Source organism: Papaver somniferum, unplaced genomic scaffold, assembly GCF_003573695.1.
Source record: "Papaver somniferum cultivar HN1 unplaced genomic scaffold, ASM357369v1 unplaced-scaffold_133, whole genome shotgun sequence".
NCBI lineage: Eukaryota > Viridiplantae > Streptophyta > Magnoliopsida > Ranunculales > Papaveraceae > Papaver > Papaver somniferum.
Window position 1 is genome coordinate 14,265,951 of NW_020622492.1, and position 72,089 is coordinate 14,338,039.

Here is a 72,089-nt window from a genome sequence, read left to right on the forward strand (position 1 = left end):
GGTGTCGATTATGTGACAAGTAACTCTGTTCTTAATTACTTATTTAGAATTGGGAGGGTCTTCCAGAAACACAGGCATATGAATCATCTCAAGGACATTATTGTTGTTATGGAAAAGAAGTTTGTCAAATATTGGGGTGAGACTCCTATTTTATTCGGCATTGGATGTATTCTTGATCCCCGTCTTAATCTCAGAGGATTGGAAACTACATTAGCTGATATTCAGAGTTGTTTTAGTACTTCTGCACATGTCATTCGTTGTCATGCATAGCAAAAATCTTTGATAGTAGCTAAACTTAAAAGTTTATTTGAAGAGTATGCTATTATGTTAAATGAGCAAATGCAGAATGGTTCTAGTATTAACTCAATTTCTAATGGTAATCAACCACCTTTACAGAGTGTTCTGCAGAAGCAAGAAGAGACAATCTCCGACGACGAAGATGACTCCTTTTGGCAATCCCGAAGTCAGAATAGGAGGGATCCCCTTTCTTCAGCATCAGAAGAACTGACGAGATACTTCGCATAGCCAGAACCAACAAATTTTGAAGATATGAAGAATTTTGACATATTGGGTTGGTGGAAAGCTAATGAAAAACGATATCCAGTTCTTTCTTGCATTGCACGAGATGTACTAGCAGTCCCTGTCTCCACAGTTGCTTCTGAATCTGCGTTTTCTCTCGGAAAGCGTGTGTTGAGTGATTATCGCAGTAGCTTAACACCGCAAATGTTGGAATGCTGTGTGATTCTAAAAGATTGGTGGAAAGCTGAACTGAAAAATCGTATGATGACACTAGATCCACTAAACGACGATATTACTCCAGTTGATGATGAGAATGATGTCTCTGAATCATCATGTGTCTCTTTAAGGTAAAATTAATGCAATTTTTTCATTTTATTTTCATGTTTATGTCTGTCTGTTCTATTTTCTTATAAACTCTTTAGATACAAGCAGGCTATAACTTGATGTGCACTGAATTTACTTCTTATCATCTCTTTAGATACAAGTAGGCTATAACTTGATGTGCACTGAATTTACAATTTGTTCATCGATATTATTGTTTGTGTTAATTTATGTTACTTGAATTGTTGATTAAATTTTTACTTTTCTTGATTTATGTAGGTAGACGGTAGAGAATCTGAAGTCATGTGGTGTAAGTAGTGATTCTGATGAAGAGCTAGACAAAGAGGAATAAAGTTTTTATTCATTTTATTGTTTTTATTAGTAAGATGAAATAAAGTTTTGGAGTAGTAGTGTTATGAATTTGTTTGATAGTTGCCTAGTAGTGGTGTTATGAATTTTTTGTTGAAGTTTGATTTGAACAATCTACAATTTTATGCAATTTATCTTCTCATTTACTGTTGTTACTTGTCAAGGCCTGATACCCGCCCGGCCTGGTCTGGCCTGGCCCGTCTTGTTTGACAGGCTTGGACAGGCCATGGGTAGTAAATTTCTGATGCTGCCCGGCCCGGCCTGGCCTGTGAAACTTAATGGGTAGTTAGGTTGCTAAGCCTGTCCAGCCCGGCCTGTGATATATTCGGACTAGGGCCGGCCTTCCCGGCCCGATGTACACCCCTACATTCACCGACTGAATTCCTATAAAGTAATTTATTTTATCTCATTATTGACCAGTTTGTCCTCAAAGCATCTGACACCAAAGGATGTACCTGGAACTTTAGTCCACTTTGAAAACCCTTCTGAAAGCTTTTTTCCAAATCACTTTGACCTGCATCTGAAAGTGACAATGTCAGTTGACTTGATTCTTGTTCTTCTTCTACGTTCAAGTCATCTTCATTCTCATTCTTCATTTGTAACAGCTTCCAACTCAACTTCATTTTCCTTTCCAGATGGTTCTTCACCTGTATTCTCCACTGGAGTTGAATCAGTCTCAAGAAAATCCTTGACTGCTCTGTTGAATTCCTGTTGAGTACTCTCTAATCTTGCTCTATGGAGATGTTTGTCATTTTCTTCCCATTCCCTCACTTTTTCAGCAATATCTTTAAGTCTCGCTTCATCTTCAGGCTTCAACTGAATCTTGTCCTTGTTGCTGTTAATAAGTTTCTTCATGAATATTATGTTGCTCATAGATGTCTTTGCTTGGCCCCTCCTTTGATATTTTATCTCCTGCTTGTCAAGTTCAAGATAAATGTTTTGCTCTGTCAGATCCTCATTCCTCTGCCTCTCTACTTCCAACTGTCTTGTTGGTGCTGACAGGTCAATCAAATACATCTCTTCATCTGTAACCGGATCAACAAAATCTTCATGAACCTACAAATATCAGTGAGCAACGTATTTTTTTTTTGACAATAATCATTTTTTTCTCACATTCTACCCATAATATATCTTTCACGAGGGGGCGTAACCCCCGAGTGAGGTGCGACGTATATGAAATTGCAGCAATATATAAGTGGAGTACATTTCATATATGATGTCAATTTTGGTTGTTGATTCCATTCATTGGGCATCAAATTCCATTGTTGATGCACAAAATCTGTAATACATTTCAGATTTTTGTGCCAACTTTGGTTCTTGATTCCATTCATTGGAGATCAACTTCCATTGTTGATATACAAAATGTGTAATACATTTCAGATGGCAACTCGGTATCATTTCTTTAACTGTGTCATCTGAAATTTAAACACACACATACAAAAAGAAGTTGCATAATCATACCTAGCTGCAGTAGATTTCAATTATTTTTCTGTCAACTTTAGTTGTTGATCCATTTTGCTGGGATCAATTATCATTGTTGATACTCAAAAAATCAGTATTCTGAACTAGTGAATTTAAATATAGTAAGAAAACCAAGTCATGTCTATTTTCGCTCCACCTTTTTTGTCAAATTCATCTCGAAGTTTTTTGAACAACGTGTGCTGGTTCCATCTTAGGAATCTTGGAATTCTGGTTTCAAAACCCTTCCTCTTGTCGATGTAATCCCCAGTGTGTTCACAAAACCAATACTGGATGCAAAGAAATGAAAGATGTTTTTATTTATTTACTGTATGGAACATTTTACTATATACAAATATAAATATTTTTGCTTTGAAATAAATGACTTTCACTTACCAGTATCATTGAAGTGCATCCAATAACGATCCTTTTTCTTCCCTTTTGTTTTGATATGTGCGAAAATAAATACTATAAAATGTGATCTTGCCATGACACTGCATCCATTTGTAGAATATAAGTTAACCATTTCTTCGCAAAGCTTGTTGTTCCTGAATCTGGGAAGAAAACCACCGCACATAACCACATGACAAAAAGTCTGACAAAATACTCTGGGTCTGACTCATCTCTAGCTGCAATCCGTAGTTTGTTTTCTACCTCAGTCTTAGTTATTTTATCCTGAAAATGTTGCTCTTTCTCTGGTCTGAACTTCTTATTCAAGAATTCCCTGCATTCATCTTGGTGCTTTGACTTAAGTTTTCTCCTGAACTCTTCAGTCTCTGAAATTCTTTTTATTTTGAAGATCAGCGCAAAATCTGCATCGAGAGAGCACTCTGTATAATTCACTTCTTTTTTGGGATCTCCAAATGTCAGCTTCTTCCTTTCTTTATCAAATCCACTAAGCAGCAGCCGTATTGCTAGATTGATTCTCTCTAACCATTTAGGAGTCACTATACTGTTGTTGTCTGGTGTGTAGAATGGGCTGAAGAAGTCCAAGAAAGGATTTGTCTTAAGTGCGTTTGCAAAGATTGGTTTCTTCGGATTTCCTTCTTGTTCTTCAAACATCTTGTATAGAAAACTCCCCATTTCAACCAACGAAATGAGACCTCCTTTCAATGCAACTTCATTTGCCCTTGGCCTACATGCATAAATGCAACTCAAGCATTGACATATTTCTTTTTTAATAGTTAAAAAACTTATTTCATTAATATTGCAGCATAAAACACAAATCAATATTATTACCTTTTAGTTCTTTTTTCGGATTCACATCCGATTCTTCATTTACATTTTTTTCCTCTGATTTTTCTCCCTCCTCCTCTGATTCGTTCTCTTCTTCATCTGAATTTTCTTCTGATTCTTCAATTACCACCTTTTTCTTTCCTTTTTTTACTTGTTCTTCTTCAATTTTCTTCTTCTTCTTCTGTACCTTTGCTTTATTCTTGTTCTCACTTTTTCGCTTTGTTGCTCTAACTTTCTCAATGTTTTGTGATTCTTCTTCTTCTGAATTTTCTTGTATCTCCTTTGCTGGTCTATCATTTTTCTTGTTCACCCTCTTCCTTTTGGTTGGTACATCTTCTTCAGTTTCTTGTTGTTCTTCTATAAATATCTGCTTGCTCACCCTCTTCCTTTTGGTGGCTACATTTTCATCAATTGGTTGTGTACTCTTCGGATTTACCCTTGGTGATCTTCTCGTTTCTTTCATCTATTTTAAACAGTATTAATCTAGTCAGCCTTCTTATAATCACAACAATAACAATTGAACAGTTAGTAAAAAGGGATCAACATCTGTTGTTGATACCATCAAATGGTATCAACTCCTGTTGTTCATCCCATTTTATATGATCAACTACTGTTGTTGATACCATCAAATGGTATCAACTCCTGTTGTTGATTATCATCGAACTATTGTTGTTGATCTATATAACATTAACATTAAAACCAAAACCAAAACCAAAACTAGTATTATATATCTAGTTTCAAGCATTCAACAAGTAATAAGCATTCAAAACCAAAACTAGCATTATATCTCTAGTTTCTATACAACAGAAGTTCATATGTTATAGTGTTCATTTGTCATAGTGAAAGAACCTAAACTGAAACTTGTATAATCAACATGTCGTTATTGAAAAACAAACACATATTGTAGAATCAGAAACTGATAAGAAAAACTTGTATCCTGTCTAGCCTACATCGTGTAAGATACTAGTTTCATATCTAGTAGAATACTGATAGTTTAGATATGAAAGGGAACCAACTTCAATAATCACAACATTAGCATTAGCATAAACATTAGCATGAATAACTCAGAGAACAATAACATTAATGGATCAACTTCTATAATATGGCATCAATTTATGTTGTTGATCCACTAAATTGCATCTATTACTATTGTTAAACCATGTTACTGGAATAATATGGCATCAACTCCCATTGTTGACCCCAATCTATTGTTTAACATCAACTGTAACTTCTCTTCTTTTGCAGAATCATCAACTCTAAACAAGGACTGTTCAAAAATCATGCAAATACTTATGAACACACACACACACACAGTACAATAATATGAATATACTTTTCTTACCTCTATTAACTGCGACTGCAACTTTTCTTACACACACACATATTAACCTAAAATCAAAATCAAAATCAAACAAAAATAGTTAATACAAAACCAATTCTATCCCAAACCAAATCATAGTATCTAGTAGCAGTAATCGGCATCAAATCGTACATGCAATTTTTTTTCCAGAAACTGAAAACTAAAATCAAAACTAAAACCTTAAAAAATCACCATCAAAACCAAAATCTTCACCAATAACAGTAAGTAAAAGATAAAAACCTTGTTTACCTCTTTGAATCTTGTGTTTAAATCTTCAAACTCATAAAACCCTAGTTTTCTATCATTTCTTCTCAGATTTTTGATCGTTGAAACTAAAAATGAATCTAATGAGTTGGGTTACTGATTTATATAGATTGACGGTTTGTTTTTTCAGTTTTGATCGACGGTTTTGGTTTTTATTTTGATTCAAATTTTTTTCTTCTTCTGTAGTTATAGAACCAGAGAGAAGAGATGAAGGAGACAGAAAGATCGTGCGTGACGGCTACAGGAATAAATGAGTCCCCAATGTTATAATCTTGGTATTTTATTTAGGGGCATTATAGTAATCTAACCGTTACGTGTTTTTGAGGAAGGTATTATTATTTTGGAGGAGAGTATTTGTGTTGGGCCACGGGCATTTAATTAATGTACCCCTGAAAGAAATCGATTCATTTCTCTCTCTCTCTCTTCTCGAGAATTCCTCTCCAGAAAAAGTAAACCCTAGATTTAATTCAATACTCGGGTGTGCTTGGTTTCCTTACGATTTATTTAACAGAGAATACAAATCTACCTTTGAGATCTACAGATCGAGAATTTTTGCTAGACAGGCTTTTGATTGGTATACGTTTTTGTTCAATTTGAACCATATATATTGTTAAAACTCAAGTTTGTAAGATGAAGCGATCAGGATACTGAACTGGAATTCTGAAGGAAATAAGCGATCAGGTGTTTTCAAACTTTTCTCTTGTAAAAATTTAGTTTTGTTAGTGGTTGTTTACTGGATTTTGAGGTTTAGATTTTATAGATCTAGTTGGGAATTTTACGTCGATGGATGTGAATGATTTAGTGATCGTGTTTAACTTGGAAATGCTTTTGTAGATTTAGTTTAATTGTTTAAAATTTACAGATTAATTTCAGTTAGTTTTGCAATTTTGGCAGATTTATCTCTCAGTAGACTTCTTTTTTTTTTTTTTTCTTTTGTAATTGTTAATCACATTTAAAATCGACGGGAAAAAGGAAGTAAGTTGCAATGAAATTATGAATCTATTGTACACTATATACGGAGAATTACTATTTCTTGTTCAGATTATGCTTAGAATTTTTGTAGAAACTTGTTACTATCATTTTTCAGTGAGAAATGGCCGTACATGCATACTAGAACTCACGAATACATTTGAGTAGACATAAGAAATGTTTTGAGGCCATAACAGGTCAAGTTGCAGGGTTGGTAGTGGATAAGTGAGGTTGATTTTGATCTGGATTTTCAGCCGGAGAGGCAAGGTCTGTGTAAAAACGGATAAGTTTCACAGTAATATTAGCCATGTCCAATTAGTACACTTGTCTTGGTTTCAGTGAATTCTCAGACACGTTTTTGAATTCATCCTTTACTGCACTCTCACTTCCTGGTTGCTTCTTTACCTCTGGAGAAGAAGAGGTGCTACTTTGTGGACCTGTTCGGTTCAAATGGATGTAGCTTCTCGAGAGGTGGATGCATTAACTTTTTCATTTGCTTTAATCTTTTATTCCTGCCTCTTTTTGGCAAATTTAGCTCTTAGATACAAATTAATGGATGTTTAGTGGTCCTGACTCCTAGTACTATATATTATATTGTTGTGTGCAGGAATACCGACAATCATCATCAATTTGAGAAATTATTTGTTGTTTGTACTGTTTAGTTGGTATTGAAGTCCTCTTTAGTTAGTTTATATGGAGTATCATGTTGTTTTATTCCTTTTTCCCTTGCCATTCGTATATTGTCACTTTGCAGAAAATCTTGACTTCGAGTTACTAATTAGTTGCAGTTCCCCCTCTCTAGTAGAGAATTTCAGAGCTGGAGGCTCAACCCGCTTTTTGTTGGACCAAGGCAACTTCCTTATGAAAGAAACAGACGGAGTCAACAAAAGAGAAGGACTGATTGAAGGATAGCAGCTCCCTAGCTGCTTGAGATATCTGTTCACAAATCAGGTAGCGAAGCCTTTTCTCTTGTAGGGATTTAACTCAGTTCAAATGGTTCTGTTATTTTTTCACCCCTGTATATATTGTGAGAGTGACCACAAGGCGAACACAAATGGAGGTTTAGAATTTCCTCTTGACCTTCTGTGACGAGGATACTCAATATGAGACCTTGATAGGTGAGGCAAGATAAATTTATATTATTATGCGCTCATGTTGGTAATTTGTTTTTCTAATATTTACGTCTAACTCATCCGTGATGCATATTTTTTTTCTTTCATTTTTGCAGAAGGAACTTCTGGAGATACAGGACGGAGATTTAGCTTAACTATGAGAGATCACCAAGACCAAGCACTAGAGTTTGGGTAAGACACATTATTGTTGCCTCCCTACAACTGTTTCTGATATATTTGACAAGAGGTTTCTTGTTCAATTTTTTCAGCACTTGCATCATATGAAAGATTATTAAATAGGCTTCATTGGAAAGCTCCCGAAGTGCTAACATTTTTCTCTCTCAGGGAAGTTTATCGCAATCTTTGTTACATCTTCAGCATTGGGAGCAACATTATATATGGTTACGATACTTGAATTCATTGTTTATATTATGTTGCAGGGGATCTAGAGAGTACTATCAGGAAACTGGAAGAAAGCAACTCCCTGTTTGCCACCCGCGCAGATAAGTTTTCTGTTCCACTTACAATCTTAGCATAATCTTGCCTTAAGTCTAATTTGACTTGATCAGATCTTTATCATTAGCTCAATATACATGCTAGTATAGCTTTGTCATCAGTTTATGGAAGCATTATGCCTTGATCTAGTGTACTTAATGGAACACTAGTATTGTAGGTCTTGATGTGAGTAGAGCATGAACAATAGGAAACAGAAGATGCTCATTTATGGGCTGAGCAAGACGTGAATGCTCAAAAAGATAAAGCTCACAAGCTTCATGTTTCCTCTCTTCCTTTTCTTATTCTGATATGTTCAGAGACTAGAATTGAATGTTATGAAAACTGCTATCTTTGTATCTGTACAGAGGCAGAGCGTCAGTGCGTCCGCAATAGCTGTTGTCTTGAGAAACTTAAGCTAGTCATCTAGATAACAGTCCTGATAAAACATCTCAGGGAGAACTTTTTTTCCACCAACTTGTGATCTTTTTGCTTTCCTTTCCTCATATTTTCCTATGTCAATCACGTAACTCTACTTACTGTTTGAGATTATTTAACATGCTTTTGTTTATTTTGCATTACTAAATGTCCATTGTTGGTTTTGATTGATGTAGGAATTTCATGAGTCAAGCTTGCCTGCTAGTTACTGTTGTGGAATTAGATGAAGACAGAAAGCTTGGAGATATTATGATCGTGCAGTTGATCAATTAGCCAAAACCAGGTGTCATGCGATTTCGGCATTGTTATTTTTGGATTTTAGTCTATGCAAGACTGTTTTGGGATTTTATCTTTAGCAATGTGGTTTGGGGGTCTTCTTTCTAGGATGTTATTTGGACAAAGAATATGTATGAGATTTGAGTTTTGCAATATATGTCACTTTATTGAAGTTAAAAAGCTTCTTTGTTTGTCAGATTACTCTTATTTACTGTTTTTGAAGAAATTAGATATTTATGAAAAAAAAAGGGGGAAAATATTTCTAGCCCAATTTTGAAATTATTTATATTAGAAACCCACCGTTAAGATGCCATATATTAGAAGTCCAAAATTAGTTTTAGAACTACTAGTTGTACCATACGAGCCTTTTATTATAGTAATTATCTTATATTTATATTAGTAATTATCCAAATTTAGTCTACCGTGAAAATAGTCAAAAACCAAAAATTTGGCAAAATCCCAAAAATCAGGTCACTTAGTTATTATCGCCCCGCCCTATTCTATCAACCGGCGTCATATTCTCTACATCTGTTACTCTTTCTTTCTTCTTCCTTCAAGCTTAAGGAGAAAAAACCAGAGCTGCTAGTTTTCACTGAAACCCATGCGTGAACTAGAATTCTCTTAACTAACAAGGTATGATCTCTTCCGTGAACTTGAAAGTTGATTTATCACCATTATGATTTCTAATTAACCCATGCATGTTTTGGAAGAGTGAATTTTTTTTATTTTATAATTTTTTGAAATCAAAACTGGGTTTTTTCTTTCTTTAGTTAGTCCGTGATAATCAAACTAATTGGGTTTCTTTTTTTTCCAGACAAAAATCAGTTCCTTAAATGATGTAAATTAACACTAATATCATGGTCTTGACCATGAGTTTTTCTTTTTGAAAGGGATAAGTTAGAGATGATGAAACATCGTGATAAAGATGTTTGTTATAACGAATCTAGTGCGATTTCGTAAAGCCGAAGAAGAAAAAGAAAACCAAAGACTCCAGTAAACATTGTGCTAAAGGAGGTCCAAGCAAGGGCACTTTATCAGGTAGATATGAAGTTTTTTATGCGATTTGTGAGTTTATAATTAGGTTGATAATGTCCAATTAACAGATTATTTGTGAAAAACCTACATGTCCCTTATTTTGGTGGTGATAATTGAAACTTACATATCCCTGATTTTGTAGTAAGAATGTGATAGTTGTCATTACCGTCCAATTGAAATGATTTGGTGGCGATAATTGATGTTTTTATTGTAGTAAGAATGTGATAGTTATCATTATCGTCCATGGAATTGATTTGGTGGTGATAATTGGTGTTTCTAATGTGGTAAGAATGTTATAGTTGTCATTATCATCCAATGGAATTGATGTGGTAGTGATTATTGGTGTTTCTAATGTAGTAAGAATGTGATAGTTGTCATTATCATCCAATAGAATTGATTTGGTGGTGATAATTGATGTTTTTATTGTAGTAATAATGTGATAGTTCTCATTAACGTCCCATAGGATTGTCTCAACAAAAGAGGTCTGATTGTCTACTTTTCATATGCTATTTTATGAAACGTATCATGAGAGGAAAAGACAACCCCCTCGCAGAAAGAAGAATAGTGCAGAAGAAGATTAAAAGAAAGAGGATCAAGATGGCGGTTAAACTGGTGACTGATACGGATCATAGCAATGTTCCTTAGGATTGTGGTTTCCGTTGTTTCCTTGATACTTTTGATAGTGAAAGATCTGTTCGGAAGAAGGTTTTGTTTTTTTGGTTTAATACTTGAGATAATTAAATGAACCTTAGATTTTGCAGAAGTTTATATTACTCCTTTTGTTTCAAGTTTTCTTAAAATCATTAACAATGGAATGCAAGTCGGATACAATATGGTGATAGTTGTTTCAAGTTTTCTTAAAATCATTGACAATGGAATGAAAGTTGGATACAATACGGTGATAGTTGGAACAGTCACGTATTAGTAAACTACTAAAGCAGATTATGGAATTGAGATAAATGATTTTTTTAATGAATTTTAAATGTGATAAATGTCTTTATCTTTCTATAGAATTGTGATAGATGTAATTATCACTGGATTATGATGTGATAAATGGCGTTTCCCAACAAATCCTTATTGGCATTTTATCCCATCTTCCTTTTCTTTACTGATTCACTGAATGCAACCTTCCCCTTCACTGTAATATAACGTGGTATAACAGTCCAGGAGTTGCCTTCATCGGTTAGTTATTTTAACTTTTTCTCATATTCCGGAACTTTTTCTCATATTCCGGAGTCAAACGACTTGTCATACTTTCAGAAATCTTATGAGGCTTAGGGATCATTTCCATCATATTCACCCTAATAATATTAACGAGTGCTGATACCGGCAACCTCTTCTCGTCTTTTACCCAGCTATTCAAAGATTCCGCAACACTTGATGCAACTTCACCGTACCTACAACATTTGAAAAATGCATTGGACCAATGCTCAGTTCCTTGCTTCTCCATCCATCTCACAACGTGACCACAATCCAAATCAAGGAGACCTTTCACAGCCTTTTTATACCCATCTTTAACCAAAAGAGAAGCAGCAGCTAACCATGTTTAGAATTTAACTAATTCACCCGGAATATTTAATCGTTGCTTATATAGTAGATTGGAAGAACATAACAAGTAACATATAATCACAAAAAAAGTAGTTTACCTGATTATCAAAACTTAATCATCATATTCATATAATCAGGGAAAAATAGACTACCCGATTGGTCGTCATAGCGTCAAATCACGTTGCCAAATTGCCAAATCCAAACCCTAGATTTAAAAGGTAGACGAAAATAGGAAAAAAATGAATCAAAATATCTGAAAAGGGTAATGGAGAATATGTGAAAAAAAACAGTCGAATTACTGGCTACCACGGCGATGAGAAAGTTTAACCTATTTTACAGTTGTGAAAAAAGTTTTATAACAGATAAAAGGAGAAACTGCCGCGCACAAAAGACGCCCACAAATAAGCCCATGACTACTCGGTTGACCGGTGAAATTAGTTGAACTTTTTTTTTAATAACCCATAATTTGTAAAGGTTAATTTAGTCACACATAATTTCTGAAAATCTAAATTCAAACTAATGTTTTGGGCTACGAATCTGAAAATCTTAACCGTTCATCTTATGTTTTGGGCTACGAATATATACTATCTTATTGGTGGGTTTATAAAAGAGAGAGAAACCAAATATGGATTCCTCAAAAATTTCCCAAAAAAAAAAGAATGCTGGTAATTCAATTCCAAAATGAATTGAAAAGAAATGCCCGTCAAAAATTATTGACACATAGAGCTCGTCATTTATTATTGATGATTATTGACAGTAGGTGACTATCAATTAAGTTTTTCGACACTTCTAAAAATGACAGGTCGTCTGACGGGCAAGGTCTGTCAATAATCTTCATTTTCGACAAATATGGCTCGTCGAGAAAGGTGATTTCCGGCGTAGTGTTTGCATGAGTGTCCATATGTGCCGCAGGGTTGGAAAGCTCCACAAACATGGAATCCCACTGTACGAGGAATTCCAAACCAGCAAAATATATTCAGGGCACGAGTAACCAAACCTAACAAATTTCACGAAGGAGATTTAGTTCTCAAGGCAACTAAATGTAATCTCTATTCCACAAGGAGCTCCAACTGGGAAGGGCCTTTTATGATTGCTAAGTCGGTGATTGGAGGATATTACAAATTGGCTGACATGGAGGGCAAGACAAGTGTGCCAGTAATTCAAGAGAATTGGCTAAAAGCTTATGACGCCTAAAGCATTCACCGTCCTAAGGTGTTTTATGTTCAAGAAACGAACTATCGAAACACCTAACGTTTTCATTTTAAGATTTTCTTTCACATGTATTTTGAATTCCTCCAAAAGTTTGTAATTCTTGCATCCAGTATTTGAATTCAGCAATTTATAAAAGTTCTTTATTATAAGAAAATCTCTATCAATTCCAAAAACAAAATCCTCAATCACTCACTTATTCAAAACCAATCAAAAATCAAAACCAAAGTAAAACATCACATCTCTCAGAAGTTCAAGGTTCAAGAGATTATGGAAAGGAAAACTAAAGGAAACCGACAAAGTAAGATTTATGCTTCTCTGCATTCTCCAAGACTTGCAAGGCCGCTTTCTCCAACTCCAGATTTTCAGTCAATTCAACAATCTTAGCCTTTTTCTCCACCACAACATCACTGGTGAAAGGTATATTGTTCTCTACTGCGTCCTTGATGGTGTTGATCCTTTGACGAAGCCACTTCAAGTTGAAACCAAGTTCTTCAGATTTCTTCAAGTTGTATTCCCAATCAAAGAGTACATCTTGAGTAACAGTACTTCTCGCCCTGGTCCGTATATCATCTATGGACGCAAGATAGCTCCTACTTGCATTGTCAAGACGTAGCTGCGTTTTGGATCTTTGGTGACAACGATGTGGCCATACATTTTCCACAATTTCTCATACATATCAGCATACCCTATAGGAACGCTAAATCCACCAACTGATGTATGATATGGGAGTGATTCGCCAAATGAAGGCTCGAAAATAACCCCTGCATTAGGGTATTCATGCACTATTATGCGATTCTCAATTACTGGAGCAACTTCAGCAATTGCGGGAGCAGTTTCTTTTATTGTTGGAGCAGCTTCTTCCATTATGGGTCCAGTTTCTTCTACCTCTGAAGTGGTAATGACTTGAGCATCATTCTCTTCAATAACTTCAGTAGCAAAATTTTCACGACCTGAGATGCAGAGATGGTAGTACCACCATTTTGATTCGCCGCATTGTTCAAATCATCATCATTGGTTCCATTATTATCAACTTCCGCATTTGTCACCTAATATGAAGATTACATGAGATTAAAGCATGGAAACCAAAGGCAATCATAAAATCCAGCATGTAAGTGAACTAACATTATCTAAGTTCTTTACTATACATCCAAGACACGAGCAAATAGTGTGAAAGTCATAAACACGTTTTTCGACAAGCTCGTCTGAAGAGATTTTATACTTCCATGTATAAGACGACGAACTGGGAGCAATTGGTAAGGAATCTAAGGTTGCGTCATATACCATTATCTTCATATGGATGTTCTCTACAACATATCAAAATTTCATAGCAATTGGATAAACGAGAGAAGATATGTGGCCAAAATATTGGACTACATGCCAGCTGGAAAATTTCTGAAAGTCTCCGGAGGTTTACTGTTTCACTGGTTTCGATACCTAAACGTGCTCAAAACTTAATAATCTTCTCTGAAAAAGCTTGGAAATTTCCTGGTCATAAGGATACATCAGTAGATCGCGAAAATCCGATAAAGGATGAAGATTTTACGGTGTTTTTGCTAAAAGACTGAGTTTTGAATTTTCTGGTGACGTATTTCGGTAAAACTTTTCATTTATTCATAAGAATTCTCATCTATTCATCAACAAATCAGCAATATTATACTTCTATAAATAGAATACAAAATGGATACTTACTTGAGGAGTCTCCAAGTCGTACGAAAGATTAACATGGTCGGCATTAACATTGGGAGCACCATTATCTCCATTCGGTCCCAATTCTTGGGGGATTCTCTTTCTCACCACCATTCGAAGACAAGTGGACGACATGACCGTGTTGATCCTCCATGAAAATATTCTCCTGGATATATCAGCAACAATCATTATTATTTTATTCAAGAAGTATCATGATTGATTATACAAAAGAATACTTACATCAACTTCATCTTCATCGCCGGACTCACGAGTTGTTGGCTGAGTAAGATGGAGACCGTCAATACTTGATGGAGCAAAGTTCTGGAACAACAACAAACATTGGTTTCACGATCCTAATTATGCATACAAAGAAAATTCACGGTAGAAGGAATATTAACAAGCCACCAAAGAAGCGACTGGGGACTGCACATTATTCGGTATTATCCTATAATTCCTCCTACTTCTACCTTCTCCATCCTGGGGACTTTCTTGCACTTCTGAGAAGTCTACCTGAATTCGAGACCTCACAACACGGTCTCCATACAAGTTAATGAAATAGTTAAGATACTATTGTCATGTCTTTGCTATAATCATAAGGAGAATATGTACCTGTGGGCATTCTGGAGGCGTTTTTCTTTTATCACCACTAGAAAGATGCTTCAATCTTGGTCGATCAAAAATCATGCCGGCAGAAGGAAATTCTCGTACCAGAGACTTAACATCCATCACAAACTTATGTAAGCGCTCAAGTTGTTGGCGGCAGAAGTCTATACAACCTGGAGTTACATAGGTAGCTCGGTTGGAACAAGGAAATAAGTAATCATTTCCTTCCACATGTGTGCAATCTGAATGAGCTTTCAGATGCTCAACCGATGGGTTATTCATTCGATGACCTGGAGAACACTGATCGAGACCCATTTGCCGAGCTGATCCGTCGATGTTGTATTCTTCCACATGGAACTTTCCTTACATTACTGACACTAAATAACCAGGGGTGAAACTCAGTATGAAAGATTTCTCTCCATCACTCAGACCGATGCCAAATTTCAATGTGACATTTTCTTCAGTAGCATTGAAAGTGATCAATTGTGAGAAGAGAGAAGGAACCGACACCCAGGGGTGAAAGTTAAACTCGGACTCGATGTCCAAAACGCTGGTGAGACGTGCCTTGTCTCTTGGTTGCTTTTTAGACCACCGCATAATCCTGGAATTATATTTCTCAAGGAAAGCATGACGAGTGTCAACATTTGGTCCTTGCAAGACGCTACGAGGAATCGGAGCATAATTCTCAAAGTGCTCCCACACCAAAGCTTGTAGAAACATCGTATTAGCATATGTTTCAACTTTCATGAAGTCGTTAGAAACACTGGAGTCTACCGATAGGAAGTTTCTCACCTTTAGCCATTTTAATAGCAAAAGGAAACACAAATGGCTTCAACAAATGTCCACTATCCTCAAGAACGTCTCTGGAGAGCCACAAGCATAAGAAAGCAGCAATGGTTAATGTACCATCAACAGGTTCTTCAGGAATTATATTTATCGGCCACCAATGCTTCAACCATTGAGAATAACAAAACCTGGGTCACTTGTTGAAATCATGCATCGTAGCTTTCAAAATGTCAGACATTGCAGTTTCCTCGGTCGAGATCTCTTCAGGGAAATTACCAGTAATTGGGAGATGTGATAAAGCGACTACATCTTCCAAGGTGATGGCGAATTCTCTCCATCTGCATATGAAAGTATGAGTAAAAATGCACCAACGAGCAAGCAAAGCCACCATACCTTGTATATCATGATGGATGACTAACTCTCCAGCTGCTTGAATGGCTCGTGTCACCTGTGCACGGTCCATCACATCCCTTACACGGCTATAACCCAGCATATGTCTCGCCCATCCAGAAAAATCCGTCAAAGGCTTTCGGGAAAGCTTGAATTCCACATGTGAAGCTGAATAGTGTTTCCCTTGCAAACAGAACCGAATTATCGCTTGAGGAGATACCAACTTGTTCTGAGTAGTACTCCTGGGATTTATGAGGAGCCGAAATGAGGAACCCGAGGGACGTACTTCGGGTCTATACAGAAATGGGAAGAACTCATCTTCAGTATTCAGAATGTTCTTAATTCTATGAGTTTCTTCTTCTTCCCTAAAGGTACCAAAATCATCATCTCTGGAAGATACATCTGTAGCATCCTCACTGGAAGCTTCCTCCCTAGAGATATCATCTTCAGAAGTGCCATCATGGGAATCAGTCATCTTCGCAAAGTTTTTATGACACCCATATGCAAATTTCATCAACACAATGGAATTAAAACACAACAGAATAATTAGATGCTCACATCAGTGTCTACAAAAATGGTAATCCTCGACTCTTACCTATGTACGATTTCACGAACTTAGTGATAGCAACGTAAAACTTCGAAAATCTTACTCGCCTATTCAAACCTGCAAAGACGAGAAACACCTATTATTTAAAAGTGGACATCTGACTTTTCACGAAATTATGAATAATTCACATAACCCTTCATGTGAACATTCACTGATTTTCTACCGCATGTACATACACTATGAAATCACGAATTCATGGAAACATTGTTTGCTTTCAACAATTACTCAAAAATCAAAAATTGATTTCTTTAACAAAATTCTTTTTTAAACTCACGCACAAAAAAAAAAATCTTTGTTTTGCTCAAACGGGCGTTTGTCTATAAAATGGGGGTTTTTCTATTTTCGTAAAGGTCCACATATTTAAAATAAAAATTTGAAAGTTCACAAACAAAATTTTATCATAAAGCGCAATTTTATTTCAAAAATATCTTAGAATTATTGTTCATTACTTTAACTACGAAGGAACATACGTTTCCTAAAGGAATTTGTGTGAAAGTTCACACTTTGAAATTAAAATTTTGATTTTCATGAAACCTCATAAAAAAAAGTTTCTCTACAACAACTAGATCATGTCTATTCAAGAATATATGTATTTATTTCATATTAGGGATTATTGCTCATTCCTTAAACTACGAACGAACGGGCGTATATTTTCTAAAAAAAAATTCTCATAAAACCTATGCATGCATGTATACTCATAGAATTTTTTTTTGAACAACTCATGAACGAACAAAACATACACGTCAAATAAAAAAAAATCACGTACTTGTCGGCGTCGGAGTTCGCCGGAAATCGGCTGGCGGCAGTCGGTGATGGTGGAGCTCCGGCGTGCGCGGAAAAAAAAAGTCTTTCCTCTCTGGTCGAGCTGAGAAGAAAAGAGATGCTTAGTTGGTCAATCAAAGAAAAATAAATTTTTAGGGCTTCTTCCCTTTTATAGAAAATTTATTTCCAAAACCTAATAAAACATGGATTTTCTTTTTTGGGATCGGGCCCGCAAACGCTAAACCGACCAAAACAGGGTGCCCGATCGTCCAAATTAGCAGTGCTTCATATCTCCGTGATCACAGGATGACACTCTATCATACTATTAGGGTCCTTACGTAAGCATTTGCTCGTACATGACACCATTGGAGCAAATCGAGGATTCTGAAAAAACCTTTGTACGACTGAGTTTCACTATTTATCTCGTCAAGTGGAAAACCACCATCCAATGCTTACTGCGGAACATGACTGTCCCTCACTAAGCAGGGGACTTAATGTTGATGGTGGATTTTCGACAAAGGTTAAAATCGTAAAATCATGACACTGCATGTTTCTGACCCGGCTTCAGGAACGCATGTGACGATTTATATTTTATGATTCGTGAACCGTTTCATGAACTCTGACTGAGTGAGCATTCCTCTCAGATCCATGATGAATATGTTTCTCGAAAAGCCTCCCGTTAGCTGAACGCTCGATGTTGCACATTCATCATGCCCTCTATGTAGAATAACATGATTGGGCGGTCCTATGGACATAATTTTTTAGGGCTTAACGCCTTCAGGACGTCGGTGATACTCGTTGTTCCCTGACTACATAGAGATACCCCCTTTACATAGAAGAACGATTGGGCGGTTCTCTGGACATAATTGTCTATCGGAGGGCTTAACGCCTTCAGGACGTTGGCGATACTCGTTGTTCCCTGACTATGTAGAGAGACCGTGTATAGATTCATGCGGCTCTCTAGACATAATTGTTTGCTGGAGGGGTAAACTCCTTCAGGACACCAACGCTGCACGTTGTTTCATGACTATGCACTCTTCAGAATGAGTATGATGCTTCAACTATCTCATATCTCGATTCTACAATAGATTAATCCTACCGTGACACTCACCGACTGAATTCCTAAAAAATAATCTAGTTTATCTCATTACTCCGTTCCATGGCTATCCAAGGATGATTCAATGGATTAGTAATAGATAACCATCTTATCTCATTACTCCGTTCCTTGAATTCCCCGGCTGGATTCATGGATTAGTAATAGATACACAATTCATTTTATTACTCTGTTTCATGAATCATTCTCCGCTGAATTTGATGAATTAGTAATAATTATCCAACAATCGGGCATCTGGACTATCACCGAGTAAGCCCTAATAAAATGGTGCAAGTGTACTCAACAATGATGCACGAACGAGCACCCAAATGCACGAACGAGCATTCGAAAATATGGACAAACGAGGAATCCTACACAAAACAGGAGAGAGAAAATAATAATATAAAAAAAATAGAAAAGAGGCGCCTAGGGGCCGGGCCCACCGGACAGTCGACCATGCCGCCGTGGACGGTCCCCCATGCCTCTTCTTTATTTTTCTTATTTTATTTATTTTCATGAACTCATGAAAACTCCTTCATTAAAGCAACTTTCCTTGTTTGAGCAAAACTCACGGTTTCATGAAAAATAATAAAAATAGGGAAAGGTGTTGCGGGACCGGCCTACCTAGCTGGACGGCCATGCCCTAGCCGTGGCCGGTTACACACCTTGCAATCCCTTGTTTTCATAATTATTATTTCCCTCATCTCATGAATCTCCTCCGTTTGAGCAAAAAGCCCTGGTTTCTTCATATTTTCTCAAATATTGCTCAAACCATGAAAAAGCCAAAAAGCCAAATGGCCAAATAACCGACTAGGCTATTAACGAAAAATATTAAAAAATTATTATTTTAATATTCTCAAAATATTGATCAAACGAGCAAAGTCCTACTTGCTCATTCGAGCAAAAATCAAGAATTTCAGTCAAAGATCGAACTTTTTTGAAAATCCAAGATATTGCTCAAACTCACACCAGAAAATGTCAAAACTCTCAGGACTGAGACACGGACATAAGGGTGACACGGGCATGCTTCCTTGACCGACCAAGGCCGGCCCTAAGGCTTGCAAGGATCCGGTCCGCACATTCTTATAATTTTGACCTAATTTGCTCAATTGCTCATATTGGGTTCAAACTTTTTCCAACCAACTTGGAATTTTCTCAAACGACCATCAGCTGGTCCCACGACCACCAAGGTTTCATGCCCCCTTGGCCGGTCTCTCACTTCCCCATGATTAGGTTTCATCGCCTAATGCTCAAACGAGCACTATTCTAATAAATAATTAAATCATCCTTTCACCAACTGGTCAACAAAGGAATTTAGTGCATGCTCACTTGAGCACTTGGGTACCACATGGTCATCCATCATCCCATGTAGCTGTCCACTCCTTCACGACCTATTTTCATAAGTCATCAATTCATCAATTAATGAGCAATTGATCAAAATTAAAGTTTCGAACAAATGCTCTGCAAATCACGGTTTCGAGCGATTTCAAACACTAATGAATTTATGATTGACCAGCAATCAACATCTGGATTAATTATATAATATTTAGTAGTCTACCAATATTTTAATTAATATTTTATTGGGTCACGTTACCAATAAATAATTCGTCGAGCAATACTTGCTCAGTTGCTCGAATATTGATCCAACTATCAGTATTCAAGAATTTATCAAATCGAGAAATACTTGCTCAGTTGCTCGAATATTGATCCAACTATCAATATTCAGTAATTCGTCGAATTGAGAAATACTTGCTCAGTTGCTCGAATATTGATCCAACTATCAATATTCAATAATTCGTCAAATTGATCAATACTTGCTCAGTTACTTGAATATTGATCTAACTATCAATATTCCGCCGAATATTACTCAATATTCAACAATTCGTCAAATTTACAATATTTGCTCAGATGAGCAATGTCAACATTGTTTAATCCATGAATCACTGAGCATTCGTTCATGCTCAATTCAACAAAACCTAGACTCACTGTCTAATCAAGTCAATGACTGTCTAATCAAGTCAATGACTGACTAATCAATTATACGCCTTTTTTGCAGACTCCACGTTCGTGAGACATCAATCACGTCACATAGGGGGATATCAGTTAGGGTTTTGGTCTGGCGGCCTACGGCACGTGTGTTCATCCACGATGAGAAATGTGAGCAAATCGTGCAAACGGTTGAAGGAGTTAGCAAAGTGATGGGTGCATGATCAATTAAGTCTCCACACGACATGGAACTGATTTTACCACGATCTCCCACTTTCCCACTCATTCACTAAAGAAACCGTCACACTTACTGAGATCAAGGTATTTACCATTCTGACAATATAAATAAGTCTCTGAATCCATGATTGAACAAGACACAGAAAACCCACGAGATACTGAACAGAAAATCCGTCGTCTAACCAAGAATCATCGTGTGAGCAACACTCTCTCTATCATTCGAACTTATTCATCATTTGCAAAAACCTACAACACATCCACAATCCTTGATCATCATTGATCCCACACAATTCTCAGCTTCCATCCTACAGGTCAACCCATCTCCCTCTTTGTGACCGAATTGACTCTGAAACGACCATTGACTTGGTTTAGGGCGGAGTCCTATAGATTGATCTCTCGAACTCAAATCACTCCCGTGAAGTGCATCTGTTTGAGGTTAAGAAGTCTTCTCGGTTGAGGAGTCTCGTCCGCACGGTCGTCTCTTCATTTCCCTAAAAACCAGCAAACCGTTTTTCCCCATTTACACCTAGCTGCCCTCTGCATTACACGTATCTTCTTAAAGCCGACTTAACATCTATCCCGAAAAGGCATGGAAGCTCTACTGTATGCATATCCCATGTTCAGGCCATTCTTTTCATTCCCTTAGCATTATAAAACAAAAATCAGGAACAATTACGACACATTTACTCGTAACGAACAAGAAAAACGAAATACATAATTTGGCATAAATATAAGAAATTAGTGCAACAAGATACCATAAATACATACAAAATGATAATAATATATACAATATTAGGTGCCTATCAAATATTCCCAAACCTACCTTTTGCTCGTCCTCATGTAAAACATAAAACTAAAAGAAAAGTCCTACCTACACCACTGTCGCTGGTCTCTCGATTGCATTTAGCGAATGCAATAAGCCTTTTAAACTACTAAGTGTCCCTAGTGGACGAGTTGAAGTCTCGTGGGAGTTTTCTTAGAATATACCCACAAAGTTCTAGGACAAAATATAAGCTCAGATTCCATGAAAGTGATACCTGCATTCAGTTTTAGCTCACAACAATTGGATATGTCAATCTAGATTTCAAAGTCACAATTCTAGCACTGAAACAACTGAAAACATGTGATAAGAGTGTAAAGTGCATCTACCTTAGACATGCATAGAGAATGATTTATTGTAGGAAGTTACGACTGCCAATTACTAAGAGATAGTTTTTAGGCTAAGAACTGAATTCAAAGCCAAGCTAGCTGTCCGGCTTTACGAGAATTGTGAATGTTCACCTTTAGAGTTGGTGATATTTCAGTTTACCCACGTTGTACATCGACGGCTAAACCCTCCTTTTCTTTATTACAAAACTATTTACATTCATATATACAAAATGAATCATTGACTGCCAATTTACTTCATGTTTCAGGCTTGAAAACATAACTAAAAAGAAACTAACTCAATGGTTTGAAACAAAAGACAAATAAAAACTCATTTCATCTCATTTTTTTCTTCATATATATCATTTCTTTTCTTCTTCTGAATTTTTACTTTTTTTTTGATTTTTTTTCAACTGATTTTGGAATAACGAGAGTTACGAACACATGATGACACAACAACTTCACACAAAGACATAAAAAATACATTACATGACAATTTTAGAAAGAGGTATCCCTTTTCGATGCACCCGGTCAAATTCAATGGTTGCTTTTCAACATGTATCCTCCAACTTCTATCCCAGCCAACCAAGAACAAGCTAGTCAAGTCGCTTTCAATATTCTGGATGGTTGGAAGTCTACTTAACCTATGAAACACTGACGCTATACACGCTTGTGCATGTGTAAATTTTCATATCACATGTGAATTTTACTAGAATCAGGGGTGCCTCATCATCTAGACTAAAAACCCTAAGATATCATACATGCACAGGTATCACAAATCAAGGGAAATGATCTCCACTTTTCATTTTCCATTTTTTTTAAACATTGCAGAGTTCAGATTAACATGGCATAGTTCAGATTCAATTATAGCATTGTGACAACCATATGGTATCTACTTTTCACCCCCAAACCTAAATAAACATTGTCCTTAATGTTTCTAAAGATGAGCTGAATTATAACTACAACATACCATTAGAACAATGCTGAGTAGATAAAAGGAACGAGATTACCAGATTCGACGAAAGAAAGAACTGAACTTCATTATTCACGGCTAGAATCCAACAATTTTCAGCTGAGATCACATTGGTCCTTGGATTAGCATAATATATGCGAAAGAAAAAATAAGATTCAACTGAAACATTACCTACTGGATTATATACAAGAAAACTTCACCATACACATACAACCTAAAGAGATGAGGATAAACCCAAAAAATGATATGCAGAAACATCAACATCCTTACACATATATAACATGAGAGTGCAAGTAAGGCTGCATATGTGAACGAGTTACCCCAAACCGAAAGTTGTCAACATAAAGCACAATATCTTGCAATTTTGGAGGTGCATCATGCAAAAGGTCTATCTCAAATTGGACTTTGTTAGGGAAGGGCATAGAAACATTTTTGCATTCTAACTATGGCTCTTCAAAGATATTATATTTAGCAACAAAATAGTCCAAAAGGATTTGAGAAGCACACAGTTCCAGACCTAGATTAGGAACTTTTAGAAAAGTTGGTTTTACAATTTTGTTACAAACCAAATCTAGGCTTGGTAGAAGAGTCTCGGTCCGTGACTTAGGCAAGATAGTAAGCACATCTACGTCGTTCACATGTATGAGATCAAAAGTACTATTATTATCAGTCACATTAACATCTCCTAAATCATCTACAAGTGCAGTATCATGCTTACATTAATTTAACAATTCAACAAACCCCAATTCAGAATCATGATTATCCAAAGTCTTCATCTCATGCATTAGAAAATCAAAAGATACAACACATTTTGACTTAGGAAGGGATTTAGACACATAAAAGTTATTTTCAAGCATAAGATCGTCAGTGTCAATAGAAAATTCATCCCTCGCATGGTCAGACGCAAGATGTGTATCATGAACACTTCCACAAAACAATTGTTCAACCCCCAAATCAATATTAACATCATCCAAAATTTAGAGTTACAGATAAAAAAATCATAAGAAACATCATTTTTCAAAGTCGCAGCAATAGAGTCTAAGGTTACAGTAACATAAGATTCCACAACAACATTTTCAGAGTAAATATGCTCTTCTAACATTAAATCATCATCATCATCGTAATAAGGATGCAATGCCCCATTCAAAACCATAGTGTCTCTACTCCATTCATGTACCTCTATATCAGGTTCATATTCAATATTATTTGCTTGAGTAGGGATAGATGCACTATTTTCAAAATTTAATTCATTATGACTAACAATAATTCCATCTTGACATTCCTCCCCTCCCCCATTTTGTAAATGAATAAATTCATTTTTAGAAGCATATTTATTTGTTCTAGGAGAGTGGGTTTTCAATATTGGGTGTCCTTGTTTCATATGGGCATGCAGTACATGATTGTGTTTGAGGGTCACTACTCAAAGTAAATTCAGAAGTGTTGGTATATTGATTACCATGCAATGCATCTAAATCAAGTTTAGCATTATTTTGTTCGATGGATTTGAGATTTTCTTTCACATATTGCATACAAGAGGTTAGGCGAGTACAAAAATTTTCTAATCCCCATTATGTTGATTGGTACATGTGCACATGGTCATTAGAGTCTATAAATGCTGATCACAACCTTGGAAAGGTTGATAACAGTCCCAATGACTATCGACATCATAATCTTTAGGTGTTAGAGCATTGCTCGGTCGAACTTGCAAGCGTTTCTATCTCAATCTTGTTTGTCAAGTTTAGTTGATCAAAACGATAGCCTTGATTTCTAGTCTACCTATAAGAGTTTCAGACTAGGATAGATTGGTTAGTTGAGCTTTAGACTTCACGACGCTTACAACTGAAGACGAAGATTTACTGAAGAATTATCAACAAAAAGTTATGTGGAGACTAAACCTTATCTATCCTCAAGAGTCTATTCGATTCTTACTTATCTCCTATTGAGACAAAATTCGTATACGATATAGTATTTCATATCATACACATTTGATATTTCGAGCTGAATATAACTCGCTTATCTATTTCTCGAAATACGTGTTGGTAGCTTTCGGTCTTAGATATATTCATCATTATTCTTGACTTTTTGTCAAAAGGTGATCATGTGAAAATTGCCTTGAAACATCTTACATGATTTGTGTGAGACAGTCATTTGATGTCGACTTGGAAAGTTTCGTATTGATCATTCGATCACTTGAATGTTGCTTAATAATTAATGGTGTGTGTGAGACATCCATTGTCGTCCTCCAACAATGTTTCAATGATTTAAATGGGATTTAAGAGCTAAAACCCATGTCTGGATACATTACGGTTTGTGTACTAAATGTGCAAACTGTTTTGATATAATTCAGGACCAGAAACTAAGTTTGCATACCCGTTCACAAACTGCTTCAACTGTTAAATCAGGGTACTTAAATTTGCGTACCCGTTCGCAAACTAATTTTACTATTGAAGTCCGTGAACTTAGTTTGTATACCCGTTTGCGAACTTATTCACCCGAGTTCGGTCCGTAACTAAAGTTTACGTACCCGTTTAAAAACTATTGGTTCATGACCAATGTCTGGGACTTAAGTTTGCGTACCCATTTGTAAACTTAAGTGGTTCAAGTTCTAAAATCGGCAAAGTATGATTTCATACTCATGAACATATATATTTTATATAATAAGGAATACAATATTTGCAAACCGTGGCTTAAACGTTCATGAATTGATTCTTTCGAATCATTCCGATTTTGTTTCAATTGGATCATATATACTTCTATGTGATTGTCAACAATTAAACAACTTTATGAAGAACAAAATTAGATTCTTTGGTTATCATTCATGATTCATGGATCATAATAGTGGATCTAGATGTGTTAGATGAATGTGGATTAGACAAAAGTGTTCATATGGCTAACTTTGGTTAACTACTATTTAACCAACTTGATATACACGTTTAGGTACGGTAACCCATATCTAAATGAAGTATATTTCATTTTTGTGTGACAAGCTAAGTTTATCTAACATTGGAGAGATATTTCTTTGGTTTTAAGCAAAGCTTAGGTTGCATCTTAAATCGGGATTTCATCTAACGGTAAATAATGAATGCTTTGTTTCTAAGATAACTAAGCAAACCATGATTTGAAAGTTATATAAAGGAGAACTCTAGCAACTGGGAAACCTAATCCCCACACCTCTTGAGTGATACTAGTTGCGTACTAGATTCAGTTCTCCATTAACCTAGGTTTTTCCTAAAACCATTTAGGTTAACAACTTGAAGACTTCATTGGGATTCTGAAGCCAGATCCAACTATTTTCTCTGTAGTTGCGTATTATGATCTTGCTTGTTCTATCATATTGAGTACTATATTCTCTAACATTGGCTCGAGATTTATCTTCGATAGGTAAGCTATAAAAATTAATCACAAAGATCTTTGTCTCATTCTTTGTAATTCCACAATAACTTGTTCTACTACCATATAGTTAAGTCACTGTGAGGTGATTGATATTTCTAGGCTTTTCTTCAAGAATACAAGACCGGATTATCAATTGGTTCATGTGCACCTTTATTTATCATAAGACGAAATAAAACTTCATAGTTATTTCCGTGGAAGAAAGATTTATCTATCTAAACAGACTTTTCTGTGGGAGACAGATTGGTTTATAAGTCTTCGACTTTGGGTCATAGCAACTCTTTGTTGTGGGTGAAATCAGCTAAGGGAATCAAGTGCGTAGAGTCCTGCTGGGATTCAGAGGCGTAAGGAACGTGACTGTATCTTGATCATGTGAGATTGGTTAGGGCTCAACTACATTCCAACCCGAAGTTAATCTTGTAGTAGGATAGTGTCTGTAGCGGCTTAATATAGCGTGGTGTTCAATTTGGACTAGATCCCAGGATTTTTACTGCATTTGTGGTTTCCTCTTTAACAAAATTTCTGGTGTCTGTGTTATTTATTTTCCGCATTATATTTATTTATATAATTAAAATATCACAGATTGTGTGTAGTTCAATCAATCGGTAAATACAACCTTTGGTTGTTGATTGAAATTGATTCACACTTGAACATTGGTCTTTGGTACCGTTCAAGTTGTTTCTCATAATAATCAGGCTCGCGGATTCTATCTGTTTGATTTGCTGATTACATTGAGAAATTGAGATATAACTCTTGGATACTTTTCCATGATTGAATCTGACTGTCTAGTTGATTCTCTTGGAATTGTATTGGAGTTCTCCATACAGATTGCCGAACGGAATATTGGCTGTGGTTGTTAGACCCCCGCTTTTTCAGTAGGAATTTCATACCTTGAATTATCATGGTCTACTCTAGACTTCCTAAATGCCTGTACTACAGGCAGTGCTAAGCTAAATGATGTGTTGTTGCACACAATACATCCAACGACTTCACTTTGATTAGATAACTTAGGCACAAAATTTTTTCCAGATTTGCGCGCCTACAAAGCTTCAATTCGATTCTCTAATTGATCCAAATATACCGAGTGAGTGGGTGGGGCACTATAAAAATGTTCATTTTCATCCTGTGGTGAATGATACATGTGTGAATAGATATTAGGGTCTATGCAATGGAAATCAGAACCTTGAAAAGGTTGGTAATATTCCCTATAGTTATTAACATCATGGTCTATGGAAAACATATAACGTGAAGCATGTTCATGTGCAAGTTCTCTAATTAATTTCTGCGCTGATTTCTCATCCCTAACAGTTGACCTAAATCCTGACATGAGTTTTTTTTTTTTTTTTTTAAACTCTAATGAATCTATTCTAAATACTTCCACCAGACCTTAAACAGAATGGTGCATACAATGAATGAAAGATAAACAAACAATCTTACTCAAAGTGGAACATGCTCGTTTAAACAGATGACCACACATAAAAATAAAATAATAATTACAACTGATGCTTTCAGTTGTTTTTGAAATGAATCTGCCTACTGGTATTAGGTTTGCTGCAATCACTATGAACCAGTCCAAAATGGTTTGCATATCCAATATGGTTTCTCTATTCGATTATAACAATCAAAATATAATTAACTAACGAATGGCCGGTTCGTACTTGTCAATAAAAATATGAAGCTTTGTTTTTTTAATAAACCAAATTCCGAAACCATTCAGGTCATGTAACAAAGAATTCAGCTCAAAAAAGTATGTCATTTACCTCCTGCAACAGCCTAGAGTGAGCACAACCGACCTTCCATCCTTCTATTGTTTGTCGTTGGCTAATACAGTTGGCTTCCCAATACCTGAGAGCACTAAAGTTTCAAAACTTAGCACCAGTTATAAGAAACAAATCATATAAAAACAATAAAAAGGAATTTAACACCTATAAAAAAATGAAACTGAATATTGAACGTGAAACTCTTAAAACTAAAACCAAGCAGCTGTAACGTAAGTTGCAGCAAACAACTAAACTATCTGCAAAAACCTATAATGCGACTAAGTAGAAAAATAAAAATAGCACCAACAAACGGCCTAACTCTAAGTGCCGATGACAAGGAATTACAAAAGAACAAACAAACAAAGTACACTTAAAGTGAGAGAGTCTAATATGCACCTAGAAGTCTAACATGCTAAATGACTAACAAGTATCAAGAGCTATAAGACAAAATCTATGATACATGAGGATGCATGTGATACTGAAATGCATGGAAAAACAAAAACAACTAAACAGATTAAATAAAAATATGCACTACATCCAACTAATACTAATGGTCAACTAAAGACAAGCTGCAAGCGGAAAATAAAACAAATAATATGCAATTATGTACAGAAAAATGAAATGACTAAATGATATTACATACTATATTGAACTATGACCAATTGAAAGGATGCAACTACTTCAGAGAAGATAAAATGAATAAAAGCTACAAGACAAACAAATGTAAACCAAAACACAGGTTAGACATCTACATGCAATAAGATATCAGATATTCAAACAAGAATATATTGAGATATTCATAATTAACAATGGATTACCACTACAATGAAACAAAATCTACAGGACAATCACTACCAGCAATTTATTTTATTTATTTTTTCGAAAGTAAAGCAACTGATATTTACAAGTCCTAACTACGCACTAGCAAAGCAAAACAAAAAATCTAAGAACACCGTTAGCCAACTCCCCGGCAGCGGCGCCAAAAACTTGATAAGCTTAGAAACCTACTATAATATACCGCAAGCGCACAACGTCAACAACGCAGACAATGGTAAATATGGGTCGATCCTACGGGGAGCTGGAACTATGTGATGCTAAATTCTAAGGTTTTACTAGTACTAATTTCAACTGAAATGGGTATCAAATGACGAATAGATGGATATTTATGCGAAAAAAGCAAGATTGAAAACAATATAAAGATAAACTAGGGCTTTGTCTCCATGTCTTCAAATATTTATTTAGACTCCATATCATGCTTCTAACAGTAGAGGAGGGGTGATAGTGTTGCAGAGAACAGAAATGTAGATCTTGTTGTCATTTTTGCTGCTTTTAAAAACCAATTAGCCGACCTAGATAATCTTGTAAAATAGATATTCTAGGGTTAGGCCTGAAATGGATGATGGATGATGATATAAAGGGTGATTCACGACAATTGCAGAGAGATTTGACATGCCAAGCAAAAAGGGGGACAAAGAAAAGATTGGTCGAGTGAATTTATGGAAGAGAAGGTCACAGAGGAGAAAACTTGTTTCTCGTGAATAAAAACGGATTTGGGAAAGGTAATAGATGGATGTTCAGGTGTAAAGCATGAATACCTTGTTTTGGTATGATAATAAAACTTGGGATTGGCTTCCTTTTAATTCCCAACATGGTTATCACTTGAATTTCGGCCCATTGATGATGTATTTCATTATTAGAGATTTTTTCTCCTTGAACTTCTTATCCACTATCAATACCATTAACTTCATAAATCTGCCATCACCCTGGATGCCTTTTCCATTACACGTATCTTCTTAAAATTAACTTGACATCTATCTCAACAAGGAATAACATCTCCACTTTATGCATATCCCATGTTCAGACCATTCTTTTCATTCCCCTAGCATTACAAAACAAAAATCAGGAACAATTACCACACATTTACTCGTAACGAACAAGGGAAACAAAATACATAATTTGGCACAAATATAAGCAATATGTGCAACAAGATACCGTAAAAACCTACAAAATGATAAGAATATATACAATATTAGGTGCCTATGGAATACCCTCAAACCTACCTTTTGCTCGTCCTCGAGTAAAACACAAAACTAAAAGAAAAGTCTTACCCACACCACCTTCGCTGATCTCTCGATTGCATTTAGAAAATGCAATAATCCTTTTAAACCACTAAGCGTCCCTAGTGGACGAGTTGAAGTCTCATGGGGGTCTGCTTAGAATAAACCCACAAAGTTCTAGGACAAAATATAAGCTCAGATTCCATGAAAGTGATACCTGCATTCAGTTTTAGCTCACAACAATTGGATATGTCAATCTAGCTTTCAAAGTCACAATTCTAGCACTGGAACAACTAAAAACATGTGATAAGAGTGTAAAGTGCATCTACCTTAGACATGCATAGAGAATGATTTATTGTAGGAAGTTACGACTGCCAATTACTAAGAGATAGTTTTTAGGCTAAGAACTGAATTCAAAGCCAAGCTAGCTGTCCGGCTTTACGAGAATTGTGAATGTTCACCTTTAGAGTTGGTGATATTTCAGTTTACCCACGTTGTACATTGACGGATACACCCTCCCTTGCTTTATTACAAAACTATTTACATTCATATATACAAAATGAAGCATTGACTGCCAATTTACTTCATGTTTCAGGCTTGAAAACATAACTAAAAAGAAAATAACTCAATAGTTTGAAACAAAATACAAATAACAACTCATTTCATTTCATCTCATTTTTTTTCTTCATATATATCATTTTTTTTTCTTTTTTTTCTTTTTTCTTTTTTTTTTCTGATTTTTTTTCAACTGATTTTTGGAATAACGAGAATTACGAACACATGATGACACAACAAATTCACACAAAGACATAAAAAAGACATTACATGACAATTTTATCAAGAGGTAGCCCTTTTCGATGCACCCGGTCAAATTCAATGATTGCTTTTCAACATGTATCCTCCAACTTCTATCCCAGCCAACCAAAGAACAAGCTAGTCAAGTCGCTTTCAGTATTCTATATGATTGGAAGTCTACTTAACCTATGAAAAACTGACGCTATACACGCTTTTGCATGTGCAAATTTTCATATCACATGTGAATTGTGCTAGAATCAGGGGCGCCTCATCATCTAGACTAAAAACCCTAAGATATCGTACATGAACAGGTATCAAAAATCAAGGTAAGTGATCTCCACTTTTCATTTTTCATTTTTTTTTAAACATTACAGAGTTCATATTACATGGCATAGTTCATACTCAATTATAACATAGTGACAACCATATGGTATCTACTTTTCGCCCCCAAACCTAAACTAAACATTGTCCTCAATGTTTCTAAAGATGAGCTGAATTATAAATACAACATACCATTAGAACAATGCTGAGTATATAAAAGGAATGAGATTACCAGATTCGACGAAAGAAAGAACTGAACTTCATTATTCACGGCTAAAATCCAACAATTTTCAGCTGAGATCATATTGGTCCTTGGATTAGCATAATATATACAAAATCAAAATAAGATTCAACTGAAACATTACCTACTGGATTATATACAAGAAAACTTCACCATACACATACAACCTAAAGAGCTGAGGATAAACCCAAAAAATGATATGCAGAAACATCAACAGCCTTACACATATATAACATGAGAGTGCAAGTAAGGCTTCATATGTGAACGAGTTACCCCAAACCAAAAGTTGTCAACATATGTGTTTTTAAGCACAAAATATTGCAATTTTAGTGGTGCATCATGCACAAGGTCTGTCTCAAATTGTACTTTGTTAGGGAAGGGCAGGGAAACATCATTGCAATCTAACTGTGGCTATTCAAAGATATTATATTTAGCTGCAAAATAGTCCAAAAGGACTTGAGAAGCACACAGTTCCAGACCTAGATTAGGAACTTTTAGAAAAGTTGGTTTTACAATTTTGTTACAAACCAAATCTAGGCTTGGTAGAAGAGTCTCGGTCTATGACTTAGGCATGATAGTAAGCACATCTACGTCATTCACATGTATGAGATCAACAGTACTATTATTATCAGTCACATTAACATCTCTTAAATCATCTACAAGTGCAGTAGCATGCTTACATTAATTGAACAATTCAACAAACCCCAATTCAGAATCATGATTATCCAAAGTCTCCTCTCATGCATAAGAAAATCAGAAGACACAACACATTTTGACCTAGGAAAGGATTTAGACACATAAAAGTTATTTCCAAGCATAAGATCATCAGTGTCAATAGAAAATTCATCCCTCGCTAGGTCAGACGTAAGATGTGTATCATGCACACTTCCATAAAACAATTGTTCAACCCCCAAATCAATATCAACATCATCCAAAATTTCAGAGTTACGGATAAAAATATCATAAGAAACATCATTTTTCAAAGTCGCAGTAATAGAGTCTAAGGTTACAGTAACAGAAGATTCCACAACAACATTTTCAGAGTAAATATGCTCTTCTAACATTAAATCATCATCATCGTAACAAGGATACAAGACCGGATTATCAATTGGTTCATGTGTACCTTTATGTATCATAAGACGGAACAAAACTTCATAGTTATTTCCGTGGAAGATAGATTTATCTATCTAAACAAACTTTTCTATGGGAGACTGATTGGTTTATAAGTCTTCGACTTTGGGTCGTAGAAACTCTTTGTTGTGGGTGAGATCAGCTAAGGGAATCTAGTGCGTAGAGTCCTGTTGGGATTCAGAGGTGTAAGGAACGTGACTATACCTTGATCATGTGAGATTGGTTAGGGCTCAACTACATTCCATCCCGAAGTTAATCTTGTAATAGGATGGTGTCTGTAGCAGCTTAATATAGTGTGGTTTTCAATCTGGACTAGATCCTGGGATTTTACTGCATTTGCGGTTTCCTCGTTAACAAAATTTCTGGTGTCTATGTTATTTCTTTTCCTGCATTATATTTATTTATATAATTTAAATATCAAAGGTTGTGCGTAGTTCAATAAATTGGTAAATCCAACCTTTGGTTGTTGATTAAAATTGATTGACACTTGAACATTGGTCTTTGGTACCGTTCAAGTTGTTTCTCATAATAATCAGGCTCGCGGATTCTATCTGTTTTATTTCCTGATTACATTGAGAAATTGAGATATAACTCTTGGATACTTTTTCGTGATTGAATCTGACTGTCTAGTTGATTCTTTTGGAATTGTATTGGAGTTGTCCATACAGATTTCCGAACAGAATATTGGTTGTGGTTGTTAGACCCCCGCTTTTTCAGTAGGCATTTCATACCTTGAATTATCATGGTCTACTCTAGACTTCCTAAATGCCTGTACTACAGAGCAGTGCTGAGCTAAATGATGTGTTGTTGCACACAACACATCCAACGACTTCAAAAATTTTCCAGATTCGCGCGCCAACAAAGCTTCAATTCAATTCTCTAATTGATCCAAATATACCAAATGAGTGGGTGGGGCACTATAAAAATGTTCATTTTCATCCTGTGGTGAATGATACATGTGTGAATAGCTATAAGGGTTTGTGCAATGAAAATCAGAACCTTGAAAGGTTGGTAATATTCCCTATAGTTATTAACATCATGGTCTGTGGAAAACATATAACGTGAAGCATGCTCATGTGCAAGTTCTCTAATTGATTTCTACGCTGATTTCTCATCCCTAACACCCAAAATCCTGACATGAGTTTTTTTTTTTTTTTTAGAAAAAAAATTCAAATGAATTTATTCTAAATACTTCTACCAGACCTTAAACATAATGGTGCATATAATGAATGAAAGATAAACAAACAATCTTACTCAAAGTGGAACATGCTCGCTAAAACAAATGACCACACATAAAAATAAAATAAAAATTACAACTGATGCTTTCAGTTGTTTTTGAAATGAATCTTCCTACTGGTATTCGGTTTGCTGCAATCACTATGAACCAGTCCAAAATTGTTTGCATATCCAATATGGTTTCTCTATTCGATTATAGCAATCAATATATAGTTAACTAACGAATGGCCAGTTCGTACTTGTCAACAAAAATATGAAGCTTTGTTTTTTTACTAAACCAAATTCCGAAACCATTCAGGTCATGTAACAAAAATTCATCTCAAAGCAGTATGTCATTTACCTCCTGCAACAGCTTAGAGTAAGCACAACCGGCCTTCCATCCTTCTATTGTTTGTCGTTGGCCAATACAGTTGGCTTCCTTATACCTGAGAGCACTAAACTTTCAAAACTTAGCACCAGTTATAAGAAACAAATATATATAAACAATAAAAAGGAAATTAACACCTATATAAAAATGAAACTGAATGTTGGACGTGAAAACTCCTAAAACTAAAAGCAAGCAGCTTTAACGTAAGTTGCAACAAATAACTAAACTATCTGCAAAAACCTATAATGCGACTAAGAAGAAAAATAAAAATAGCACCTACAAACTGCCTAACTCTAAGTGTTGATGACAACGAATTACAAAAGAACAAACAAATAAACAAAGTACTCTTAAAATAAGAGAGTGTAACATGCACCTAGAAGTCTAACATGCAAAATGATTAACAAATATCAAGAGCTACATGACAAAAGCTATGACACATGAGGATGCATGTGATACTGAAATGCATGGAGAAACAAAAACAACTAAACAGATTAAATAAAAATATGCACTACATCCAACTAATACTAATGATCAACTAAAGACAAGTTGCAAGCGGAAAATAAAACAAATAATATGCAATTATGTACAGAAAAATGAAATGACTAAATGATATTACATACTATATTGAACTATGACCAATTGAAAGGATGCAACTACTTCAGAGAAGATAAAATGAATAAAAGCTACAGGACAAACAAATGTAAACCAAAACACAGGTTAGACATCTACATGCAATAAGATATCAGATATTCAAACAAGAATATACTGAGATATTCATAATTAACAATGGGTTACCACTACAATGAAACAAAATCTACAGGACAATCACTACCAACAATTTATTTTATTTATTTTTTCGAAAGTAAAGCAACTGATATTTACAAGTCCTAACTACGCACTAGCAAAGCAAAACAAAAAATCTAAGAACACTGTTAGCCAACTCCCCGGCAGCGGCCCCAAAATTTTTATTGGCTTAAAAACCTACTATAATATAACGCAAGCGAACAACGTCAATAACGCATACAATGGAAAATACGGGTCAATCCTATGGGGAGATGGAACTATATGACGAAAAATTCTAAGGTTTTACTAGTACTAATTTCAACCGAAATTGGTATCGAATGCCCAATAGATGGATTTTTATGCGAATAAATCAAGATTGAAAACAATATAAAAATAAACTAGGGATTTGTATCCATGTATTCAAACATTGATTTAGACTCCATATCATGCTTCCAACAGTATAGTGTTGCAGATAACCAAAAATGCAGATCTTCTTGTCATTTTTGCTGCTTTTAATAACCAATTAGCCGACCTAGATAATCTTGTACAATGGATATTCTAGGGTTAGGCCTGAAATGGATGATGGGTGATGATAGAAAGGGTGATTCACAGTAGATAGAGGGGACAATTGCAGAGAGATTTGACATGCCAAGCAAAAAGAGGGACAAAGAAAAGATTGGTCGAGTGAATTTATGGAAGAGAAGGACACAGAGGAGAAAAATTGTTCTCGTGAAGGAAAACGGATTTGGGAAAGATTTTTCTTTTTTTTTTTTACTGAATCATATATTTATATTGATGAAAAAAGGTAATTACAACTGAGGTTAAAAGAAGCAAACACAAAACAATGCTAGACTCTGGCATAACCTTGAACAGACTTAAAAGACACTTAAGACAACTATTTAACTAAATATATAATAAGTAAATCCTGGAATTTCTACTCTTTTTAACCAAAAAGGTCTACCCAAATATATATTTCTTTCTCCTTCCTGTAAAGAAGCTCCCTTTTTGGCAGCACAATCTGCAGATAAGTTGATTTCTTTGAAACTGTGGGCAAATCTGATTACTGAAATCCTTTTAGTTGCATTCCTCCACCTTGTTCTAACAAACCAGAGAATTTGATCATGTTCCAATTGATCAGACACTCTCTTGGAATCAGATTTTATGATAATCTTTTGCAGTTTCTAGTCCACAGCCAATTCAGCTGCATTAACAATAGCATAAACTTCAGCTATATAATTTGTTGCAATCCCCAATCCACCAGTAACTGCACCAAGAACCTTAGTAGATAGATCTCTAATGACAATGCCAAAGCCAGCTGCTCCAGGATTTCCAAAGGAGGCTCCATCACAATAAAACATAGTGAATTCAAATTCAGGTTCATTCCACTGACAAGCTATAATACTCTGATATCTGGAAATTCTTGGCCCCAGCTTGAAGAAAGATATAATCTGGTCATCATACTCTTGATTCCATTTGCTACCTTTAATTCTAATACTATGTTCAGCTATTGTTTTCAATAGTTTGCACTTGAATTTTGAAATATCAGGTTTAATTTCTTCAAAAAATCTCTTGTTTTTTTGAAACTACAGCTCTTTTAATGTAAAAAAAGAATCTATGAGCCATACCTGTTGAATCGATGAGCTTTTATTTCTTGCACATCTCCAAACTTCATCAAAAGATTTTGGCAAAGAGAAGTTGAAAATATCACATAACCAATTCCATATAGCCAAACTGAAGTTACACTCCCACAATAGATGGCTCATGATATATTTATATCTTCTTCACATATGAAGCATCTGGAGACCATGTCATAGCCATTTTTAACCATTTTAGTATCATCAATATAGAGTCCCTGAATTAACTTCCACACATTGCTTGCAATACTGGGATGGAGAAATGCATTACATATGTATTTAGACCATTGCACTTTTTCTCCCCTTGTTCTGATTTTGTTAACAACGGCTGAAATTATAAATTCACCTGAGAGTGTTACTTTCCAACATAATTCATCATTCATACCACTAACATCAGGCAGACTGAAAGAAGCTATTGCACTCTTGATTTCCTCTAGAATAGACCAATTTCCATTGATTAAAATATCAACAACCTTTATATTCATATTATTTTTAACAAATTGAGATTTCCCCATGACATTAATGTTGTCAAACCATACTGAAATTGACTTCCCATCACCCACATTCCATTTTAAGTCCTCTTGTAAAGATTGCATTTCCCATTTCAAACCACTCCAAACTGAGGATAACTTCCATTTTTTGTTCCACTGCCCATGTTTGTCTTTATATTTAGCTTTGAAAAATAATGCCCAATCTTCTTGAGAATTTAATAATTTCCACATCATCTTCATTATAAATACTTTGTTGATAGTTTTTAATCTTTGAATTCCTAAATCACCTTCAGAGTAAGGACTGCAAACTTTTCTCCATGCCAATACAGTGTAATTTCTCACTTCATTGTCCCCAGACTAAAGGAAATTTCTGATTATCTTTTCACAAGATTTTATCACTGAAGAAGGCCATCTGTATATTGCCATATTATATATTGGAATGCTGTAAAGGACTGATTTGATCAATACTAACCTATCCTGAAATGACAAAAGTTTTCCCTTCCAGCTTGCTAGTCTTCTCTGCATCATCTCCACCATATGCTAAATAGTTGAAGACTTAACTCTACCAGCCACAAGCACAACTCCCAAGAACTTATCTGGAAATTCACTCACTTCCATTTGCAATATATATAGAATTAAAGATTTCCTCAAGGTAGATGTCCCATCTATAAAACATTTACTTTTCATCTTGTTAATGATTTGCCCTGAACTTGCTTGATAATTCTCTAACAGCTTGAGAAGATTCATTAAACTTTTCTTAGCTCCATTTAAAAAAAATGAAGACATCATCAGCAAAAAATAAGTGTGTTGGGTGAATGCCTTGTCTTATAACCATTGGAGTAATGAGAACACTTTTAACCATCTCAGTTAGACTTCTACTTAACACTTCTTCCATTAAGACAAATAGGATTGGAGACAAGGGATCACCCTGTCTCAAGCCTCTGCCTACTGGAAAAAAAACCACATGGTCCACCATTAAGCATGACTGGTATTTTAGCAGATTTGAACAGAACATGAAGCCATTCACACCAAGTTTTGGAAAAACAAAATTTTTCAGTACTTGAAAGAGGAATTCCCAGCTGACTGAATCATATGCTTGAGAGATGTCCAGTTTGAGACTCACATTTACACTTCTCCTTTTCTTCTTCATCTCATTCACCATTTCAGATGCAAGTAAAATTTTCTATTATGTACTTCTTCCTATGACATAGGCAGCCTATTGAGGTGAAACTAACTTTGTCATCAAACCACTCATTCTGTTAGCAATGAGTTTAGTGAATATTTTGAAGCTGACATTGCTAAGACCTATAGGCCTATACTGATTAGGAGATTTTTCACCCTCAACTTTTGGAAGCAACACTAAAAAATTTGAATTCATCCCTTTGGGAATAAATTTCTTTGACCAGCAGAATTGAATGGCTTGGACTACATCTTCCTTTATTATCTGCCAACATGCTCTATAAAAATGACCTGAGAAATCATCTGGACCTAGAGAGCTATCAGGATCCATGCTGAAAATTGTGTTTTTAATCTCCTAATAGAATGGATGTTCAGGTGTAAAGCATGAACACCTTGTTTTGGTATGATAATAAAACTTGGGATTGGCTTCCTTTTAATTCCCAACATGGTTATCACCTGAATTTCGGCCCATTGATGATGTATTTCATGATTAGAGATTTCTCATCCTTGAACTTCTTATCCACTAGCAATACAATTAATTTCATAAATCTTCCTGCACCCTGGCTGCATTCTCCATTACACGTATCTGCTTAAACCCAACTTGACATCTAGCTCGACAAGGCATAACAGCTCCACTTTATGCATATCCCATGTTCAGACCATTCTTTTCATTCCCCTAGCATTACAAAACAAAAATCAGGAACAATTACCAAACATTTACTAGTAACGAACAATAAAAACAAAATACATAATTTGGCACAAACATAAGCAATTAGTGCAAAAAGATACTGTAAACACCTACAAAATTATAAGAATATATACAATATTAGGTGCCTATCAAATGACCCTAAACCTACCTTTTGCGTGTCCTCGAGTAAAACACAAAACTAAAAGACCTACACCATTGTCACTGGTCTGTAGATTGCATTTAGCGAATGCAATAAGCCTTTTAAACCACTAAGTGTCCCTAGTGGACGAGTTGAAGTCTCGTGAGGGTTTGCTTAGCCCATACCCACAAATTTCTAGGACAAAATATAAGCTCAGATTTCATGAAAGTGATACCTGCATTCAGTTTTAGCTCACAACAACTGGATATGTCAATCTAGCTTTCAAAGGCACAATTCTAGCACTGGAACAACTAAAAACATGTGATAAGAGTGTAAAGTGCATCTACCTTAGATATGCATAGAGAATGATTTACTGTAGGAAGTTATGACTGTCAATTACTAAGAGATAGTTTTTAGGCTAAGAACTGAATTCAAAGCCAAGCTAGATGTTTGGATTTACGAGATCTGTGAATGTTCACCTTTAGAGTTGGTGATATTTCAGTTTACGCGCGTTGTACATCGACGTCTACACCCACCCTAGCTTTATTACAAAACTATTTACAAAAAGAAGCATTGACTGCTAATTTACTTCATGTTTCAGGCCTGAAAACATAACTAAAGAGAAACTGACTCAATGGTTTGAAATAAAAGACAAATAACAAATCATTTCATTTGTTTTTTTCTTCCATATATGTCATTTTTTTTTCTTTTTCAGAATTTTTACTTTTTTTTTCTTCTATTTTTTTGATATTTTTTTTCAACTGATTTTGGAATAACGAGAGTTACGAACACATGATGACACAACAACTTTACACAAAGACATAAATAATACATTAGATGAAAATTTTAACAAGGGGTGGCCCTTTCCGATGCACCCTGTCAAATTCAATGGTTGTTATTCAACATGTATCCTCAAACTTCTATCTCAGCCAACCAAAGAACAAGCTAGTCAAGTCTCACTCAGTATTCTAGATGATTGGCAATCTACTTAACCTATGAAACACTGACGCTATACACGCTTGGTAGATCGTGCATGTGCAAATTTTCATATTACATGTGAATTGTGCTAAAATCAGAGGTGCCTCATCATCTAGACTAAGAACCCTAAGATATCATACATGCTCAGCTATCACAAATCAAGGTAAATGAGCTCCACATTTCATGTTTCACTTTTTTTTTCAACATTGAAGAGTTCAGATTAACATGGCAAAGTTCAAATTCAATTATAGCATAGTGGCAACCATATGGTATGTTTTTCACCCTCAAACCTAAACTAAACATTGTCCTCAATGTTTCTAAAGATGAGCTGAATTATAACTACAACATACCATTAGAACAATGCTGAGTAGATAAAAGGAACGAGATTACCAGATTCGACGAGAGAAAGAACTGAACTCCATTATTCACATCTAAAATCCAATATTTTTCAGTTGAGATCACATTGGATTAGCACAACATATACAAAAGAAAAATAAGATTCAACTGAAACATTACCTACTGGATTAAATACAAGAAAACTTCACCATACACATACAACCTAAAGAGCTGAGGATCAACCCCAAAAATGATATGCAGAAACATCAACAGCCTTACACATATATAACATGAGAGTGCAAGTAAGGATGCATATGTGAACGAGTTACCCCCAAACCAAAAGTTGTCAACAGATGTATTTTTGAGCACAAAATCTTGCAATTTTAGAGGTATATCATGCACAAGGTCTAGCTCAAATTAGACTTTGTTAGGGAAGGGAAGAGAAACATCAATGTGTTCTAACTGTGGCTCTTCAAAGATACTATATTTAGCTGCAAAATAGTCTAAAAGGACTTGAGAAGCACACAATTCCAAGCCTAGATTAAGAACTTTTAGAAAAGTTGGTTTTACAATTTCGTTACAAACCAAATCTAGGCTTGGTGGAAGAGTCTCAGTCTGTAACTTAGGAAGGATAGTAAGCACATCTAAGTCGTTCACATGTATGATATCAAGAGTACCATTACTATCAGTTACATTAACATCTTCTAAGTCATCTACAAGTCCCGTAGCATGCTTACATTAATTGAACAATTCAACAAACCCCAATTCAGAATCATGATTATCTAAAGTCTTCATCTCATGTATAAGAAAATCAAAAGACACAACATATTTTGACCCAGGCAGGGATTTAGACACATAAAAGTTATTTCAAGCATAAGATCATCGGTGTCAATAGAAAATTCATCCATCGCTAGGTCTGACGCAAGCTGTATATCATGCACACTTCCAAAACACAATTTTTCAAGCCCCAAATCAATATCAACATCATCCAGAATTTCAGAGTTACGGATAAGAAAATCAGAAGAAACATCATTTTTCAAAGTTGCAGCAACGGATTCTAAGTTTACGGTAACTGAAGATTCCACAACAACATTTTCAGAGTAAACATGCTCTTCTAACATTAAATCATTATCATCATCATCGTAACAAGGATGTAATGCCCCATTCAAAACCATAGTGTATCTACTCCATTCATCTATCTCTATATCAGGTTCATATTCAATAGTATTTGCATGAGTAGGGATAGATGCACTATTTTCAAAATTTAATTCATTATGACTAACAATCATTTCATCTTGACATTTCTCTCATCCCCCATTTTGTAAATGAATCAATTTCATTTTTAGAAGCATATTTAGTTGTTCAAAGAGAGTGGGGTTTTCAACAGTAGGTGTCCTAATTTCAGATGGGTGTGCATTACATTTTCTGTGAGGTTCACTACATAAAGCAAATTCAGAAGTGTTGCTATATTGATTACTATGCAATGCATCTAAATCGAGTTTAGCATTATTTTGTTCGATGAGTTTGAGATTTTCTTTCACAGATTGCATACAAGAGATTAGGGTAGTACAAAAATTTTCTACTTCCCATTGTGTTGATTGGTACATGTGCACATGGTCATTAGAGTGCGGATCACAACCTTGGAAAGGTTGATAACGGTCCCAATTACTACCAGCATCATAATCTGTAGGCATTTCATTCCTTGAATTATCATGGTCTATTCTAGACTGCCTAAATACCTGTACTACAAGGAAGTGCTGAGCTAAATGATATGTGTTGTTGCACACAACACATCCAGCGACTTCACTTTGGTTAGATAACTTAGGCGCAATTTTTTTTCCAGATTCGCGCACATCCAAAATTATAATTCTATCCTCTAATTGATCCAAAGATACCGAATGAGTCGGTGGGGCACTATAAAAATGTTCATTTCCATGATGTGGTAAATGATACATGTGTGAATAGCTATTAGGGTCTGTGCAATGGAAATCAGAACCTTGAAAAGGTTGGTAATATTCCCTATAGTTATTAACATCATGGTCTGTGAAAAACATATAACGTGAAGCATGCTCATGTGCAAACCCTGCTGCATGTGTTCACCACCCTGATGTCTTCATTTATCCGCTGTTGTACATGGTGTTTCAGAGATTTCGGACCTTTAATTCGACAAACCCCGCTGCATGTGTTCACCACAACCACCTTACAACGCCACCTGACTTTGTCTCCATGTCTTCAAACATTGATTTAGACTCCATATCATGCTTCTAACAGTAGAGGAAGAGTGTTAGTGTTGCAGAGAACCAGAAATTCAGACCTTGTTGTCATTTTTGCTGCTCTTAAAAACCAATTATCGGATCTAGATAATCTTGTATAATAGATATTCTAGAGTAAGGCCTGAAATGGATGATGGGTGATGATAGAAATGGTGATTCACAGTAGAGAGAGGGGACAATTGCAGAGAGATTTGACATGCCAAGCAAAAAGGGGGACAAAGAAAAGATTGATCGAGTGAATTTCTAGAAGAGAAGGACACATAGGAGAAAACTTGTTTTTCGTTAAGGAAAACGGATTTGGGAAAGGTGATAAAATGGATATTCAGGTGTAAAGCATGAATACCTTGTTTTGGTATGATAATAAAACTTGGGCTTGACTTCCTTTTAATTTCCAACATGGTTATCACTTGAATTTCGGCCCATTGATGCATTTCATGATTATAGATTTCTTCTTCTTGAACTTCTTATCCACTAGCAATACCATTAATTTCATAAATTTGCCAGCATCCAGGTTGTCTTCTCCATTACACGTATATGCTTAAAGACGACTTGACATCTAGCTCGACAAGGTATAACAGCTCCACTTTGTGCATATCCCACGTTCAAACCATTCTTTTCATTCCCTTAGCATTACAAAACAAAAATCAGGAACAATTACCACACATTTACTCGTAAAGAACAAGAAAAACAAAATACATTATTTGGAAAAAATATAAGCAATTAGTGCAACAAAATACCGTAAATACCTACAAAATTATAAGAATGTATAAAATATTAGGTGCCTATCAGTAAGTTTCAGTCACTATAGCGGTTTTTAAAGATCTTTTGCGAGCACTGTCAAAGAAAATAAGTATTTTCTGTTGTTGATAAACGATAGTCCTCTGCGACTGTTTTGTTGTGTCAAATGTGTTTCTTTTTCCTCCTTTTACTGTAATTGCTGTTATTCTTCTCTGCAGCTTCGTTCTTAGCTCTGCAGCTACCCCAAACTCCCGATATCCTTCTCTGATTCCTAGCAACCCTTTATATAGATAGCAGATCAATAAATCTCGAGAAATACTCTATTTATTTTTTTTGTTCTTTTCTTTCTGCCGAAGTTACGAACTTAGCTATTTCTTCTCTGCCAGGCTCTAAGATTTCTTCTCCCTAACTCCTTTAAGAGGCTCTAGTGTATCCTAAAGATAAGATTCAATCTCACAGAAGATGTTCTTCCATATATAAACAGAACAGGATCGAGATTCTCTGCCTGTTGTCGTATATAATTTCTCTTTATATGTTTCCGGCAACTACCAATTATAAGAAAATTTGGTTCCCTTTTTAAGTTTTGAGACGCGTCACTGCCCTGTGATAAACTCATCCTCGCATTCAACTCTTCCCATTCACACGTAACTGCCAGAATTAACACAACGAAATCCCGTCTTCCTCGTCATTTTGTTTTATCCAAACTCGATGATAATCTTGTTTTTATTCAATCCCAAGTCAACTAACTACCCTTTTTCGTCGTTACGGGGCTATCCTAATTCAACTCGACAAGAAAATCTGAGTAAAACGCTTCCAAATCCAACACTGAAATTTTGCAAGAAAGAAGAAAACTTTCCCACCAGAATTCCTTCTCAAACATTGAAGAAAGAGGATGCCCCCTATCCAGAGTGGAGGTGTAAATATCCATGGGTTTCCCCTTATCCAACTGAGAGTCCGAATAGTAGGTGTCCTCCGGGTGCCTTTATCAACTTTTCGAGTTGATTTCTCCAAAAATGTTTATTGCCCAAAAATACCAACAAACACATAAAACACCATAATAAATACGAAATCGAGTGCCAATAAAATATAGTATTGAGATCAAATTAGACACAAAAATGTGCCCATCAAATACCCCCAAACTTATTATTTGCTAGTTCCGAGCAAATCAAATCTACAAAATAAAATCCTAACTCACTGTCGCAGGCATCGCGGTTGCACTTAGCGTGTACAATAAGCCTTTGAACCCCTAGGTGGCCCTAGTGGCCGAGTTATAATCTCGGGAGGGTTTACAAGAGGTGTACCAACATAACTTTACTCCAAACCCTAGATGTCTACGTAGAACCTTGGAGTAGCACTAAAGAATCTCCTTGGTTGTCATACTCTCATTGACTATAGGAGAAAGTACCCTAATACGAAATTCCAATTGTTGTACACGAGTTTGCACTCACATACTAAAATTCATATATAAGTGACAGAGCTCTACTCAGATACTCACACTGTGGACATCAATATCCGAATCAACTAATCAAATGAATAGATTAAGAAGATGGATATAGAGAAAAACGTAGATGGTTTTAGATGTTGACTAAGGTGAACGGTGTTTCTCATATCTGTCTGTAGGCCACTGTCAAGACGAACCTATCCTAATGGAATGAGATACCGGTCTGACTAATATCAACATAACTGGCATATAAAAGGGAACCAGGGGTCGATAATCCTAACTCTACACTACACCAAATATGGGGTTTAGCAACTCAGATTCGCAACAACTTAGAAGCTGTTGTGAGTTTTCTGTTGCTAATTTCAGTTGCAAAAGTTTCGCACAGGTTGAAACAGTTACGAAACTCGCAAATGTTTGATTCTGTTGCGATTGCAACTAAATCCAGTTATACGCGTGCTAAAAACCCGTGCGACTGCCTACATTTTTTAGCTGACTCGGTCAGTTTGCTATTCAGCCCATTCAGAACAAAACTGACTCGGCAAACCTTTATTATCGAAAGAGATTTTATTCTCACTTCACTTTCTTCTTCTTTATTTGTCTCTCAACAAAACCCCAGCTCCTCTGTGGCCGCATTCACTCACCACCACCACCACCACTGAATCTCTTCTCTTTCACAACAAAACCCTAGCTCTGCTCTGCGGCCGCATTCACCCACCACCACCACCACCACCACCACCACTGAATCTCTTCTCTTTCACTCTCTTTATACTAAAAGATTGCTGAATCTTTAGATTTGATCTCTCTAAGTAAAAACCCTAACACCGCTGTTGAGGACGATTTGAATCACAAAGAAAACTGCAGTTGAGGAGTTATTCGATATTATAAGGTTAGTGTTTTCTTAAAACCTAAATATTTATTAGAACCCCTAGTTTGATTTGGCTGATTAATTTGATTTAGTGTATGGCTCTTTGTTGCAGTGTGGTTAGGGTTATCAATCTCGAGGAGTCATCTTCATCAAACCATACTTGGTAAGAAACAAGAAAGTTTTAATTTTCGAGTATCTTTGATTATAGGTTTTGGATATTGTTTATTATCATGTTTTAGAGCTGCGTTTTTGTTTTTATGACTTGATTCTGATTTTTTGATGATGATGCTTCAATCTCAGTGTAATAATCAGTGTAAACCTTTCTTATCTTTCTATAAGTTCTTCGCTAATAATCAGTGTAATCCTGCTTTTTCTGTAATTTATATTCTGAAGACAATTTCTGTGTGGGTATATAAAAGGAAAGTGTTATTAATTTCATTATCGGTGACTCCATGTCTAATATTTTTAGGTTAATTACTTAGTTTCTTCCTTGCTATGGGCTGAATCTGGTTGTATTTGGTCGTATTCTCTTCACTTATTGGGTATATATGAAGAACCATTTGGTTAATTAGTCATCCTTCTTCTACCTTCAGTTAGAGTCGTTTGATTTGATTCACTTGACCTTGTATGGGTTCTCCGGTCTTGTTCAGGTGGCATTAAAAGAGGTTCAAGAAGAGAGTGATTGCTGAGTATGTTTGTGGAGCATGAATGTGAAAAAATATACTGGCTTATGGAGCTATACATACGGTAATATCCGTTCAAGTTTTGTTGTTATTTACTCGTCATTTATTGACAACTAAAAGTTGTATCATAAATTCCTACTTCATTTTAAATTGTTATAAGCTAGAAGTTGCATCTAGAGATATGTGTTTGACATTTCCTGAATGACTTAACGGGCTTCCAACAACTTTTAATATTGTGCAGATATTCCGATAGAGTTGAAGCAGAGACGGAAAGAGTGAGAGGTCTCTCACTTTTCATATCTTTCGTTTTTTTTATTGCATGATAGCAACATGATATTATCTACCTTTAAATCAAAAATATTGTAACCATGTTTCTTATGCTTGCAATATCACAGATGGATGAGGATGAGCAACGACTGAAAACTGGAATCTGGATTGTACACTCTTCAGGTCAGTTTTGCTCTTGCTTTCAGGTCAGTTGAACACATATCCAGTTCATTGTCTAGAATGTAAAGCCATAACTGCTGAATTTGTGTTTTATTTATTGAGGAAGTAATGAAATAAGTTTGATGAAAATTATTTGGTTCAGAGTGCATTTTTTCTATGTACGTAACTTGATCTCTCCAATTTGGAAAACTGAAAGTGATCTATCATGTATATTTCATTGCCATCGGCTATATTTGGATCTGAACTTAACTAGTCTAACTGTCTCTTTTTGTACAAAAATATGTTATTGGTTGAATATTGTTTAACTCAGTTTGAATTTTATCTCCAGGGAATAAGTTTGGATGCATAATATGTTTGTTCAATAATCTGATAACTTATAATTTCACATGTCCTGTTTGGTATCCAAGTGAGCATAACACGTACGCAGATGTATATAAGTGCTTAGAAGAAATCTAGGGCGCAAAACAGGAAGTGGTCTCACGCTGGATCCTAACAGCTCGTTTACCTCAATTAAGAGTCGCTGTTCTCCAGCCCCATACTATCAGACTTGTATCTTGTAAAGCGGACATACTGGTTTGACATCTACAAGGTTGTATTTCTATACTCAACTATTTAATTTTTCTTTCTTTCTAGTGACTTGCGTAATTATTCCCGTTGTATGTCTGAGCTTTTCTTTCCCTCTTGTTTATGTGCATAACATTGACAATACCTCGTTAGTTAGCTGTCCTGTGCTAACAATTCATGTGAGTCTTTCCATTCTCACCTTTAAAATTACCTAGACTTTCAATGCAATTTGTGGATACTATCATAACATGCATCTCTTATGTATCCCTATGCAGGGAACATCTGATGAAGTTGTCGACTGTTCACATGGGAAGCAATTTTGGGAATTGTGTAAAGAGAAGTATGAACCTCTATGATATCCTGTGCTAACAATTCATGTAAGTCTTTCCATTCTCACCTTTCAAATTACCTAGCTCTTCAATGCAATTTGTGGAGACTATCATAACATGCATCTCTTCTGTATCCCTATGCAGGGAACATCTGATGAAGTTGTTGACTGTTCACATGGGAAGCAATTTTGGGAATTGTGTAAAGAGAAGTATGAACCTCTATTCTGAGTACACTGGCACCTCAGGAAGTTTGTCCATAGTTATTTTTTATTTTAAAAAAATCGTTGCTTTAATCATGTAATACTTTGCCATGACATCTAGGTAAAACTGTAGTTCTAAATGTCAAAAAAGGCAAACAAAATCTCACTATAATTATGTCAGTTCCAATTCTAGCTTCCAATGACCATCCCTTGTTTTCTTTATCATATTTGTTTACCTTTTTTGCTGAATTATAGATCACTAAGACTGCTGGATTTTCAGGTAGTTGGTTCTAAATATTGGCCCTTGATTTCAATCACTCTATTGCATCCTAGTAGTGGTAACAACTCAATGTGTGTGTCCCACCAATTCACTTAGAGAAACATATTTTAAAAAATAAAATAAAATAAAATAAAAACAGAAGGTGAAAGGATTCAACAAGATATGGCGAAACTTCCTTGTTATTTCAAACACTTTAGCTCCTTGTTATTTCAAACACTTTAACTCTGTGCTTTTATGAATAGACTCTACAATCAAGATGTTTTCATGCACAAATTTCTAGGCTTTGGAGTTTATTAATGCAACTAAAAAGTTTCGTCCATATCCCAAAACTAAGTTTCGCCCATATCCCAAAACTTAAATCTAACATTGTCCTCAATGTTCTAAAACTAATTTATTAATGCAACTAAAAAGTTTCGTCCATACCCCCAACGAGAAATCTAGCATTGGATTTCTGTTTAGAAATTATTAAATCAATAAATAAAAGAAAAGAAAATTGTTATACCAATTTAATATAATAACCTCCACTATCCTGGACATAATCCATCTTCTCCACTCACCGCCACCACCATCTGTCTCTATTTCATATACTAAGTCGATCACTAACAGTCACCACAGACAACACCATCATCCCTGCTAGTCTTCTTCAAACTCAGACAACAGTTTATCAGCACCTCGATAACACATCTTTAATATCTGCCATTTTCATTATTTCCATCAACAACATCATCACTTACACCTCAATCAAAGAAAACTCATTAAACTATCTGTTAGAATCATTTTAATTCATCTCTGCCAATCGAACTCGAAACTACCATGATCAATAATAAACAACGTCACCATTATTCCCATATATTTTCATTCTTCAAGGGTATTTACTCAAGCTCGAACTGACAATAACCACACCCAGATTCCTAGACTACCATTCGTGACCACACAGAAAAGCCAAATCGATCTTTACCATTTCAATCGATTCTCTATTTACTGCCAACCACTCATCATCACCCTTCTCCATCATTCATTCTCTATTTACTGCAAACCACAGATTAACCCAAATTTAGGGTTTTCACTAATTTCAATCCTGACTAGCTAATTGATTCAAAACCCTAGAAAATTGATGTGTCGATTGAAATCAGTAACCCCGATATTGAAATTCCTTTATCTAATTGTCGAATGCTTAATATGACTGCTTAATAAGTTTTTTTTTAATCGTGATAAGAAATGGTATGAAGAAATAGAGATGGCTGGTTGTATCAGTGGTTGTGGAAGGAAGAAGAAGAGGGTAGTGGCGGTGGGATAAAACAAGAAAAGAGGAAGAATGGATTTGAGGTTATAGTATAATGAAACATTAGTGGCCGTCCACGCGTATAAGATCAACGGCTTGCATAAAATACTATAAAATAATTTAGATCAGTTAACTAAAATAAAATTCAACGTCAAGTCCAACTACCAAAGCCTAAGTTGGATAAAAATTAGACCAAACACTATTGTTGGGCAAAATCTAAATACCAAACATCAATTAACCCTAAACTAAACTAATAGAGTGAATGTAATGGGAAAGTCGGTAACCAGGGTTTTATTGGTATCCACCAATATTTCCTTGCAACTATTGAAATGAAACATAATTATGAATATGTGTTTATTGTTCGTTCTATTGACATCACTTATTATATATATTAGAGCCGCAAATATCACTGGTATACCCTAAGCATGACACATCAAAAGACTAAATCCAAGCATGAACCATCAAATTGCATCTATGAGAAAATTATACGAAACTAAATATAGGTTCACAAATTTTATATGGCTTTTCTAAGCATAACCCATCAAAATTTTTAACGAAGCGTGAATCATCAAATAATAAGACAAATATATTTGTAAGACTCAATAACACACGTAGTTTTTTAAAATCGGTGAAGCAACAACTTATTTATTCGATCAAGCAATAAACATTATTTAAAAATTAATCAATTCAAATCATAATGGTCTAATGGTATATAATCATTTCAAATCATAATTAGGCCCGGTACAATACCACCAACCAATTTTCTAACCTTACTGGCTCCGGTTTCCATGCCCACCAATTTCCAAATTCAAACCCATTACTGCCGACCAGTGCACCACTTTTCTCCAATTGAATCAGCCATCATCACAACACTTCCCAATTTCAGACCGCACCAAAATCTGTCCACTGTCTAATTCTGTCCGTCTGCATCAAACTTTATCTTCTGTGCGTCTAAGACACCTTCCTGCACCATCGTTGTTGCTGCTGCAGTCTAGTAGTACACATTGTATTGATTGAAAAACAAGAAGATGATTTCTTTCTTACTGACTGAAAACTACACAGACCTACATTTATACATGTCTTAACTAAGACAAGAGATGTTAGAACAGGACAGGCTGTGAACAGCTCTCACTCAGCCAATAAGGATCATTTCTCACACACTCAGACACACGTGAGAACTCTATGAGATTCTCAGTACTATTAGCCCCCCTCAAGCTGGAGGTTGTTACTAGAAATTACCTTCAGCTTGTCTCTAAGTGTAGAAAATCTTGGTCCTGCCAGTCCCTTGGTGAGAATGTCTGCAATTTGATTCCAAGTTGAAATGTATTTTACCTGAATGTTTTTGTTCTGAACAAGTTCTCTGACAAAATGATAATCAATGGCCAGATGTTTCATTTTACTATGAAATACTGGATTAGATGACAGAGAAACTGCACTTTGATTGTCACAAGATATCAATGGTGGAGCAGGAAGCAAGAGATGAAGATCTTTGAGTAGCTGACAAACCCAAACAATTTCAGCTGTGGTATTGGCTAGAGACCTGTATTCTGATTCAGTGGAACTTCTTGAGACACTACCTTGTCTTTTGCTAGACCAAGTAATTGGATTAGGACCAAAAAATATACAAAAACCTCCTGTAGATCTTCTTGTATCAATTGATCCTGCCCAGTCAGCATCACTAAAGCCATGTAATGTAAGAAGACCTTTGGAAAATAGTATACCATAATCTAGGGTGCCTTTGATGTATCTTAGAATTCTCTTGGCTGCAATAAAGTGTTGATCAGTAAGAGCTTGCATATAAAGACATACCTGATTCACAGCAAAACTAATTTCAGGCCTTGTCCAAGTAAGATATTGTAGAGCACCCACTAATGATCTGTATTCACTTGGATCTGCTAATGGAGTACCAGCTGAAGCAGTGAGTGAAGTAGAGAGTGAGACTGGTGTACTGCAGGGTTTAGCACCAGTCATATTGAATTTCTCCAATAAGTCCAAGGGATACTTAGTTTGACTAAGAAAAAGGTTGTCTGAATTTCTTTTCACCTGAAGACCAAGAAAATAATGAAGAGAGCCCAAGTCTTTGATAGGAAAGTATGTCTTAAGGTGATTAATAAACTGAGAAATATACTCAGTGGAATTCCCAGTGATAATAATGTCATCTACATAGACCAGAAGAACTGTAATCCTTGATCCAAACTTTTGAACAAATAAGGAAGCATCTGCTAAAGAGGGTTTGAAGTCATGAGTGAGAAGAATTGTAACAATTTATCATACCAAGCTCTGGGAGCTTGCTTCAGACCATATATGGATTTATGTAGTTTACATACATAATGAGGCTTGGTTTGATCAACAAAGTCTGGAGGTTGTTGCATATAAACATCTTCAGCTAAATCCCCATGTAAGAAGGCATTACTAACATCTAATTGTTTCATTACCCAGTTGAAGTGAACTGCCAATGAAATGATTAGTCTAATAGTTGTTGGTTTGGATACAGGACTAAAAGTTTCTGTGTAGTCAATTCCTTCTTGTTGATGAAACCCTTTGGCCACCAGTCTAGATTTACATTTATCTAAAGAACCATCAGCCTTATATTTGATTCTAAATACCCACTTACAGCCTACAACATTATAGGATGGATCTGGTGCAACAAGTGTATATGTGCCGGCATCCTTAAGGACTGTATGTTCTTCTTCCATAGATTGTTTCCATTGAGGTATTATTATTGCCTTAGAATAACAGGTAGGTGTTGGTGGTGGAATATCTGAGGTAAAGTTTGCTGATAGAACATACTTTGTATTAAAAACTTTGGGTTTAAAAATACCTCTTTTACCCCTTGTTACCATGGAGTGAGAATTAGCCAGTGAAGAAATACCAGGAGCTGAAGTATGGTCAGAAATAGTTGTAGTGGATGCATCAGATAGCTTGACAATGCTTGAAGAATTAGTAGAAAAAGTATCAATAGATGCAGCTGATGAGGTTGATGTTGCAGGTGTTGGTGCAGATATCTTGGCAGATGAAGTTGTAGAAGCAGTATCAGTTGGTGTTGATGAATTTATAATATCAGGAAGTATTGTATCTGAAGATCTCAATGGGAAGAAAGTCTCATTAAATACTACATGTCTAGAGACATATACTTTCCCTGTTTTGATATCTAAACATCTGTATCCTTTGTGCATAGAACTGTAACCAATAAAAACACAATGTACACTTCTTGGTTGGAGTTTATGTGTAGTGTAAGGCCTTATCCATGGAAAGCATGATGAACCAAAGGATCTGAAGAAGGAATAATCTGGTTTCTGTCCAAACAACTTTTCAAAAGGAGATGAGTAATCCAAACTTCTGACAGGCAGTCTATTAATAACATAATTGGCTGTATGAAAAGAATCAACCCAAAATTTTTCTGACAGACCTGATTGAATTAAGAAAGTTCTCCCTGTGTCTACAAGATGTCTATGTTTGGATTCAGCCAGTCCATTTTGTTCTTGAGTGTGAGGGCAAGAAACCTCATGAATAATTCCATGTATACTAAGAAATTCTTGTAGTGCATTATTTATGAATTCCCCTCCTCCATCAGTTCTGATTTTAACAATTGAAGTATGCAGTAACTTTTCAGTCATAGATTTGAAATGTAGAAAAATATCTTTGAATTCAGACTTTTCAGACAAAGGAAATATCCAACAGAATCTTGAATAGTCATCTATGAGATTAACATAATATCTGAAACCACTTGAAGAGATTACAGGACTAGGACCCCATAAGTCCATATGCACTAGTTCTAGTGGAGATTGAGCCCTATGTGAAGATAGAGTAAAAGGCAATTTATGACTTTTCCCTAGATGACAATCATTACAAAATAGTGGTGTTTTGACTAAACTAGTCAGTTGCATATCTCTGCACACTTTTTGAAGTACTTGAAATGATGGATGAGCCAACCTTTGATGCCAAACTGAAGCTAAATTCTTGTTGCTAAAGAAAGCTTTATTCTTAGTAGACTTGGCAAAATTCACTGGATATAATCCTCCTTTATGTGGTCCTTGACGCCATTATTGAGCAGATAAGGTGGACATGGTAAAGATCCATCAAGAAAACCGTTGACTCTGTAACGTCGCAGAAGTGGTAGAAGAAGTGATTTCCAGGTAAGAAAATTGTCATCCTTGAGTTTGTAACTGAGTATTTGTGAAATTTGATTGAGAGGAACTTGAGAGATTCTTGATTCATATGCTGCCATTGAAAGAACAAACAAGAAAGTAATGAAAATAGATTGAAAAATTGAATTGAAGTAAGATGATTGATTAAAGTTGTGATTGTATTGAAGAAAATAGATCTGAAAATTGGTTGATAGGTTGAACACCATTAATGGCTATTGCGGAAGCTTTATTTGATACCATAGTAGTACACATTGTATTGATTGAAAAACAAGAAGATGATTTCTTTCTTACTGACTGAAAACTACACAGACCTACATTTATCCATGTCTTAACTAAGACAAGAGATGTTAGAACAGGACAGGCTGTGAACAGCTCTCACTCAGCCAATAAGGATCATTTCTCACACACTCAGACACACGTGAGAACTCTATGAGATTCTCAGTACTATTACAGTCGAGACACCAACTTGCTGATCAGAACCAGCACCAGTTTACTCGAACCAGTAACCCAAATTTTGTCCATAGCAAACCCCCAAGTTCTGTAGCTGTGCAGTAACCAACGTCCCCATTGATTATGCATCTCGAGTTGTACACAGCAATCTTAATTTCTCCTACCATTCAACATTTCCTTCAACTGACTATAACACCAGGTTGAACGATCCACTAATCAAGCCTCCAAATTCTTCTCAAAACCCATCCAATCATCACTACAAATCGCACTGCTGCTGCAATTGAAATTCGAAAACTAGCTGCTCCATTCTCACCAATCAAATAGCAACTCCAATCTTCTGTCCGTCCCGGCCACTACCGATGGAAACAGTTCAATATAATCCATCACTGCCAGCTATTAATACAACCTCCAGTTCTCAATAACAGATACCGTCATTCAAATGAGACGAATACCACCAGAACCATTGTTATTGTCATTGCTGCTTGACGAAAATGATAGCTCCAGTTCTTTAACAAAACCATTCCACAAACCAAATGTGTTGAGGGAGTTGCCACGTAGTCCTTATTATCATCACCTAGGGGTGACTTTCACGTGCTCAAAGAAAAATAATTCTTTGTTTACCTTGTCCATAGTGAAAACTACTACCACACCCATTTTTTAGATTTTTTTCCACTGAAAAATCCACGCCCAGAAAAGTTCAGGCGCGTACCCAATTTTGGGAATAAAATATCTACGGAACCCATATCTTCTAAATTCTGTATTTCGTTTTTTTTCTTCATATCGATAAAAGCTTAAACACTCTCAATTCTTCGTTCAGTCTCAGAGAGGCGATAACGTCGTGTGATTGTAAGTTTCTTTCTCTTTCTCTAGGGTTCGATCTGATTCAGATTCCATTATGCATGTTATTGGTGTTGGTTAATGATGTTGCTGGTTTAACGATCTGGAATTGGTCTCGAGTGGATTTGGTTATTGGTGTTGGTTAATGATGTGGCTGTAGCAGATTTAGACACAAATAGAAGATGGCACTTGCAGGAGGATGGATGGTGATTCAATTGATTTTTACCATGAATTCTTGCTGTTCGATTGAGCAATTATCAACGAGCAAAATTGGAGAAATTGCTTGGCCTGAATTGGGTGTTGTAGTCGAATGGAAAATGGTTGTCTGTTTTTGGCATTGCAATACTTCAGAGAAGATGAAGAGGAGTTGATGTTGTGACCTGGATTTGGATGGACAAAAAGTGTAATGGTGATAGTGGTAATGGATTTCATTCATCGAGACGGGAATTACTGGTGTTTGCTCGAGTGGTTTGTACAAAAGAGGAGGAAATGGGAGCCAGCTGAAGACAACCTTGGAAAGCATAGAAACTGCACTTCAGTTGCTCGCAAAACTGTCTGAAAGAAGGTGGAATCAGTTTTTTAAACTGTTGGCAGTTGGATGCGTGTTGAGTGCAAGAAAGATGGCAGTATTACGAGATGGTTTTGGTGGCAGTATTGAGGGCATTACTGACTGTTGCAGCAGCTAAGTGGTCTAGTTGAGTAATTACAGGCGACGGTGGCGATTTCTCTCTCGTATTTACAGTGGGTTCTTCCTAGAAATGGTCTTGACTGAATGGTGATTTTACAATAGTAACAACAGTTGAACTGATAGGTTGCGAAGTGATGAATGGAAGGATTCGAAGATGAAGTGTCTCGGCTGGTCAGTTGCTGTGGCTGTAAAGACGGGTATTTTGGCTTAAGTCAGTGGGTGGAAATTGGTTGACGTGGATGTGTATAGAGCATTAATATGAATTGGAGTTGGTAGTAGAGATGAAACTCATGGTTTGTGGCTGGAGTTAGGATAAATACGTGGTTGTTGATAATGATGGTTGTATGGAGAATTGGACGTGAATGGTACTTACTGAGTTGATCGGAACTGTGGAGAGATTGAATTGCTGGATGAAGTTATAGTAAGTATTATCTTGTTTTTATAAGTTGTTATCAATCAATGATACATATTACAAGTATTTATCTGCTAAAGCCTAAATCTTATCATTTCTTTGGTTGTTGAGAAATGGGAAAGGTGTTTATGCTGTTTGGTTTGTATGGGAGTTATTGAAACAGGAAAGAAGATGATGATGTTGTTATAACTACATAACCTATCATGCAGTCGAGAAAATGTCTGCATAACATGTTATGCAATCGTGAAAATGGATGCATAACCTGTTATGCATCTACAAAAGTTGTTGCATAACTTGTTATGCAGTCCGGAAAACGGTTGCATAACACGTTATACAGTAATTTTTTTGTTATTATTGAAACCAACAAAAATAAAGATTGCATAACTTGTCATGCACCTACAATAATATCTGCATAACATGTTACGCAGTCGTGAAAATGGATGCATAACCTATTATGCATCCAAAAATATGGCTGCATAATGCATTATGCATCAATTTTATCTGTACGCACTAAAATTAACCAAAAAATGGCTACATAACCTGTTATATATGCATAACTTGTTATGCAGTCGAGAAAATGGTTGCATAATTCATCATGTGTCTGCTTTTTCTGTTGGATTCAGCCATATACAGCGTTTTAGTGGCTGCATAACCAAAATAATAGATGCATGAACAAAAATATGGTTGCATAACTTATTATGCATCTTTTGTGGTGTATGCTTATTGTGTTATGCATCTCTTTGGAGGCTGCATAACAAATATGTAGTCAATTTTCGAAATTTTTCCCTACATTGATCATCACCTCCGATTTTTTCGTGAAAAACAAAAAATTGATATTGTTGTTTGTACTCGTTGTGTAGCTTAGCTCTCTTTAAAATATTTCCAACGATATAAAATTTGTAAAATTCCATGGCGCAGTTTTTTAGATATGTTATGTCCAAGTTGTGTTGACAATTATACCCCTGAAAAATTAGCGCAGTCATTGTTCAAAATTTCATATAAGGGTCGGGATCGACCAACAAACCGTTTTGAAAAAAGCCTTTGACAAAACATACTGACCGTAAGATGTTATGCATCTAACGGCTAGCTTTTTTGATGACATTGCAGGAAAATTACGCTTGGTATTTGTTTGCCCACGAACAAACATTAGAAATGTAAACTAATATTATCCTGTAGCTGTACTGTAATGGCAGGAACGAAGAATTAATCCAGAACGAGAAGACATCTTCCCTTTTTTTTCTTCTTTTTTTCCCAATTTCTTTTCTTAACTTATATTCACTGCTCAATTTAGTATGGTGTTTTATATGGGGGCATCTAATTTATTGATTTTTAGTGCGACCAATTGATTTTCATTATTTTCTATGTTTATAAGAGTTTTCTTATGTTAGTGAATCGCCCTGAATCCACTTGATGTGCTTAAGAGGAAGAGTCATAATCTCTAAATCTTTCCCATCATTCGCCCTTTTCTTTTAGGGTTTTCCTATAGTATTCTTTTACCATGAATCAAGAAGAACATACTTGAGAGGAGAAGGAGGCATCAACAAGCATTTAGGAAGGGAAAATGTTGGATAATAATGGATAGATTATCACCTAAATACATAGCAGAGAGTTGGAAATTTTTTTAAAACTTTTCACTCAAGATGCACGAGAAGGAAACTAAAGATAATGTTCTATCGATATGATTAAGCCATACACATCTTAAAACTTTATTGTGTGCCCTGTCACCAGAAATGTCATCTGTCGGATGTATAAAATCACATGGTTAATATGTTTTGTCAAATGATTTTGTTAAAACCTTTTGTTGCTCGATCCCCTTCGTTCATATAATTATGGGTGTCACGGAAATAATTATGGGTTTCACGGAAGCTAAAAATAATATTGGGCCTGACAATGAGAATATTATTTTTTTTGGTCCTACGCCTAATTCCATGTTATCTGTATCCTAGTAGCTTAGGGGGTGCGACCAACTCGAGCAAATAAGAAGGAAGCCCATGATTAATTAAGCTTTGTACTCTTCACTGCCGTGAGTCATTTTGTTGCTTTTCGCCGCAAACGCCACTTTAGCTCTTATTTAAACCGTAATTCTTCGGGTAATCGGAATTGTTTGTATTTCCTTTAAAAAGTCTAAAACAATACCATTAGCCAAATAACGAAGCCGAACTAATGTAGTTATGGGTATAATTATGTCGCACTGACGTGCTTATCAGTAAACAAGTGATTTTTAATCACCAGGATATGATATATGTGCTTAATTGCTATCTCTAATTAAAGAGTAAAGCATAGACTAAGGGGGAGAAACATATCATCATGCTATGTAGTATTTCATACTACAAAAGGGGAATAACAAAGATGTTCGGATGAATATTTATCTAGATTTCCTTTAGGGGAGTAAAGTTTTTGTTATTCGAATGCTTCAACATCGGCATTTATTTTTGAATATCTGCAGGTTATTATGATTTTGAAATATATATTAAACGTATGTAGAATGAGTTATTTTTGTAATTCGTTTATCTCCATATGTAATAGAGTTTTGTCACTAAATTGACAAAGCGGGAGATTGTTAGAGTACTGGTCGGTTGAACCCACCAAACACTGGTATGTCGAGTTTGGTTGTCATATTTAGTTCCAAAACTCGAGTCGCTTAACAAGTGAATTAGAGTAAACTTCGTTAGGTTAGGCTAGAAATGATATAAATATTGTGCTCTAGTTACTCATGAAGATATGAAGATGGATTGTAGACAACGAAGACATTATCCTTCAGTTTGAGGTTAGTAACTACAGACTTGACTGGTTATTTTTCTACGTTGTTTCTTTCAAGTCTTTTAGATTAAAAACATAACACGCAAATTTATATATAAAATTCTAATATTAGACTTGGTCATATTAAAGTGTCAAGGAAGTATATTGAATTACGAAGTATAACGCTTATCTTTTGAACTTCGTAAATATGACATCAACTTAATCTATGTAATACCCACGTCTTTTATTTTTAAAGTACTAGGATGCGATCCTAATCCATTTGGATTGGAAGGCTAGAAGTAGCGCAATGTGGAGCGTGAAATCTGGTCTTCATTGTGTTTCGGTTGCGAAATGCCAGTTAATTTGCCTGAGAAACTATATTTCTCTTTGTGTGAGCCTACCCATAGCGTGTTCGGACGTTAATAGAGTTTTTATACTCAAATTTGCGACAAAGTGACACTTTCCTAGGGTATGTGTCGCGTTTGAGTCGAAATAAAGGCATTTTGGACATTTTAGCTTCTTTTGTAAGCTTTTACGGGTGAATTTTTCTATTAAAATCCAACCCTTTCTTCACTCTTGAATCCTCTTTCTTATCACTATAAAAGAAAATAAAATTTTATCACAAAAATTCGAAATTGAAGCTTATTTTATGGTGTTTGATTCGATTTGGTAGCTTTGGAAGGTTTTGTTCTACAAAAGGTAGGGGAAAACACTTCTTTGAAACTGATTTGAATTGAATTTTATTTATTTGATTCTCTGATTTATATTCATCAATCTTATCCATACTCTTCTGAAACTTTATATGATGGATTTGTGATTTTAAACAAATTCATGCTTGTTCATCTTGATTTTGATTCTAGGATTCATGAAACAAGTGAGGGTTTTCTTCTAGTTTGATGTTAAAACTATATTACTTCGAAAAATTAGTCATGGGTACTCTCAATATATTTGAATTGATCTTTACTTTCTCTTGAACCTCAATTTAAAAGCAATTCAAGGATTTCTGAAATAGTTTTTTGTTCTGTTTTTGGGCTGAATTCTCATCTAGTTCATGTGACTCTTATTTTTAGTTATATTTTTTGTATAAAAGAGGGTTTTTTATTCTTTAAAACTAGATAATAACCAATGGATTTGGATGATTGATGGAGCTAGTGGGAATTTTTAATTGAAGACTACTAATTCTGAAGGTTTTCTGTAATGTTTTTACAGTCATGTTTTATTGGAGTAATTTCGACTTGTTCCTGAATTTATTGTTTTTTATAATATTTTTTATATTATATATTATACTCTCTTATCTAAAATGAGATAAGAATAATCCATTTTCATTGTGTAATGAATCCTACACAAATTTTTGAACACATGCTATCCAAGCTGAAAACTTTTGAACTTGGTGTTGCTGTCCTGTTTTATTGGGGTTTTTCAACATAGCTATGCTCCTCATTACTTATGGTTATCATTTTTATGTCTAATTGGGGTTTCTAGGATTCTTAATGAATTACTGAATTTCATTGTGTAATGGATTTTAAATGAATTTTCGAATATAGACCGCTGAAACTGCAATTTCTGACAAACGTGGACTCTGTCCAGTTTTGTTGAAGTACTTTGGCACAACTATAGAACTTATGTGAAAGCTTATCTTTTACCCTTTAAAATGAGCCAAGAAACACTCGTTTTCATTGAGTAACGAATTCTACAGAATTCTTTAAAAACAGGATATCCAAACTGAAGTTTCCGAAAAAAATTATTCTCTTGTTCTACGCTATGTTTCCCTTGTTATTTGTGAATTACGTTGAACATCCTCTTGGTTACGAACCTTACTGATGAGTTTGTTGGGCCCATAAGGGGAAATACATATTAATGGTGACCTGCGGAAGATCGTCCGGGATGATAGGGTGGTTTTCTGATAAGCTTCGATAGTTGGTTATTCGGACCCTCATAGTAGATTATTGTAAACTCACTGGTTTTAGATGATTCCAATTGTGTATTGGCTTTGTAAGACCTTTGATACTTTGATTTGGATGTGCTCAATAACTTAACGCATTGTTTATGCTTTATTCGATTTGATATCTTATTGTTATCGTATTTGGGCATTCTTTATATTCGCGTTATCGTATCATTAACTCTCTACTGGGTTGTGGCTCACCCCTTTTTTTTCCACGGAGTTTGAAGGTGGATTGAGGTAGTAATCTTGCTTAAGCTTAGTGCATTGATCTTTGGGGGTCAAAGTGAGTACATCACTTTGTGTTCATGTATATTCATGTGTATCTGGGTTGGTTTGTGAAAAGTGTTATTCTCTTTTCTTGATGTTGTTGTTTGTAAAAAGAGTATTATAATCAGATAAATGTGGATCATATTTAAATGGTTTCATGTCAGCTATCTTGTAAGATTTACCATGTGGCTGATATCTTGTCGTCCACACTTTTTGGTTAATTTTTTTGATAATAAGAATAATTTTTCATGTATTGTTTAATGACTCATATTTTACGAGTTTACAAACTGTTTTCAACTCGTGCATCCCAAATGACAGCTTAGAGAGTTTGGAACTTTTCAGTTGACCGAACTCCACAGCCAATTGGAAGTGAAAAATTTTCCGGGCCGTCACAATCTATGTATTTAGTTACTTAATTATGTGTAAGATATAGATGTGATTTCATCCTAGAAAACTATGTATTATTACATTGGTTTAAGGAAATAGATGTATGAACTTGTTTCATAATCGAAAGGGAAATCATATTGGTCAAGTTCTTTATTGAATATCTTTTGTATGACCAACACAAAATGACAAGGTAGAACCTATCTTAACTTATGTTTCGAATTGAGGTATAACCGGTCATAGCCTATAATGTATAGCATGTTGTAATCGGTCACAAGATACTTTGTGAAGCAAGGTGTAGTTGGTCTCAAGCTACATTGGGAAGTTAGTTGTAATCGGTCACAAGATACTTTGGGAAGCAAGTTGTAACCGATTACAATCTATTTTGGGAAGCATGGTATAACCGGTCACAACTTAAATGGTGAGTCATGGTATAACCGATTCCAATGAGCAAAACCGAGTTTCCAATATTCACATATTTCTTTATATTTTGTGTGATTTTGGAATCAGGGTTTGCTAAGATAGGAAAATACAAGATGTCGATATAATGAATAATTTGAACATGTGCATAAATCTTATTTATTAATTGTTCAAAGATAGTCCTTGATACTCAAGGTGAGATCCCATAACAAGAATATTCTTAATATCTTTTGATATTTGGAAATATGCTTTTAATATGTTAATATTCGAAAATGTGTTATTATGATAATTTCGGAAATGTGTTGTTAACACATTCGGAATTAATATGATAATATTTCATATTAATATGGTAATTTTCGGAAATGATGAAAAATTCGTAATTATATATTAATGTGATTTTAACACATTTGATATTAATAAGCATATCTCTTGTTTTATATCAGTACTAGAATATGGCCCGTGCCGTAACGGCACGACTCGATAATAAGTAATTTTATATGTACTGATTTCAATTCTTGTCATTTTTTTGCCATTATTAAATAACATGACAATTAGTTCCGGTATATTTTTTTAATTGTCATGCATTTTAGCCAAGTTTATTTTAACAGTAAACTGATCAACTACATTTTATACTTTATACTGTTACACATTTTGTGACGTCACATAATTAAGGGAAATGTATAAAACAGTCCTACAATGAGGTCCCGGTTTGCAAAATGGTCCTATTGTTACAAAGTATTAACAAAAGAGTCACACTTCCGTTAAAACTGGGGTTAAGTTGGGGGTCCCATAAAATCAGAGTTAAATGGGTATGTAAATTTACCAGCCTGTCCTTAACCCAACTACACAAGATTTGTAGCCGTAGATCGTTTTTTTGGAACATCTCGAAGATCGGTTAGAGGGACATGATTAGGCAAAACTAAATCGGGTCTATAAAAATTTAGGGTTTCAGTTATTTTCAATTTTTGTTCTGCTGCTTCTCTTTCTATTTCCATTATCAGAGCTTTGCAAAAATGGCGATAACTGAAGAAGGAGAGATTTCGAGTGAGAGAAATCAAAAACAGATCGTGGAAAGATTATATAGTTCGTATGTATGGTTTGTTAATCCTCATTTGGTGTTTTTGTGAAGATTCTGGAGAAAAATCTAATATCTGGTTGTTGAATGCGGCGGTTTTCTTACAAGATATTAACACAATGTTCACATACACAACTAGGTTGGTAATCACAAACCCATATTATGAATTTCATTTTATTTTCAGAAATCCTAATTTAACAATTTTAGAGATTTTTTTCATAAACCATAATTAGGAAAAATAGGGGATTTTATTTGTATGGGTGATCGTATTTATGGATACTTGAGGAGAGTTTCACCTGAGATTCAGAGATGAGAAAGGAGTTGCGGCTGGTGTAAGAGAAGAGTGGAGAGATGAAATAGATGGGGAGAAGAGAGATCAGAGATTGGGTTTTGTAGCTATGGTGATTGATTGAGAGTTGGAGAGGAATTCAAGGAAGATGAACTGATAAAGAAAAGATGTGTTGATTGAGTGAATGGTGGTCTGATGCAAAACAGAGATGGAGATCGAGAAAATGATGCTTTTGAAGATTAAGAGAGGTGATGGTTGAGTTTGAGATCCAGGTGGTGCAAGAAGCAGAAAGAAGTTGTTGTTGGTGATGGTTTTAGGTGGAGATGAAATTATGAGATGGTATTGAGATTGCAGAATGGTTTTGGGAGCAACAATATATGAATGCTTAGGGCAATGGGTTTCTCTAATTCACAGTTACAGGGAAGAATGAACTGGTGTTGATGGTTGTCAAACTGTGACTGAAATGGTGAATGGTTAAGCATGTGAGTTTAGAGAAGTTGCAGATGGTGGTGCTGTGTAGAAAAATATGGAGCTGGGGATTGTGTGTGTGCTGAATTACAGTGGAGAATTTGCATGTGAGCTGAACTGCATTGCACAGTAACTGAAACTTAATGGTGACTAATGTTGTGCTTTGTGTTGGTGAAGCTGCAGAGAAGAGAGCTTGGTTGTATGTAATGGAGTTGTGCTACAAGTTTATGGATGGATGGGGAAGTCTGGTAATGCTGACATGGATGGGGAAGATTAATGAAGAATTAGGGATTGTAATGAAAGTGCAAGAGTTGTACCTGATGGATGTTGGTGCAGCAATGAAATGATTTGCAGTATATGGGTTTTGATGGCTTGTGCAGTTGCAGGTAGAAGCTGGGTTTTTGTTGGAGTACAAGCTGAAACAGAATGATGAAATAGGTTATTAGTTGAATGAGTTGCAGTGGCAGAACTGAAACTGCAGTGGGATGAATGAAATGGTGTGAGATGAATTGTAGCAGGTATGACTTATGTTGTGCTTTATGAACAATGGGTTGGTCAAGAGGATGGGATTTAATATTGTTGTTACAGTAAAGGCCTAACTAGTGGTTGTGATATACAATGGCTTATGAATCTGGTGATGGAGATGGAGTTGTAATACATCTTAAGGTGAAGCAATGTGAATGGGTTAATGGTGTTGTTGTTAGTGAATGAAGTTAGATGAACTGGCGATGTCTGAAACATAAAGGAATGGTTATAGCAGCTGAGTTACCACGTCAGTGAATTGCTGGGTGAGTTGGGTTAACTGCTGTTAAAAGCTTGAGTTATGAGGGAGGGCATTTTGGAGATAGTTGACATCGTTTTTTTTCTCCCAGCAGTTATCTCAGCTAAAGTATGATCATTTGGTAAACTTATTATAAAAGTATGGTCATTTTGTAAAAAATTAACAAAAAGTATGACCATTTTGTAAATGGTCCTTAATTAACATAGTCTATTATTATTCACCAACATTCATCACTACCAGAAAACTGCATGATACCATTTTTCTTTTTCCACCACCACCCAGTGGCAGATCGAATGATTGACTAACCTTGCTCTAACCCCCCTTTAAAATTCTAAGAACTATATAAAACTCTTTAACTTTATTCTATAAAGCCCATCTACTTATATTTAAGGTTTAGTCCATCAAAGTTTATATGTTTCTTTAAAATAAAAAAATAGCTCCCCCAATGCCAAATACTGACTCCGCACGCCACTGCCACCACCACTGCAATCCATCTCAGACAGGTTGTCGGGCGTAATTCTAATTTTCAAACACAGACACCATATAAAAGGTTGTTTTGGGGTAAAAACTGATTCTCCTGGAAATGGTAAATTTGGGTGTGCCGCCGAGAAACAAATCTAAACCCTAAAAAAATGCACTGCACGGGAGTACTTTAGATTCGAGAGATTAATCTGTACAATTTTGGCCTAAACCAAGAAATGATCGTTCCAGACTTCCTTCGGTCATAAAGTGAAAGAGAAGGGTTGATCTTAGGGAGGGAAGCGAAGAAGGTGTTGAGGTCAAAAATATTGAATATTGAAGGTGTGGTTGTTTTTATGACTTGTATCAGAATATGGAATTGGCTTGCAGAATGTAAGGTATCAGTTCTTGGTGTTTTCTGGATACTTGTGTTGATAACACTAACTGTTTTTTCGAAATAGGTTGAAAACCTATTTATACAAGTCATGATTGAGAACACCTTGATCTCGTAAGAAGTGGAGACAATTAAGTAGTGGAGAAGTGGGGTTGTATAAAAAGTGGTGACCATCACGTTTCCCTCATGAGGGAAAACTGGTCAGCCTTACACCCACTACTCTCTTACTGTTATTAACCGTCCGCCCTTTCCTGACACTTTTTTGTAATATGCGCGTTTCACGCCGCATGCTGTAAACCGCCAGACCACTGCCCTGATGAACATCCCCCAGTTTGTGACATGTTTGATGTCTCGAGTATTTTCGTGGAAAATATGCAGCAGGTTGCTGAGTGGGTCTTGTGTTGAAGACCTAGCTATTCTGACCAATCGCGCTCAACCTGGGTGGCGGATAGTCATGTGTGACGAGCCAAGTCATGAGACTTGATGCCAAGAACATGCTATAAGGTTAAATAACTAAGTTATTTGTGAAGCCGATACTCATCAAATATCGTATTGTTTTCGATGCATGTATAGAATCGCTTTTAAGCAAGCAACTCAAAATAATTGATGCATGTGAAGCATCGTTGTATAAAGCTCGCTTAAATCAGTCGCGTAGCTTAATGTCTTAAAAGGAGCATGACCGACCATATTCAGGAAGCTGTCAGAAGCTATTCACGCGCGCTAAAGGCAGGCCGGTCGGTTTCTATAGGAGGTGATGGATAGCGACTATGGTGACATCTTATTGGTCGCCTAAGATTTAATCTAGGACGGTCAATTTGGCTGGAGAAGTTGGACGGCCGAGATGATATGTGGTAGTTAATGGCCGCCTTAAAATTCATGTAAGTGGCTCGACCAACCCCTTTTGGACGATCGTTTGGGAGCCATATGGGAGGTCGTGGCTTGGACGATCGCGGATTATGGAAGGGTAGGGCCGTTGATTATGGCCACATCTTGTTGGCTACTTAAAGTAGGAGTTTTGTCGGCCAATTCATCTGGCGAAGTTGGGAGACCGAGATGATTTGCGGCAGTTAATGGTTGCCGTTGATTTAATTTAGGTTTTATAAATTAGGGCCAATGTTTTTGGTGTTGGCGCCACGTTGGGAGCTGTTCGTCTGGCCATCACAATAGCTGGGCTGCTGGTGAGCATATTTGCACCTTGCCTATTGATTGAGATTGAATCCAGGCCGATCAATTCGGCTGGCGAAGTTGAGAGACCAAGATTGTTTTGCGGCAGCAATATGTTGTTGCTAACATAATTTAGGGGTTTATAACTCGCGCGGCTGACCTAATTTGGGAAAGCGTTTGGTGGCTCTGCTTGTGAGTTGGAAGAATTCGATCGGCCAAGGCATTAGTGGCCCGCCGGTGTGTATGGTGATGCTTGTACGGTCGCTTTAGGGAGCGGCTAATATTGATAAATCGAGTGGCCAAAACGTACGGCCGTGATCATTTTAGACTGTCATGGGCAGTCTATATTAAATTTCTTAAGGAATTTAGGCGTGTCGACCATCCAACTTCCAGCTTTATTTAAAAGTGTGTGTGGCGCATTTAAAGCAATCTGTTTGGTTGATGGGAGAGGGGCCGGCTAGCGGCCACGGGTGGCGCCTGCTAGAGTAGATCGGTCAACCAAGTGGCGTGGCCACGCCTCCCTTTGCTGCTGCTTTTACTTGCCACAGTTCCTCTTTATTTTTTGTTTTTATACTTTGGTAGGGTTTTGGTCCTACTAGTCCATGGCGGATCAATTTCCTAGCTTACCTAGGTTTGGTATCGACCAATAGGGTTTGAGTTATAGCGCAGGGCGCAAGAAACCTATTTTTTGCAAATTAATTAGGTTAAAATTTGAATATTGCGAGCTGTCGCAAAATTGGTCACATCTGGTAAATTCTGTGTGTTGACACAAAATTCTTAATTTTATTCTCAGAGAGCAGTTAGCGCGTCCTCTGATTGAGTACTTTCATGCATACCTTAATCTTGATACTTCGGGAAATTCATGCTACTCAGCTGCGAGTGAACACTAATTGTCATGTCATACCAATATTAAGGGTTCAGCCGGGTAACATAGCATAGAAAAAGTACTCAATAATCCATACATTAATGAATAATGCAGGCGAGAGATAAAATCTACAGAATATTTGAGGTTGTTGCTACATGCACCATTCTGGGTAGATTTCATATAAATATACTGAATTGCTCAATAAATAAGTAAGGAGGCATGGACACTCATCAATCTTAAACGGCTCATCTTCCTTGCAGAACGACGACACATTATACAGGGTTTAACAATTTTATCCCTGAACTAAAAACCACCATCAACATTAAGTCCCCTATTTAGTACGTAACAATGACACTGTTGCGGAGTAAGCACTAGATGGTGACAAATAAAGATAAAACTTACGAGGAAAAGTAGACAGATGTTACCAGGATAGAAGCCAGCTCGGTTTTTGAGCAAGACACGTTTGATGCAGTGATCGTCCTCCTAGCACATGTTAATTGTCTCCAGGTTAGATAAGTATCTAATCGGTTAATATCCCGCATCTAAGGCCTTTATACACGGCAGGTAGAGAGTCCTTTCTTTTCCCGAAACTTATCAATTTGTGAAACATAAAAGAGAGCACCTGAGCCTTTTCTTTTTATACCGATCATCACAGAGTTGCATTCATCTCCTTTCCAAGCATTGCTTCATATTCTATTGTAGTTTTTTTTTTTAACGTAGGTTGTTGATATAACAATAATGCTTCTCTGCAGTGCATGGTGGGAACTCCTGGTGATGATTATTCTTCTAATTCTCCAGGGAAGAGTTTTGAAGTTGACAAACCCAGGGTTGCCGCATTCGAGGAGGTATTAGCTAAAATTGATCCTCCATTTCGTGAAGCTGGTCGAGCCATACAGGGTATGCCTCTCACGCATTTACGCATCGTTCGAGAGCGTGTTCAAGCTTTCGCTTAGGTTAGAATCGAGGAAAAGTGGAGGCGCGATGAAGCGTCTCAACCAACAAGTGCCAGGGCTGAAAGATTTGCGGCTCGGCTAAAACGACGAAGGACTGAGCACGAGCATCCTTTTAGTAAACATGATTACCCTATTCATAATGGCATCATAATTCTCGACTCTGATGTGGATGAACCAGAGCATCCTCAAGAAGCTGTTAGAGCAGTTTCTGAAAAGGATGTCGATGTCGATGTCGATGCAACTTCCAAAGAAGAGATTGAAGCGGCTTCTGGAGGTAACATTGAAACGGCTTCGGCTTCTGGAGAGAATGTTGAAGCGGATTCTTGAGGTAACATTGAAGCGGCTTCGGCTTCTGGAGAGAACATTGAAGCGGCTCATGGAGAGAACGTTGAAGCGGCTTCTAAAGAGGACTCCAGTGAGGGCGCCATTAACCCTAGTTTTGATGTTGATAACTAGATTTACCACTTTGTTATTCCCCTTCGTAGATAAGCATCTTTTCGTATCTTGTTGATGATTTTTGATATTCAGTGGTTTTTATTTATGTAACTGGGCTTCATCGAATAATAATATTTTGTTCATCTTGTTTTAATAATCTTATATTTCCAATTGGATGAATGAATGAAATCTCTTGACTGAGAAATCCAAATCCTCGAAAAAGATCTCGTGATACCTTGGAACTTTATACGCCACATCCTTTGGTAGGGTTACGGTAGAGCCTTATATTCGTTCCTCAAATGCCACGACTAGTACCTCGATTGCGAATAACAAGTTCTTCCCATTCTTCAGAGGTGATACAATACAACATATAGGAAGGCGTCACACAAATAGCGTTGATCGGCAAGTCGTGTCTTCTCCACGTGGGAAAGAATACTTCTGTTTGACTTTACCTTGAAAATTACATGCTTCTTGAAAATTCGTGGTGCGCCAACCATGCATATATGAGCATGGACGTTGTTTCTGAAGAAGTAGTTGTGTTCTGCCTTCCAGTCTTGTGAAAGGGTTCCAAAAATCTGAAATATGTAGATTGAAAAGAACAAAGTTCCTTCTACAGATTCCTCGAGGTGGTTCCAGAATTCGAAGCAGGCTGTTCTTCAGGCATGAAAACGTCTTCTCTAAAAGAATGTATTGCTGGAACACTTCCCTTGAATATCTTGTTTTTCTTTTCTTTCGTGTATTCCCCTCTTGGATGCGTTTTGGAGGATAAGAGATGTTTCCCCTGTAATTCGATTTTTTGGCTTTGAGTTAATAGGTAACTGTGTTTGCGTTTGAGAGTTTTGAGTTTATTTAAGGTTTTGTTTTGAAAAGATTCAAGGGCAATGAAAAAAAGTAATATTTCAATCAACTGATAAACTGAAACCCTAAGTATGAATGCAAGCAGTGCACTCATGTTGGAGGAATTACAAATGTTGCATTAAAATGGAAATTGCTAGAGGAAACACTAAAAGGAACGTTAGAGGAAAGGGGGGCGTGGAATCTTAGGCATTGAAGGGTTTGAGCGAGCGGGTGTGCATTACTACGCCTTCTAGCTTGTCTGCATTGATGAGCTTGCAGTAACATCCCAAAATAACTTCTATCACTAGGTACGGCTCGCCTTTCCCTTCTACGGAATCAGACAGAGCAGGTTGCGCAGCAACTCTCACTGCCATATCTCCAACTTGAAATGGGTTTGGGCGTTGCGCCATTACTTTCCTAGATTCCGCATATTTAACTGTGACAGCTTCTAGACTCTTGATAAAATATTTGAAAAGACCAGCATCCGATTCACATCTCCTAGTGACGGCTGGGTTGATAATCGGATCGAGTCCCCAAGCCTTGGCTGAAGGAGGAGTGACTGCTCTCAAAAATGGTTGTTCAATAAGACTTACTTGTGTCGGAAATCTGTGAAAAATGCTGATACACTTTCTTCGAGAAGTTGTGTCACATTCGCAAGTTGTTGATACGGCAACAAATAATCTTCAGGATTGGACGGCTTGTTGGAGACCCTTTCAGGTATAAACACTGGAAAAGGACATACTCCTAGCTTCGCCTTGTTATCGTGTATCCATGAGCGCCCCAGGATCATATCATAATTTGGGTACTCTTTAACCACATGAAATTTGGCGTGTGTTAGAGCATCTCCTACCCTGATTTCGAGATTGATGTACCCGTAAGCGTCTCTGGATTCTCCTTCTAAGTTTTGATTATGGTTGGGTAGTGAACAACTTCCTGGTTTGAAATTTTTGCAGCTCTCAGAGTCCTGACGGTAACAATTTTGAAATCAGAGGCCGCGTCAATCAGTGTGTTGTCAAACTCGACATCCTTCAAGTGAGCGGTGGTTAGGAGTCCCCAGTTGCATCTATCAGTCACGCTTCCCAAGAAAGATTGGGGGTTTGGTAGCGGCTTCCTTGACTGGAAACATAAGTTTTCCTGATACAACAAGGTTGAGGGCTCCAAATATGTCTTGGCGATGCGCCTTAGAGAAATACATAATTTCACATAAATGTTCCATCATAGACTGTACGGTTTTGTGGACGGAGTCCACAGAAATCATACAGCTCCTGACCGAAAGGGGATCTCTGTGAACTCCTTCAGTGCCTAATTGAAGTTCTCCTGCATCCACCTTCTCTTTGAAGATGTGTTTCAATTTGTTGCATTCATTAGTTGGGTGATTGACAAATCTGTTATAACGACAATATTTGGGATCTATCATTTCTTCCTCAGTTGGAGGGCGTCTGATGGGAGGTAGCTTCATGGCATCATCTTAAATCCACGCTTCCAAGAGTTCAAATACTTCCTCAATCAGAAATGGGAAGTTTGGAGCAGCATCTGCAGTTTCTTGTTGTTGTGCAAGATCCTTAGCCACGGCCTTCCGGAGTGGAGCTGTATGATGCGCTGGTGTCGCACGTTTGGGTTGTTGTTCTGCTGCTGGAGCTTTCCTCTTTACTTTTTCACCCACTACGCTTACAGAGGAACCAGTATTATACTGCTTGTTGATGATACGTCTGTTTCCTCGAGTCTCACGTGCATCTTCAATCCTGGCTGGTCTGGTTCTTTCCAACGGTGTTGGTGCCGTTGTAGCCGATCGCTTAACAGCTTCATGGAGTTCAGAGAATGTCTGGAAGTGCGGGTTCTCTAGTAAAGTGCGATAGATGGGAACCATACTGTTAATTCATGACTCCACCAATTGTTGTTCAGTCATATTTGGATGCTCATTGTTTCGTTGGAACATTTTTCCCAAGTCTGAAAAGGTGATTTGCTCAGACACGAAGAAATATTTCTTGTAGAAAGCGGTCACCATCTCACACCAGTTGGATATGCTGTTTGGTGCAATGTTGTTATAACAGGTGTACGCTCTTCCAGTAAGTGACTTTGAAAATTCTTTCAGGCGGAGGACATGATTGTATTCTTGCTCTCCTAAGGATTCCAGAAAACGAGAGATGTGTTCACGAGCATTACCAGTACCATCATAAAGGAAAAATTGTGGAGAAGAGTATCCTCTCGGGGGAAGAACTCTTTTCACATCAAGAGTATAAGGAGGTTTATGTTGGTACAGGTCTACCGGGTTTTCTTTTCCTCGATTTTGGAGAAGTCGTTCCAGATCCTCACGCATGATGAAATTGGATGGATGATTTCTTTCCAATGGACGTTCAGGAGCAAAACGAGCCTCTTCATCTATAAAGGTGCCCCCTGCTGAGGTGCTATGTCGAGAGTATTAAAATTACTCCTTATTGGCTCTGTTTGGGTTGACGTGGCTCTTGTGGTAGCCGCTCTGTTAGTGTCTTGAGGAAAGTAAGTACCTCTTTCTGAGTTGTAGCCATGTCTGTCTGAGCCTTAGCGAGAACTTCTTGTCTTTCTATCAAATCAACAAT

At 36.2% G+C, this 72,089-nt stretch overlaps 2 long non-coding RNA genes across 6 annotated transcripts; both read left to right on the plus strand.

Annotated features, from left to right (window-relative positions):
- Positions 1 to 5,902: 5,902 nt before the first annotated feature.
- Positions 5,903 to 9,010, plus strand: LOC113333691. Of its 2 annotated transcripts, none has more exons than XR_003352198.1 (3): positions 5,903 to 7,614; positions 7,725 to 7,800; positions 7,878 to 9,010. It is a non-coding gene; the product is annotated as an uncharacterized LOC113333691 (long non-coding RNA). The 2 variants fall into 2 exon arrangements; XR_003352197.1 differs by having other exon boundaries at positions 5,903 to 7,447.
- A 36,444-nt stretch (positions 9,011 to 45,454) lies between these two features.
- On the plus strand, positions 45,455 to 48,166 carry LOC113333457. 4 transcript variants are annotated; one of them, XR_003352012.1, is made up of 8 exons: positions 45,455 to 45,742; positions 45,834 to 45,884; positions 46,372 to 46,468; positions 46,646 to 46,686; positions 46,800 to 47,440; positions 47,569 to 47,594; positions 47,691 to 47,792; positions 47,889 to 48,166. It is a non-coding gene; the product is annotated as an uncharacterized LOC113333457 (long non-coding RNA). The 4 variants fall into 4 exon arrangements; XR_003352013.1 differs by having other exon boundaries at positions 47,573 to 47,594; XR_003352011.1 differs by having other exon boundaries at positions 46,800 to 47,594.
- Positions 48,167 to 72,089: the final 23,923 nt, after the last annotated feature.